At 39.4% G+C, this 53,890-nt stretch overlaps 2 protein-coding genes and 1 pseudogene across 2 annotated transcripts; 1 reads left to right on the forward strand and 2 right to left on the reverse strand.

Annotated features, from left to right (window-relative positions):
- Positions 1-14,932: 14,932 nt before the first annotated feature.
- LOC132562229 (uncharacterized) lies at positions 14,933-17,100 on the reverse strand (annotated as a pseudogene).
- Positions 17,101-18,211: 1,111 nt separating this feature from the next.
- On the reverse strand, positions 18,212-25,284 carry LOC132562230 (CAP-Gly domain-containing linker protein 1-like). The gene is made up of 7 exons (XM_060226963.1): positions 25,231-25,284; positions 23,988-24,861; positions 21,419-22,567; positions 20,802-21,170; positions 19,643-19,714; positions 18,939-19,166; positions 18,212-18,429 (listed from the first exon to the last, which is right to left on the reverse strand). The coding sequence occupies exons 1-7, from the start codon at positions 25,282-25,284 to the stop codon at positions 18,212-18,214; spliced, it is 2,964 nt and encodes a 987-aa protein (XP_060082946.1).
- Positions 25,285-27,136: 1,852 nt separating this feature from the next.
- On the forward strand, positions 27,137-40,405 carry LOC132562228 (interferon-induced protein 44-like). Its single transcript, XM_060226962.1, has 8 exons — positions 27,137-27,183; positions 28,947-29,113; positions 31,700-32,071; positions 32,729-32,787; positions 33,510-33,722; positions 34,371-34,514; positions 37,646-37,835; positions 38,771-40,405. Exons 2-8 carry the CDS (start codon positions 28,966-28,968, stop codon positions 39,079-39,081), a joined length of 1,437 nt encoding a protein of 478 aa, XP_060082945.1. The 5' UTR covers positions 27,137-27,183; positions 28,947-28,965; the 3' UTR covers positions 39,082-40,405.
- The last annotated feature ends 13,485 nt before the right edge of the window (positions 40,406-53,890 follow it).

Raw genomic sequence — 53,890 nt, forward strand, 5'->3', positions numbered from 1 at the left:
ACCTTATCTGCTGCACCACCACAACCTAATGCTTGCTTATGAGCTATGCAATGTGTAACAAGCAGACCTGGGCTAACCTCTCTAAGCCTAGTGACCACACCTGACTTACACCTTGTCATGACGGATGCCCCATCAGTAGTAACACCAACTAGCCATTCAACCATAATATCGTTAGACTCTAACAAATCTAACCACTGACTGGTAATATATCGTGCATATGCAACTGACGTATGCCAAAAAACCTAGTTGTTGGCGCTAACTACCACAAACCAGACTCCAAAACCTAACATACACTATCATATTCTGGTGAACAGAAATATATATGGACCCATCTACCATCAAACTTTACACCCTGGAATCCTAACCTGACTGACTAACCTATCCTTTAATACCTAAAAAAGGGACTGCTGGAGGTCCTGGATACTGCTGTTGTGAGTGTAGCTAGTGTGCTTGTCTACAACAAGGTCCTGGAGTTGACTATAGCCCTGAATTAAGAAAAAAATGTACCTTTATGTAAAGATTGGAGATATAATAATGTTCAAATTGAGATGATATTTTCACTATGAAACTGCTTTCAATAACCAGCCCCCCCACCCCCCCCCCCCCCGCCAAAAAAAAAGAAATATATATAAAAAAAACAACCCCAAATAAATACATAGATAACTGATATTTACATTTTTTGATGTTTGTCATTATAATCTTTAAGAGAATGATTGTGGCAAGACTGAAGTAATTGTTGAAGAATAGGGGTATTATTTCCAGATGTAGTAAAAGTTAAACATACCTGTGTCATGCAGAGTTGATGTAACCTTTGAACAACTGCATTAGGAAGTTCATTTAAAAAATGCAAAACGGACTCAGGGCTGATATAACAGCATTCTTGGATTTGGACACAGCAGCTTCTCTTGTCCATATTGTTTCCCTCCCTTCTTATGGCAGCTCCATGGCTGTTGTCGCCTGTAATATAATGAAAAATGTAAACAATAGTATAGGCAGCGTTAGTTATTAATCTAAGATATGACTCCAATGACTATTATTATGTTAACTTAAGATTTGTATACTGTAATATTGTTGACTATAACACAATATTTATAAATATTTCATCTTAAATTGATATACAGAAACATTTTGCTAAAACGCAGTTGATATCTACATGTATTACTGTACCTTTAGTTTCTTCATGTTTGATAACCTGATGCTTCTACAGAATACTGCATCCTATAGTAAAGGTATTCCTAACCTGAACCTCGCACAAAATGGTGCAAAACATGAGCTTTGTTGATTGTTCATCACTTAACCTAAATCTACCAAATTTCCAGCTGTCCTGGACTTTATGCCCTGATGGTGTAGAAGGGTATCTCTAGTAGTTTCTACGTCAGGAGCTGTATCAATAACCCTATCTGCACTAGAACTAGACTTAAATCCGAAAAGTGACAGCTTAGCAAGTTTTGATGGAGTGTTACTATCATTTTCAAGCTTACATTTCACCATGATACCACGATAAGCCTACCAAAATACGGTTCAAACGGCAGCTACCAAGTGAGAAATGATTCAATCAAAGAAAAATTAAAGTACATAAAGTGATATATCTATTGGATACAAGTCGATTGTTTACAGAAGCCTGTAATTCAAGTTTATCTTAGCAACCCACCTTACCTCCCAGGATAATACCGTTAAAAACTCTACGTTGCTGTCTTGCTTGGCTATGCCGCCTTTTGAAGTAGTTTTATGTCAAAACGTGAAGCCATTCACATAACACATTGTTCTTTTTTATCATTAGCAACTTTATAAACTTACCTTGGTCTTTCAAACCGATGTGATGACAGTCCGCATGCCGCCATGTTTACATATGTGCGAAACACTCACTAATCACACAGAGTTTTCTTAACGTCAGTGGGCTATTCAATTAAATTGGTCTCCAATCACACACGCAATGTAACACCAATCATAACATCTACTGTCTTCCAGAACCCTCAATTGAGTATAACAGCTAAACAGAGCAACGACTGGCAGTCGCACACCGCGCGCTGAACTGTGTCGGCCCTGATTATGTATACGTGTAAGCCAGGCAGTACAATACATGAGTGAATGGACTGACCGACTTTCTGGGCTACCTCGCCGATGTTTACGGGATTTTTTTAAAGAAAAAAATGTACTAGACAATTTAGAAGTTCTTAACCGTCGCGACCATTGATCCAGAAGTACAACAAATTCATAGAAGAATAATTCTGGATAGGATTAGAATTTCCGATCATTATTTACATACACATATTGAAGAATAAAATTTATTTTAACTTGAGACTCAATAATAAAAAAATATATATATACATTTGTAAGAAAAGTAAACTTGACTCACCTGAAGTATACAAGAAGAGACATCTTTAAGTTTCCAATATTATGATGTTATTCTTTATTTGTTGAGTGCTGCGTTCGGAGTGACGCAACTCAACCTTGGAAACCCTAGTGTACCCCAAAATGGTGAGAATTTCCATTGTCCAATGAAATTACGATTTACGATACCTTAGCTAATAAAGATTTAAATATCCGCTCCGCTATTAACGGATAATTTACTGCGCATGACAATCGTCATGTACATGTCATAATTTCCTCTACGTCAAATCCGACGTAAACGTAAAGCCTAAAATAACGCCTAGTTTCATTATAGCGTATTGAGACATCCAGTGGTGTCGACAAGTAACTACATATAGGTGACTACCAGTTTCTTTGATTGATACAAATAACTGTAATAAAAGGAGTGATAGATTTTCCTCCCTACTAAGAAAAGGAATTCACATGTAAAACTTTTCGTTCAAATTGTGAAAATTTGAATAAAATACAATAAAGAAAATTGTACGAGAGTATTGCAAAAATATGTTAACATGTCCATTCAATCATACAACAAAACATGGAAATTTACAAGAGATTTCGGATAATCTCTGCAAATTTTAGTTTTTTGTTTTTTATATGCCGCCGGGGCGGTCGTATATTGGCGTCATCTTCTTCCTCTGTCCGTACGTCCGTCCGTACGTCCTTTTCTTGTGAACGCAACTCCTCCTAAACTAATCATCAGATTTTCATGAAACTTGCTCAATTTCATTACTACAAAGGGTAGATGTGCATTGCATGATGGGGCGATTTTGAGGTTCGTTGAGTTTTGAAAGATTTATGTGGTAGACTGACCACTGGTATCAGAACCGTGTCATGAGTTCTAGAACTAGCTTGAACTAATCTTTTCTTTAAAAACTTGGAAAGAATATAAATGAACATAATAATAACTGATAAAGTACTAAGTTCGTCTGAAGTTGAGTAGACATGTGGTGTTAAGTTGATTTAGGTTGTAGTAGTAGTAACTGTAGTATAATGAAAATCTGGTGGAAGTTGTGTACGTTGTTAGGTTTCGAAAGCAGTGCTAAAATTGTGATTAAAGCTCTGTACTTATGGAATAGGAATGCAAAAGCTAGTAAGCTAATAAGAGCTAATGTTGTTTAAACATTAGAGAGAATTGTTGGAAAATCTATACCCTGAGACAAGTTAGATTGATAATCCAACATAGATTCTAATAATCTCTGTAAAATGACCTTTTTTATGCAGCTTTAGCAACCTTCTTCAAATCTAGCTTGGCTTTTTGTTCGGATGCTATAACATTTACGAAATTTTGAGTAAAAAGCTAAAAATGTGGTAATTGGATGTCTAATGATTGTGAAAAAAACTAAATTAGGTGTTATATCTTTCAAGGGGGAATTTCTAAAAATTGCTGAAGAAGTATTAGGTTAACTCCATGAAATTTAGAAATAACATCAGTTTTGTTGTTGCTACATCTATTCCAGTATGGATCTAAATACTTGGAAAAACTTGAAAGAGAACACTTGCATGGAACAGCTATAATACTAAAGGAACAACCTTTTTCAACTCTTTTACTGTCCTCCCAATTAAGGGTAATATCTGAAACGTTACACAAGACCAAATGACTGTGATAAAGTTGAAATATAGTGGGTTGAATACTATCTACAATATATACAAAATGAAAAACAGAATAAGCATCAATATATGTCTTCTTTCCATGAAAACGACAGAATAAGCATGACTTATGTGTATCATTTATTAAAATAAAATGTTGATCACATTGTCAAATATGGTGACTTTTGTGAACAGGACCGTAAATCTTAGGAATATACTGATTTAAACAATTTGACATCTTCAGATAATAACTACCGATCTTCTGCGCTTTGTAGTTGTGTGATACTACTTATTGTGTGATGTGGTATAAGCAATGGAGATAACTTTCCTTGCATTGTTGCTAAACACCCTAGTCAATATTCTTGATGATTAACGAGTTTGTTTGGTCATTGCTGCAAGTAATCTAGCTTGAGCTACCTGACTAGATGTTAGGGAGTTATTAAACCTTTCACCTAATCTGTCAATAGCTTCATGATTGTTATTCCCTGAAAAACATTATTAATTCTTGAATCAAAATTCCTAATTGCAGCTGCATCGATTTGATGACATGCAGCTTTAGCCATTTTTCTGCTGATTTGCCCTAATCATGACAACATTTCTAGAGTGACTGGTTAAATCTGAACTTGTGGCCGTCCAGAACAATGTTTTAGGTATAGATATCAAAAATGGTAAAAATTATCGTCTCTTTCTATACATTTGGTATTCTTACTAAGGAGTGGTGAATTAACAGTGTCTTAATTTCACCCAAAATTGTTCCGACATCGACTGCTGTCTGTTTGTGTAAAGCTAAGATTTCTACCATAGCCTCATTGTACCATTGACAGTTGGAACAAGGTGATGGTCTTTCCGATACGAATGGACATTTCTGTAACTCTATTTCAAAGAAGTGCTCCCACTTGGATAAAGGTTGCCTATCTCCTCGAACGTACCACCATAATCAAATAGTTCTTTTATCCTATCATATGGCTTTCTTTCCATATTCCCATTTGCCATGGCGATGGAAAGTACACAAAGCAGTATTAAAGGAGACATCTTGATTGTAAAAGGCCTTTAGACTACTGATGTTTCTGTCTATTCTTTTTTACATGATGATTTATATACCGCGGTTTTACCTGTATTCATATGATTGATTGAAAAAACCTTAGCACTACATAACTCAAATAAGTAAAATTGGGATTTTAACAACAGGAACAACAGGCAAGGAAAATAATGATGCAAAATAAGGTAATACAAAATATATCCCAAAACAAACTATCATGACTTTCAAAAGGGATTTCTGTGGAAAATGAACAGGAATTTTCTTAATAATTTCCAATCGGTCAGGAAATCTTTCTGGAGCTACATTTTAAAATATTTTTATTATACTGGTTACATCTAACCCAATCAGACACACTTACGGCAGTATGCTGATGACAAAGCTATAAGCCATGAAATATTATATATACACCTTAAAAGGTTACAAAATACGATAATGAGTACTCACTAGATTAGAAATTACATCTTGCCCTAGAAGTAAGATAACTATATTACTAGAACCAATATCTCCAATATACTAAAGCAATGAGTGCTTATAAAATTCTGACATCATACATGTTACTCACACGTAACGAACAGGCACAAACTTAATGGTGTATGTTTAGCAAAACATAGAATGTACATATATAAATACTTATGCTTTGAGCAAAGTAAAAGCAGTATTTTTTTTCAAGCTGTCAATACATCTATCGTTGAAAGTAAGTACTTTTTCGCCTACGTCCAGGTTTCCTACAAATTTGGGCAGATGAAAATCAAAAAATTCACAATTCCGTGTATATCTGTGTGTTGGTGTGAGATTTTCCGTGTATATCGGTGCATGTGTGAGATCGTTAGTGTATACGAGTGATACGAAAACGAAATAAAAAACACGCACGCACTGAGACACACACTCTAACACAAACCCCATAACACACACCCTAGCATACACCCTAACACACACACACACACACACACACACACACACACCATAACACATACCCTTACACACACACTTAAACACTAACACAAACCCTAACACACACCCTTACACACATTCTAACACACACCTAACACACACACCCTAAAATACACACTTTCACACACCCTTACACACACGCTAATACACACCCTTACATGTACCCTTACACACACCCATGCACACATCCTAACACACCCTAACACACCTTTACACACAACCTAACACACACCCTTACACACACCCTAACATACACACCCTAACATACACCCTTTTACACACCCGTACACACCCTAACATACACCCTTACATACACACCCGCACACACCCTTACACACACCCTAACGCACACCCTTACACACACCCTAACACACACACTTTCACACATCCTAACATACACACTTTCATACACCCTTACACACACCCTTGCACACACCCTCCCACATACCGTTACACACACCCTAACACACTCTTATACACACCCTTGCAAACACACTTTCACACACCCTTACACACACCCGAACACAAACAATTACACACACCCGAACACACACCCTAATACACATCCTTACACAAACCCTAACACACACTTACACAGACCATAACATACACACTTTCACACACCCTTACACACACCTTAACATACACACTCTTACACACACCCTTACACACACACTAACACACACAGACACACGCACACAGAAGGCATTCTGTCTCTCCGACTTAGCTGACCTTCCTTATGCCTCCTCAGTGACAATGCCTCACCTTTTGGCCTTTAGAAGAGAGTTCAACAATGTGAGAAAGGCTTTGGGTTTTGCCTCCTGGCTGAGACAAGAGGACCATAAACACTCAGGTACACTTTAAAGGTCATCAGACTATAACTAATTATAAGTATATGATACACTGGTAACAGCAGCAGTAACAATTAACCGAAATTCAGAATATTTTATCAGTACGGAAAATAGCACTCTTTATTTCAGTTTTTCAACATTTCCATAAGATTGCAGCCCAGTGGCATCTAAAATGATATTAGTAATGTCTGTTAAACACTTAGCAATAGTGTCCTGGTACGACTGGTTTGCCTATTGTCAGTATATTTGTAAACGGGAGGGGTGTTCAGCTTGGGTCATTCGGTAGTGTGCTACAGTGTGTAGTACTATAAAGGCTTTTGTTTAATATTCCATTCGTATGTTTTACTTGGTCCCTTATAGTGCCTGTTATATTTTGAAACTGAACAGAAAAAAACAACAACAAATGAAGTGACAGGAAGTCACCCCGAATTTAGGCAATAAAAGATTGCTATTTCAATGTGTAACATAGTGACTTGTGTAAATCTAGGGATAGCTAGACAATTACTTGTGTAAGTGTAGAATAGGCAAACATTAACGAATGCAGGCTATCGCAAGGTCTACAACACGACAGTGAACGGAGCTGTGAAAACCCGTGTGCTCACTGACGCGACAAGCTGTAGACTGACCAACAAAGGTTAGTCGGTGGCCGAGTCGCCCAGGGCATTCTGATTTGACAAGACAACTCGCCCTAGCGAATTACTGCATACTACAGGCACACGACAAGGAGATCCACTTCCACCACACTCCCTCCCGTTTACTTTCTTGAAGAGGAACATATCCGTCGTTCCCTCATGGATCCCATCCGGCATCCAGGTGGTAGTCTTCCAGGTACTTAGGTTGTCTCCTCTGCCTACCTGGGGGCTTGATACCTGTTGAACTCTGGGCTTCTTCTTCCTGGAGGCAAGTTTTTGGGGACTGTTCTTGTTGAGAGAACTGCCCATCCTGAGAATACCCAACTGCGAGATTCTTCTCGGGATGAGATTGCCCGGCATTGGATGCGAGTTCGGGGTCAACAGTAAACAGATCAGAGATCTGCACGTTCTCACTTTCCGAGGAATGTTGCGGCTCATCTTCAACTTTGCTAAGGATTTGGTTCTGCATCTCTTGAGCCACAGCGGAAACTCGCGATCCTCACACAGCTTGAGGCGGTCATGATGGATAACCTTCTCGGTTTCCCTGTCCTTGATGCGATAAAGGACGGGGGACAATACCTGTGAGATAACATATGGACCTCGCCAGGGACGCCTTAACTTCGGACTATGTCCAACTTTCGATGCTGACTCTATCTTAAGCACGACATCCCCAACATTGAACCGATATTGGTTAAGACGCAGGTCATAGTCCTTCTTTTGACGAAGTTGGGACGCCTGCAAATTACTTCTGGCAATTCGATGGACCTCTTGGAACGTCTCCTCTAGTTGTCGGACATACTCGGAAGCCCCATCATACTTACGGACTCTGCCGGAAGTTCCGAGCATCAAATCGAGTGGCTGTGTAACTTCCCTTCCCAGCATCATCCGATTTGCAGTGAAGCCAGTCTGACGATGTTGAGTAGAGCGAATGGCCCCGGCAAGTTGTTGTAAGTATTGATCCCACGAATCCTGCTTGGCCTTGAGGAAACAACGTATACACTGTAGGAGGACTCTGTTGTACCTTTCAATTTGGCCATTAGAAGAAGGATGGTAAGGGGTAGTACGTGTTTTTGTTATCTGTAACAGATCACATATAGCACGAACAACTGATCCATCCATGTTTTTACCCTGGTCTGTGTGGAGCTCCAAAGGGCATCCGAAACGGCTGATAAATCCGTCCACCATCATTTTTGCTACAGTCTCAGAATTTTGGTTGGGAATCGGAAAGCACTCAAGCCATTTGGTGAATTGATCAATTAACATCAAGACATACTTATTGCCCTGGTTAGAAATCGGTAGAGGACCAAGTATGTCCATGTGAAGTCGTTCTAGAGGCAACCCTGCATGGTATTGTCCGAGCTCCGCTTTGGCTTTACGGTTGGCTTTTTTGCTCAAGTTGCACGTATTACAGGAAGCCACGTAGTCTTTACATGCCTTGGACAAACCGTACCAAATAGCAATTTTCCTGACCTTCTCCAGGGTTTTCACTTGTCCTAGATGTCCACTGCATGGCAAATCATGGGCTTTTTCCAAAACTTCCTGCTGCATCGTGCGGGGCACCATCACCAAACGTCTCGGGCAGATTGGATTCTCCCAACGATAATGGAGCACTCCACTGTGCTGCTCAAGCTCGGATCTACACATCCACCAATGGCGAACAGCCGGACCCGCTAGCTGCAACTCGAATGGTGTTGGGTCATGCTCTGTCTCTATCCAGCTCATAAGTGTTTGTAGATCTTTGTCTTCTAGCTGGCGCTGCCTCAACTCCTCCTGGCTCAGAGCAATAGCCCAGTCACGTTGCCTCAACTTTCCGAACCGCCAGTGGTACGACATAATCCACATCGTCTTCAAAAGTCTGCCATTGCTGTCGCGCCCTCGTGCAGTATTTGCACCCACCACAAGGCAAATTCTCCAGGGCTGTACTCTGTCGATAGTTCTTGCACTCACTAAGGTAATCTGGGACGCGGGATAGGCCATCAGCATTTTGATGTTCTTTCCCCGGGCGGTGTTGTATGATCATGGCATAGGAAGAGAGTTCCTCGATCCACCTAGCTAACTGCCCTTCTACGTTCTTGAAATTGAGGAGCCATGTCAAGCTACTATGATCAGTTCTCACCACAAAAGGCTTGGCTAGCAGGTAATGGCGGAACTGCCTGGTGAAAACTACTATTGCAAGAAGCTCCTTTCTGGTAGTGCAGTACTTCCTTTGGCAGGGAGTGAGGACCTTGCTTGCGAAGCTGATAGTTTGTTCCCTACCGTTCTGTAGCTGGCTAAGTTCTGCCCCGATGGCCCTATCTGAAGCATCTGTGTCCAATATGTATGTATCCTCAGGATTTGGAAAGGCCAGGGTAACCGCCTCTTGCATGGCCGATTTCAATTTTTCAAATGCCTCCTGATGGACATTCACAAAACAGAATTCCTTCTTGCCAGTAAGATCGTGGAGGGGTGCAGGTTTCTTCGCAAAGTCCTTTATGTGCTCCCGATGGTAATTGATAAATCCGAGGAAAGATTCCAATTCTCTCTTATTTGCCGGTAGTGGCCACGCTGCAATGACCTTTACACTGTCTGGATTCCTTTAAACGGAAACACCTGACTACCTTCCCAAGAAAGACCACTTGTGTCTGGAACAAGTGACACTTCTTAGGTTTCAACTTTAAGTTGTAATGGCGGAACCGGGACAACACCTCAGCTAAACTTTTAAGGTGCACTTCAAAACTGACGCCAAGAACCATAACATCGTCCAAGTATGCCAGGCATTCCTTCCAAGTTAAACCACAAAGCACCAGCTGTATGACCCGACTAAAGGTGGCTGGACTGTTGCATAATCCGAAAGGAAGGCGAGGATGTTCGAAAAGGCCATACTTTGTGACAACTGGTCAGCAGGTCTTTGAGGTGATCCGGAAAGTTATCCTGTAATTCCTTCAGTTCAACACCCTCTCTTCCGTCCTCCACTAGTACTGGTTTAGTTGTCTTTACACTGTAATGCCTGACCTCTTCATCCAATACTGCGATAACGTCTGAACCACTACCAAACGTCTGACCTCTTTTGAGAGACAAAAAATTATCTGTAGGGTTCAGCAAAACGATACTGTACTCCCTTTTCCGACCGTCTCCACTCTGCAAGGAAGCAGGCGTCAACAGGCCCTTTAGACTATTGCAGGGCTGGATAACAAAATCACAGTTTGGAGGTGCGTTGCTAGAGACTGCAGTAACCTTCATTGTGCGGGGAGGGATAGTTACTTTTCTACAGAGCGTAAAAACCGGTTTGCTCTTGCAAACTGTAGACCCTTCCATTTCTGCTCCAGTATCCTTGCTATCTAACAGCACTGAACAGGGAGATAGGTTTATTTTGGCACTATGTGCCTCTAAGAAGTCGATTCCCAGTATCATCTGGTCACTTATGTCAGCGGCAACTAGTGTCAACTTGAACACATTCCCATTAATGTCAACTGGTACATCGCGTATGAAATTTGCCCTAACCTTGGAGTTCTTCCCAATCCCAGTTAAGAAAACTTCCTCCTCAAGTTCAGTTCCAACATCCAGCTCTTTAAGTAATTTTGAGTTTATTACAGATATCTGAGCAGCAGTATCGACGACTGCTTTTAGGCAAGTGCCATTTACGACCACAGGAATGTAAAGGGTCCTAGCAGACGGAGCTTCGAGCGTATACATACGTACTTCTGTTAGTTTCTTCGGGAACGGTTGGCCAAAGTTATCTTGGTGGGCGGAGGATTGGCCTATTTCCTCTGCCCTTGGAAGTTTAAAGGTGAAGATGAACGCTGTTGGGGCGACGGTGACCTATTCCGTCTGACCGAGGTGGAAGCTGACTTGGTCGGGCAGTCCTTGAGGAAGTGGCCTTCTACTCCACAACCGAAACATGCAGAAGACCTCTCCTGAGGTGACGGCGAACGGTTCGACCGAACCCTGGCATTAGGGGACCCAGGCTTATCAATATTCTCAAGTTTCGCAAAGATTCGGCCGAGTGCCTTCTTAACCTCTGCCATATCTTCCTCTGTCTTTTTTATCTTGTCCATTAGGATGTTAGATGGGGGTAGCTCAAATTTTGTTTCCCTAACGTCATATTCCTCGCAATCCAACCCACGAAACGAAACCCGTTTAACATCTGGGCTAAGCCCTTTTGACCCGAGAATGACCCTTTGGTTGGTTATGGAGCTCTTCACAAATTTCACCGCCTCATCAAGTGAACGGGGTTCTTGTCCATGGCTGTTAGAGCAGCATTTTTATTCTTCAGACCTTTCAATAACCCGTCAACGGCTAACATCTCCCTTCCCTTTTCATCAAGGTCTGGGAACCCATCTGAAGCAAGTTCCATGGCCCTTTCTGCGTACTCCTCTATGGACTCCTTGGGAAGTTGTTTTAAATCCTGGAGTTGTCGCCGAACAATGTGTGGAAGGTCCTTCTTCCCAAACCGTTCATTCATTTTCTGACAGAGTGCTATGAAGTTCCCCCGTACTGAGACAGGCTGGGTACTGAAAAATTTCAGAGCTTTCTCCCGCAGGCACTCCACAAACTTGTCAAGCCTTTCATCTTCATCCCAATTATATCGATTGGCTATATGAGAAAACTGTAGATGGTAGGGTCTCCATTCGGACTTGCCATCATAGGTGGGCATCTTAATTTTCTGACCCCGATCATCGTGCTGCAAGAATCTCGGTTTTCTTCTCCCATCTTCCCAATTCCCAGGCGGAACAGTTGACCTTTCTTTCCTCTCAGTTGACACTGGCCAGGATTGGCGCTCTCTTGCACCACCATACACCCCACCAGGGGCCACATCAGCCATTTTACTCATTAAGGTAGCTGCGGGGCTGAATAACGAGGTTTGCTCTTCTTTAACAGTCAACGGAGTTGGCCCAATTTTCAGTTTTTCCTCCAGCATCTGTTCCCTCTTTTCAAAATATTCTCTCTGTTCATCCAATTCCTCTCTATGAGCCTCCCTCATTTCCTCAAGCGTTTGCTTAAAATGCTTGTCTCTCTCAGCCAGTTCCTCCTGCTGAGTACGGATAACTGTCTCAAATTTCCTCAGTTTCTCCATCAATACAACCAGCTCATATTGGACATTACTGACAGGATTTTCCATAGAATTACCTCCCGGGTTATCGAGAGGCTCAAATGAAACATTGCCCTTTTTCACAAGGGGGTCCCATATTGTGGAAGGAATCTCAGTTAGCATCTTGACATCCTCCAGCGTGAGAGACCCTAATTCAGCACGTTTTGCTATAAGGACTTTAGCTCTCTTCTCCCCTATACCGGGAATATCTCTTAATTCCTCAGCCGAGGCAACATTGATGTTTAATGGGCCCGACATGTCTTATCACCAATATTTATTTATAAAGTTTTGATGTGGTGTTTAGGATTATGTATGCGGGGTTAGGAGAGTGAGTGGTGTGCTCTTGGGTAATTGTGTGAAAGTAATGAAGAAATATAACAGTAATGCGGGAAGGGTAATAGAAGGAATAAATTGGGGGTATACAAGAATTGGGAAAGGGGAAGGAAAAAATGGACAACTGTCCTGAAAGGCCGGGATATTCGGAAATATATACGGTGAATTCCCGACTACCAAACAAATACTTCTGACACCAATGTAGAATAGGCAAACATTAACGAATGCAGGCTATCGCAAGGTCTACAACACGGCAGTGAACGGAGCTGTGAAAACCCCTATGCTCACTGACGCGACAAGCTGTAGACTGACCAACAAAGGTTAGTCGGTGGCCGAGTCGCCCAGGGCATTCTGATTTGACAAGACAACTCGCCCTAGCGAATTACTGCATACTACAGGCACACGACAAGGAGATCCACTTCCACCACACTACCTTATCCTGTGATTGATTAATTAACCCCTTCATAAATCCTTACCAATCATGTACGAATAAAGTAATTGATCAATTCTGATAAAACTGCAGTCATGGTTTATTAGTAACGGGTATGGCCACCGTTTGCGAAGTTAACAGCATTGCAGCGTCGTCGTCCTGCAAGTTTGACAGCAGATTTTGACGTTCTGTCACGCGTCCCAGACATGCTCAATCGGTGACAAATCAGGTGATTTAGATGGGAAATCTAACACCTGTACGTTATTCTGCTGCAAGAAAGTTCTGCTGACGCGACTGGTGTGCGCTGGTGCGTTATCCTGTTGAAAAATGGCGCCAACGCCATGGCGTCTTAAGAATGGCAGAACCACTGGTCTTAAAATTTCGTCCCGATATCGAATGCCGGTTAAATTGCCATTTAACACCACAAGCCTGGTACGAGTCTCCCCACAAATACCACCCCAAACCATTACACTTCCGCCGCCAAAGCGGTCCCGTTCTGCGACGCAGCAGTTCGCAAAACGCTCCCCTCGTCGCCTCCATACTCTGCGCCTTCCGTCACCGTGTTGCAGACATAACCTGGACTCACCTGAAAACAGAACATTGTTCCATTGTCGTAAGGCCCAACGACGGTGAGCATGGGTCCAGTTACGCCGATTATTATGGTGACGTCGCAACAAATTGGGTCCAGTGTAGGGACGCCACGCTTTCAATTGGTAGGCCCTCAACCTGTTGCGGACTGTTTGGGGAGACACACGACGCCAAAACAATGTCCTTGTAGTCTCTACTGCGGTTACGAATCAATTGCGCAAGTGTATCAATCGTATACCACGATCATCCCTGGCATTCGTTTTACGGGGTCAGCCGCTTCGGGGACGATCGGATGTTGACCCAGTTTGGTTTAAACGACTTACCAACTGGCAAATTGTCTTAACACTGCAACCAAAATGCCGTGCAACTCGACGGCGAGACTCCCCAGCCTGGATCATGCCTACAGCCCTTTCTCTCTGTACTTGTGACAGCCGGGGCAAAATGATAAAGTTGATAGATAGCAAGATTCGGTGATTTCTAAGTCCTAAGGATCTAAGGAACAGTTGTCAGTTTGAATGTTTATGAAATTCAAGCGAAGATACAAGTTAGTCGCAGAAAACCTCGTGCAGCTCTTTCGCTAATACAGACTTTCACACTTGAATGATTTTGGTAACCCCCTTGGATTTTGTAATGTAAAACATTACCATTTTGTAATATTGCACAAACGTCATTTTGTTTTCACTCATTTACAGGTATTCGCCAAGGAAACATGTTAACCTTTCTTTTTTTTGTTGAGTATATATTTTTTAACTTAAATGCATTGCACAAATATTTCACCAAAATATAAATATTCTCACTTTAACAGCAATATTGAAATAAAAAGCACAGTAAAACAATATACAAAATGTTTATACTCATCCTTTTTATTTCAATATCAAAATATATGAATTCATGACAAACAAAGAATGTTTTACTCATTGTATTTTAATTCAAATGTCATTCATTAAAAAACCACAGCACTGAACATATCATACTAAAATTGAAACATATTCAACATTTTATAGTCATTTTATTTAAAAAGTCATCACACATACAGCACTACAGAAATAAAACATAATTGTACAATGCAAGCACTATGTTGATTTCATTTTATTGTTTTATATGACATACTTAAGCACATGAAAAAAAGTAAGCATACATAAATAAGATACAGAATTAAAATATAGCCACTATCAAATATCCATTGACAAACTTTTAAAACTATTTTTCACATCTACTCCACATGAATAAGATGAGAGGCTGAATCTGCATACAGCACCACATCTATCTGTCCAGCTCAGAATCTGTCCTTCATTCGTGCTAACTGGGAATCCAACTGGCGGTATTTCCTTCGCTTTGACCTTGGTTTTCCTTCAGCATTGATTTGAATAATCTTTGCTTCATTGGTTGCCTGCTCTTTCTGAAGCATGTGTACAAGGCATACATGTTGGGATGGGGTCTTCTGCAGATCTTGTTAAGGCAGCTGTGCCATCCCTCCACATGGTTGGTTGTGGAGGTTGCTCCGTTATTGTCAAAATGGTTGAATTCTGTGCGATCAGTCTCCATCCAGGTCTCTGTGACATAGTCAGTGAATCGGATGACTCCTGGTCGGTCGTCATCCAAGTCTTCCAGTGCTGCAAACCACACATCCTCAACTTTGTGCACGGGTACTAACGGTAGCACTGCTGCTCGTCTTACTAATCTCTTGATGTCCTTCCTCCTCCTCTCTGTAGGGAAGAACGCCTCTGGCCACGATGAGATTTCACGTAATATTTGTACCCCGCATTAACAAGAAAAAATCCATCCAGAAAATCAACCTGTAGCTGAGCATTAGCCATGTTGAAACTGTTTAAGGATTTAGAAATCAACTGTCTTATATACTCTATCTACATGGCTTAGATTGAACAATTTCTTTAATCAGCTTTGATTAATAATCAAATTATATAATAAGCTTTGATTAATATTTATGTTTTCACACTGCAGGACTTTGATAAATATTCACTAACATTTTAATTATTTTATCATTAACTAATAAGGCATAAAACTGTTCATGAAAACAAAGACAATTCTTTAATATACTCAATCTTGGATGCTTGAGTGCAATGTTGGGGTTACTTCTAGGTATGGTTAATTAATTGAAACAAACTATAGATCACAGGTAAAGATAAAATTAAGAAAGAAATCATGACAAGTTACTACATCATATGAAATCAAATAAAAACAAGTGCAAGATTCTGTTTATCACATCACTTAAATAAAGCAAACATTCATGAAAACATTATTAGGGTGATATTAAATTTATATTGGCGATATCCTTTCCAAATTTTTTTTTCTTTAGTAACATTCAGCCTACCACAGCTACTCTAATAAGTGTCATTGATTATATCAATCAATCCATATATTTTGTTTTTGTGGGTTTTTTGTTTTTGTTTTTTTTTTGTCAATATTTCTTTAGTCTTTAGTGATTTCATATGAATTTCTTGACTTCACATGTGACATCAATGAAAGGAAGAGGTGACTGAGAATATCGCACTGTAAGAAATGTGATGAACAGATTCTTAAATTCTATTCCATGAGATTGATTAAAAATTAGCACTGATAAGCTACAAACTTGAAATGGGTCAACATATAACAGTACTTTTACACTTGAAACAAAGCTGTAACATCATCAACTGTTGCTTTTTGTTCCTGGACCAAATATGTTTAGTGTCCTAACTTCGTCTCACATGTGGCTGTGTTATATGTGATTCTTCTGTTGGACACAGTCATAAGCAACTGGCAATGACCCTGTAATGGCACTGTCTATTACACAAAAATACAATTCAAAATAGAAAGCCATGTTTTAAAAATAACACATTTAATGAAAAACCAGTTTTGAAAAAAAAAAAAAAAACAATCTAATTGAAAAAACGATAAATGTGTGTGTGCTGGCAGACACAAGATGTATACTATGTACATGATTTTGTGATTATTCAAACATGTCCTTGGAGTAATGGAAACCAGTTTTGTATAAATGATGGGTCTTGGCTCCCCTGGGCCTGAGGGGCAGATCTGCAATAAGAAAATTTAGCGATTCTGAAACCCTTTTACCTTTGTAGGTATATTTGGATTTCATTCAAATTAATTTTGTCCTAAGCATCCTTAGGAGACCCAATTTTACATGCAAGGCTTGTCTGACCACTTTTCCAGAGGAGTGGAGCCTTTGTAGGTATAGAGAGGAACCTGTCTTTTGCTGGGATGATGGTATTTTGACCACATTTGTTCTGAAGCATCCTTGGGTGAAGGGAAACCAACTTTGTGCAAATGGTAGACCTGAGGCCAAGGGGCGAGACCAAATAGAAGTTATATTGTGTGTGATTTTAAGAAATATTTCTGTAGGAATAATTATAGTTTGTCTAAATGTGGCTTTTCTTTTTACTTCATTTTGAACACATGTCCAGAGTTTGGTGCACATGCATGTGTTTCGGGATATATGCGATTGGACTGCAGAGAGTTTCCTTGTTTTCAGTTATAGTATATCTTTTTAATATATTTTAGACAGCTGAGAAGACTGATTATCTTCAAGCAACTTCAAAGTCCTCAAGTGAGTGCACACTTTTTTTATCACGTGTATGTTTAATCATATAATATGCAAGCGAGTTTCACTTTGGGCGGTCAATGTAGAAATGATAACTGGTTTGACAGGTTGCAAGCCTTTTATACTATGGGACGCCCATACCTGTTTCCAAATAAAGGTCTCCAAAGTATTATGAAACAGAAACTTTTTTTAATCTCAAAATGAATTCTTTTTAACTTATATTGTCAGCTTTAAGGTAAAGTCACCAGGTAAGTTGTTACTTATGGCTGTGTTAGATGATGAATCACATTGATGTGGTTGAATGCACAGAGACGGAGAGAGCTGCCTTAGAACTAAATAGAAGTCCTGTATCAATACAAGCATATTGGGTATTGCTGGGCCAACGTTGGTAAGCATTTACCAAGTATTAGTCTATATTGATATTATCCTTTGGAATAAAAGTTGAAAGACGGATAGTTTATACATAAGTAGTTTGCAACGGATTTTAATTTGAAGCGAAATTGAATTCCGTCAGCCAGATTTTGATATTGATAATTTGTTAAAATACTTCTATCTCAACATTAGAAGTATTGCAAACCATCGCCATTAATGAGTTCATCCCTCTCCTCAATGAGATCACACCGTTATTACAAAAGTGAGTCTTTACGCAAGGATGCACTAGACTAACTACAGTCGTTCAACTTAGTGATTAGGATTATAAAGCTTTACTTTAATTACTCATATCGTAATATATATATATATATATACATGGTCCTGATAAATTTCACAAGACTGTCATGACCACATCTACTGACAGAACAATGTGGCTACTGTGAATATCTCTTGAGAATTGCGGCCATCTTGTCCACGGCGGTTTCGTTGAGGTCACATTCATACAAACCACTGTCGCTGGTAAGGGCCATATCTATGATACCACCGAGCTGTCGTAGATCTTGACCTGTCACACGATGGCCAGTTGGTGTCAGCAATAATAGATTTTCCTTGACTGTGTTGTGTAGGACCAGAGCATATACGTCTCGGTTGGCTGGGAACAATGGAAATGTTGACGTGTAATAACAGTATACAGTAAGCCGTGGGGACAGACGTTTCAGTTTTATCGATATCCCATGTCCTTCAAACATTTACCAGAAACAATTCCACATTATGTAGATTTTGCCGAAGATTACAGATTCGTAAAACAGATCTGGGATGACAAAAGCATGTATCGACGACCCCACCAAATTTAATCAGTAATTACAGATTGTAACAAACAACAATTATGAAATAATTCAATTTTTTTTATCTATATGCAGCAAGCATTTCACACACAGAATTAGATATATATATCGAAGTCCGTAGTTAAATAGTATGCTTGCATATTTCAACGATTACTTGTAATTCTGTTTCATCTGCAAGAACAATAACGTTACGATATCATGACTACACCAGTTCGTCCATAGTTACATACTATTCCAAGCTTTTCTGTCCTTTAATCATCAAATTGAGGAACCAAAAGATTTTACATTTCAACCGATTCGTAGTAACTTAACTTACGTTTTATTCCCTCTATAGCTTCACGTATGTTTGTACCAACACGTGACATGTTCAGACACAACACAAACAGGGGCACGTGAGGTACGTCATCTCGTGTCTGGCACAGCTTTATGTCTATGTCAATCCTTTCTTTCTCAAGACATTTTTGCAATCGTTTCGTCAATTCCTTTGAAACCAAATCTATCATAGTTTTGCCAAGCCCACTTCGCTCCACACGGAGACCCATCACTGTAATGGAATATAAATATTTTGCTATATTATATAAACCTCTTATTTGTGTTCTTAAATCAAATACAATCTTAGAGAGTGTACAAAAATAAACAAACAACACTTTTTGATATAAATTTAGAATTAGACACCATAACAGTATTGCCAAGTAATGAAAGTGACCTGCGTCATTCTGATGTTTTGTCCCTTTAGAACTCATCGATATTTTTGGAGGTAACTGAGGAACGTCAAAATTAGTTGAATAAATGTAAAATGGGAAGTTAGACTAACCCAGAAATTCTATAAATTTCATAAATTAATAATATGAAATTATTGCAAAGTAATGTAAGGTACATGTGTATAGTGTGGGATGTCACTATTGGGAGGAATAATTCATACTCGATCCGGGATATAGAGATTTCAAATGATGTCAACATGTGTTTATTTTATCTAAAAACAATCCGTTAGACTAACAGCTGCATTTGGAATCTACTTACCGACCGATTTCCTTCTGTTTTTAATTTCTTCGAGTTCAGCAAGTGCTGATTCGAGATTTTGGGATTTTGTTCCTAAAGAGAGAACAAGAGATATCTAAAGTGTAGATGTTAATTACAAAATTTGATGATTTTGACCCGCTTCCTCCTGGTGAGAAAAACAGATATAAAGTAAAACATCAGGGTAACATTTAAATCAAAACGGCCATTTTTTTTAATTCCACACAATCCAGACATCTAGAAAAATGTCATCACGTTGTGTTGCTGCAATTAATACAATATATTACGCTGATGTTGGAATATCTCCGAGAATACTTACATTCAACTGAAGGTGACAATTATTGCATTACAATTACAAACATAATGTTTGGCTATGATAACAACAGGGTTATGAACTTGCACAACTTACCGTACACAAACCCCAAATCATTAGAGATTTACCGTACACAGACCCCAAATCATTAGAGATTTACCGTACACAGACCCCAAATCATTAGAGACTTACCGTACACAGACCCCAAATCATTAGAAACTTACCGTACACAGACCCCAAATCATTAGAGATTTACCGTACACAGACCCTAAATCACTAGAGATTTACCGTACACAAACCCTAAATCATTAGAGATTTACCGTACACAAACCCTAAATCATTAGAGATTTACCGTACACAAACCTTAAATCACTAGAAATTTACCCTACACAAACCCCAAATCATTAGAGATTTACCGTACACAAACCCAAAAACACTAGAGATTTACCGTACACAAACCCTAAAACACTAGAGAGTTACCGTACACAAACCCTAAATCATTAGAGATTTACCGTACACAAACCCAAAATCATTTGAGATTTACCGTACACAAACCTTAAAACACTAGAGAGTTACCGCACACACAAATTCTAATTCACTAGAGAGTTACAGTTAACACATCCTAAATCACTTAATGAGTCACCGTATACATCAAGGATAAATTTCTCGAGACCAGCATTGAGTTTTTGATATCACTCCATCACGACAATAACGTACACTCACCCTTGACACATGACGTGATAAAACAGCTTTATCAGTGTTGTTTTATACATCATAACCAGTACACAATGTAGGCAACTTTTAACAACCCAATCTTGATATCAACAGACGTTTGATATTTGGACTTACGAAGTTCAAATTGCAACTTGTCAACGTAACAATTGAGTCCAGAAATTACAGAGAAAATGTCTTCCTTCTCTTCTGGTTTATCTGTCATCTGCTTGGTCAATTCTTCCCGTATGTCCTCTCTTTCCGCTTGTAGATTGTGCACTAAGGATTCAAAATGGTCTTTGGAATCAGATAAAGTCGTTCTTTCTTTTTGTAAACGGCATATTAAAATATCCGATTCAGATAAATTTGTTTTTAATTCGGTGATTTCCGTCGAGAAATTGTTGATTTCTGCGACATATAGAACAACTTCGTTTTCCAGTTGTTGATTGTAGTCTCGACATTTTTCTATTTCTCCTCCTGCTGATCGCAGCCGCTGGTCGGCGGTACCTGTTTGAAGTACACAAGTTAATACATAATTAAGATCACTAGAAGTCATTAAGCTTCTGAATTTAATTATTATCCCATTTATTGCATTTTAAACTTAATCAAATGCTTAACCAACTGACTACACACCAGAAGCAGAAATAAAACATGGTACTATGGACTCTGATAGCATAACTAAAGACTGTGAATAATGACATAAAATCAACCAATGTTTAAGTATAACTGAAGAGTTCCAGTAAACGAATACTTACCGAGATCCTCCTTAAGTTTGGCGTTTTCCTTCTGAAGCAAGTCACCACTGGAAGAGAGTTTCTCCGTCATTTCCTGGAGCTGTGTCACTTGTTCGTTTAGCCGTTCAGATACTTCTTTCTTTTCGACTTCAAGAATCTTTACATCTTTTTCAAGTTCATCCCTGGACTGGGACACACTCCCTAATGTTCTCTTTAGATTCTGTATCTCCTCTATAGAGTTAGCCATTTCTTTTACAAGACTTGAATTTTCATCTTGCAGATGTTTCATTTGTTCGTTCATTGAATCTTTCATTTCTTGCATTTTCTTTGAATCAATTTCAAGTTCCGTTTGTGCTTGGTACATAATGGCTATCTTCTCATTCAGTGTCGCGTTTTGACTTTCTAGTGTAGTAAGTGTTCGTTTTAGTACAGTATTTTCTTCAGCAACATTCGCCATTTCATTGATATTACTGGTATTTTCATTTTTGAGTTGCCTTAACTCTTTATTTAAGGCATCTTCCATTTCTTTCTTTTCTCTTTCCAGTCTCTCAGACGCCATTTCAATTTCATTCTTGGTTTTGAACATACTAGTGAATTTTTCGTTGACAGTTTCTATTTCATATTCTAGCGTATTCAAAAGGGTTTTTAGCCTGTCGATCTCCTGTGTAGAATTGAGTAAATCTTTCGAGGTGTTTGCATGTTTTTCTTCCATTTTTTTCATACGATTCTGAAAGGACTCCTGCATCTTGTCGTAATCCATTTTCATGCGTGCTAGTGAGACTTCTGATTGTTCTAACTCTTCCTGCAAATTCTTGCATTGTCTCTGTAAAGTGATCTCATTTTCCTCTAGTCTGGAAATTTCCTTCGCGTATCTTGCATTTTCTTCCCCACGTTGGTGCTTCATGTTTTGTTGTTCCACTTTCAGATGTACCAGCGTAGTTTCGGACTTTTCCAGTTCTCCCTTCAAGTCTTCGCATTGTTTCTCTAAAATTTTCTCTTGTTCCGTAGAACTAGTCATTTCTTTCAGGTGCTTTGCATTTTCCTCCTCAGGGATATGCTTAGCCTCCCTCAACTCCTGAATAGCGGTGGATGTTTTTTCTTGTGCTGTTTGTAGTTGCTCAACCTGTTTTCCTTCATACACAAACAGCAGCATTTTAACCATTAAAGCGACTATAATGTTAAAAATACTACGAGAAAAAAATATGAAACGTTCTATTTTCCAATAGTATGTTTCAAAAGTAAGACTTTCTGTTAATTTCTAAAATTAAAAGTCACTGCAACAATTTTTTATTGATATCTGAAAAATAAAGAATAAATATTGCGGGCCTGATCTAATTCATACATTACCGCTCGTAACCCTGATGCTACGCATGCGTATAAGCCTAGAAAGAAGCAATATGGCAGACGCGAATACGAAAATGCGACGCGGACCTAAAAGTTACCTTACAGAAAGTGCCAGAAAGCGTAAGAGGAAAGAGTCCGAGCAGAAAAGAGGTCAGACAAGAATTTGTATTAGACAGGACATCGATAGATGGCGAAAGATGAAGGAGGATCTTGGACTGAATACGGAATTTGCGAGCTGCTGTTCGACTGGTTAGCTTAACGTTAACCCTATCATTATAACGCATCCGCCTGTCATTGATTATAATCCAATATCCAGTGTTTGACGCGTGAATATGTTTTGAAAAACACTACTTAAAGTATTATCTGATAAATGTTGAATGAAAATGGTTGTGTTATTCGCTTGAATTTACTATCGACAACGTGTGTTTGTTGTTGACAGCAAGGTGGGGCCCAATTGGGGGTATTCGTTCTAAGTGTAAAAATATGACGGTACTGGTGTTACTGTAAGAATAACAACCGTGATGATAAACATAGCCTTCATAATAAACAATGCAATATCTATTAATGTGTACAGATAAAGTATCAATTCCTGTGCATTTCTGCACAATGCGATTTTATTCTTTTCCGGTTATATTTACCCCCTTTGGGGCCCCAAAAGTTTAGCGTCCGCGATTGACATAGATAATTCTCGCACGACAAAGCAAAAAAAAGAAATACTAAGATTGATTGTTAAAAATTTACTACCAACAAGAATTAGCAGAAAGGCGCAAAAGCAAGTGTCATACATAAGACATGTGCGTTTGTTTATCTCGTAATCCATTTTTTCTTTGCGGCGGATGTAAATGACTTCGTCACGTGACAAGCCATGTGACACACTTGACTTTCTTCGTAATAAACTGAGCGTGAGCATGTTTATAAGCAATAGTCAAGATAAACAATGTTCCGACGCCTAAAATATGTACAATAACAACAGATTTAACGTTATAGGCGCGTGTGTCGCTTTAATATGGATATATTTTATTATTCATAAGCAGAATTCTCCATTTCCCGATGTTGAAATCTAAGGTAATAGCCGCTTTAAGTGTTAGAGTAACTTGGTGACGGTTTTCGGAACATATCGCCATTAATTTGCAATTGTTGCAATTGTTTTGAATTTAATTACCCTTTTTCTAACTGCATCTAATTACAATAAAAATAACTATTACCAATCGATTATATAATGTCCTGATCATTTTTTAGCACTTACCTGGATCAGATTGGATTTTGTCGATTTCTCGTTTTTGTCTTTCATTAACAGTCGACCTTTGTTCCCCGTCACCTTGTCTAATCTCTGTATGGGTATGATTTCCATACTCGTTCTCTTTGTCAGTTTCATATGTTGCCATTTGTACCTGTCGATTTTTTTCTTTGTCACATGCAGTTTGGAAATCTGTTGTTTCTTTCATATGAGCTAACGCTTTTATTTGTGAATCCAATGTAGCTTGCAGGACGATATTCGCATTTTTCAGACGCGTGTTTTCTGTTTTTAATTGGTATCCTTCGTTGGTGCGACTTTTCACAACAATTTCTAACTCCTCTATCTGAGCTGTTTGTTTGTCTCTTTCAACCAACAAATCTTCGATTTTATTTTTCATTTCGTTTAGTTCTTTTTCAAGTGCAAGTTTAGAAAGGAGAATTGTGTCCGTTTCAAAGTGTGCTTTTAGGATATTATCTGCATAGCTTTTATCATTTTGTTGACTCTTCTCCGTGGTAGCACGAAGCAACTCCTCCAATTCGGTATACCGACCTACATCAAACACTGCTAGTGCCTCATCTACTAGTGCCTCATCTACTTCTGTATCAGACGCATCCGTGTGCCCCGACTTGGACAACTGTAACTCGATCATACTGTGTACCATCTCACGTAGTAACATCTGCCTTTCTGGAGGCAAAATGTCTGTCAGGTTACGTTTCACTGGCGGTGTTTCACCGAGGATTTCCTTAACGGTAGATTTGCACCCAGAACATACCTTGAAATATATTTCTAACTTCAAGTTATCCAGTTGTTTTTTAATGTTCTGTAATTGCAGCAAAGCAGCATCTCCGTGTGACCTTTGTCTTGCAATATTGGTCTGCGCGATCTGCAATACATCACATCTTATAATTCTAATCGTTTTGGAATTCCATTGGTGAAATCATATTGTGTCAAAGTAGTCTACGAGCAACAGAAATATTATTGTTTCACTTAAATAAACTGCAATTAACACGAAAGTCTGTGTTGTTACAGCTGTAATATAATTGATTATATTCATTTTTTATTCTTTATTTATAGATACGTAGTCGGTATAATTACACATGTCTTAATAACTTAATAATATTGGTGGTAATTATAAACTACAAACTGTAGTCATTTTTCTCCTGTAAACATCACTTTTTGTCTGTCTCCATAAAGCCCTGGTCGTTGGCAGCAAATTAAAGACTTTCTTTTGTAAGCTTTTGTTCATACTTACCTTAACTGTATTATTGACACTTGTCAAATACTGCGATGAGAAAATCACCCCCATAGTATCGGGTCCACCAATTCTTCTCCAGTACCCCTATAGATCAACACCATTAACTGATTAACACTCAAAACATTTTTATCAGCTTAAATGTTACAGCTTACATCCAAAAAAGCATCTGGGTGACCATGATTGATTTCATACCGTTGCTTCCCAATATTTGTACCACAACCTAGTTTCATTTTATCATATTTTGAACGTATGGGCCTTAAACACAAAATAAGACAACAAGTAATACTTACAATGACATAAAGCACTTCTCCACCATTGAAACACCAGAAAAACAATCACGTTACATGCATATTTATCTAAGTTTATCTTATCTATTTACACTAAGACATTTAAAGCATGTCTGCCCTAACTACTTGACTACCGTGTGTTAAGTAATATATTTGAAATATTATGTCACAAGTAGGACAAAACAGGAAGGAAAGAACGAAATATTTCTTTACAATACTGTACTAAAGATACACAGGTGAATAGCAGCTTTCGGTACTAATTTAGAAAGAGAGCTTCATAAAACAGTTGTTTCGTCCTTCTAGAAATTGTCCAACTCAAATCAATATTACTTCTGATATAACTTAAAATAAGCAAACAAAACCATTCGCACACAATTTATGAAAAACAAAAAAATGAAGTTTACATTTACATTAAATAGATTAAACTAGAATAACACACGATAATTCATTGTAATATGAACATTGTTGTTTGTGGTGCTAAATTACAATATGCACAGTTTCAGGATATTCTACGTTATTCTATGTCTGTCGTAAAATCGGTATAGAAGACGTTCCTGTCCTGATATATAAATTAGATGCTATCTAATATTAGTCTATTGTATAAATTTGAAACTAAATATGTAACGACAACAGTGTGATATAGACATAACAACATAAATGGTTTAGAAACATCCACATGTCTAATTGCATTCCCTAGACACACATTCGATTTTCCGTGATCATGTTGCTTTACTCGTTATTTCTTTTTGATCATTACTTTGTTTATTATATCAATCCTGTGTTACAGTAATCGCTGATACGTTTAATTAAGTCCCCCGAATGAAGTGGGGGTTTATTGTTTCTACATCGTTTCTTCTCCTTTTTCTTCTTCTTACAAGTGTCTAACTCCCCGGCGTGTTTTATCTGTGTACAAGATATAAACTCTAACTTGAATGATATATATATTTCAGTAAGTAAACCTTGTACAATGTCTTAGTGTGATAAGATCATCTAATTCAGTCAGAATGTACTCAGATCAGATTACGGCTACGGTCACTAACATGCCTTTTGACGGGTCCCAACTCCTTATGATATTTTTATTGATATTTTGAATTTTGGGGTTTAAATCAAGTTATATATGGTAAATAAGGAAAATAGGTTATGTGTTGTCACGTACACGATATATATCTATATATCATATAATGTTGGTTTAGCTGTATTGAAATGAAATCTTTACAAAAGGCAACCAAAACATTATTACGAAAGAATATATCATATTACTCCTGTTATGTTGAAAAGCCAGCCTATTCCGAATATGAAGTATATCTAGCTAGATTTCTGTGTGTAGTGATAATGAGTCTATTTGAGCCCTTTGAGAGTTATCAGTGGCGGATACAGAACATTTTAGATGCCATGTACTTACTTGTGTTAATATTCTGTTTCGGACGACTCCAATTTGTGGGGCGTTACTTTCGTTTCGACATAGCCTACTGTATATAATTATAACTGGGTTTTACTTCCGTTTTGACATAATCTACTGTGTATATATATAACCGGGTTTTTACTTTCGTTTTGACATAGCCTGTATATATATAACTGGGCGTTTACTATCGTTTTGACAGAGCTTTACTTACGAATGAGAAGATAACATCCTTGTAGAAATTTGATTTCTATCGACATCAAGGTAAGGCGTGCATGTGTGTATTGAGCTATTACATATCAATATAATTTATTTCATAGCGTAATTGACAGGAAATCTTACAATAAAAAACATATAAATAATTTAGTCTATGTGTCATGTAATCGCTGGTTTTTACATTCGTTTTGATACTGAACAGAGCCTATGTTGATAAAACTCACAAATAGACTTTGTATTACCAGCAGGTAGAACTAACAACTGAAGACAAACTTATTGTGTCAGGTGTCACTAACACCACTTTGCGGAAGCTAAGACATATATACGTCATGTAAATGGTAACATTTAGTCAGTATCACTATACAATTTTTGGCCGTTTCAAAGGAGACTTGTGAAGATTCTCTACAATGTTTTACCTCTTCAAGTTTGTAATTAAGAATCCTTTCTTCGGGCACACGCTCATTTACGTTTATCTCAATAGTTTACAAATATTTCTTAACTCCACGTTACAAAGCCTTGTGGTAATAAGCACTTAAACACCATTTCAGTTGGTCCTAAAGATGAATTACGATTTACATCTGGCCTTCTCTGTGTATCAGTAGAACACCGCAGGTTTTCTCCTATAACTTGCACCTCTAAGACTAAGGTTCATGCAATAGAAACATGATAACTAACTGTAAAAATTAATAAAGATAAAATCGGTTTCTACTTTCGTTTCATGCCTGTGGAGAACCCGTCAAATACTTATTACGTAATCAGTATTTTGATCCACATTTAGTGTAAACTGGACAGACGTAAAACGTGAGCAACCAAGATTTTGTTTATATATACATTATCAGAAACGAAAACATCCTTTCGTGTTTGAGTTTTAACGTGGTAAATGTGAATTAACAGTAGAATATTGCAGCCAAATTAAATGTATAATTTCTTATGGACGGGTTTACTCATTTTTTCTCAGATTCAAATAGGACTCGAAAGGAACCTAAGAATAGGTCTACTACAAATGTCTTTTTGACATTTTGTATATAGTTTGTATACATTTTGTCAGATTCATCTTAAGACATTTATACATTTATCCAAAAATAATATTACTGTTTAAAACCTACTTTCGTTTTCTTGCCTGATGAGACCTGACATCTTCTTTCGTTTTCAGTAACTGCGCAATAACTAGCAATACTGAATCTAAAAATAAACATTACCACAGTCTCCGAGATGTCTATCGTCGGTTGATAAATGTTGCAAGATATCTATTTTAAGACCGTTATGACTAAGTCATATGTCGTTCCTCGGTATCACTGTGTATAAGGTTTGCCACAAATTTGTACAAGATATTAAATATGAAATGTCAAAATTCTATCGTTTATGTTACGTGATGATTGGTTCATAACATATTAAAGTATTTTTGTAACTAGTGTTTTAGAATGATTGACGAAACTATATTTCAACGTCGTTGTTTAAAGACATATTTGTAAAATGAATCTCAATATTCTCTAAGTCACTCCGCCATGAACGCCATGTCTTTCTAATTCACCATAATCTCCGATATCATTAATTCTCTCGAGCTCAGTTGAGATCCGATCAATTCTACTTGTCTTTGAACTTCAGGAGTTTTGGTTGCATTATGAAGTAATTGCACTGCATGGATATGTATTTCTCGTTCGTCTAAACTCATGATAATATTCACAGCTATTACCAAATGCAAACATATCTTCTTTGTTTATACTTTGACTTAGTGTCAATGATCTAATGTTAACTTTTCGGTATATTGTTGTATGTTTTCGTATTATTAATCCTATATTTTTCTTCTTCAGTAAATTGGACCGAAGCGTCATGACGAGTCTTTCAGACCAAGACAAGGAAACCTTTCAGCGGTTCATTGGAGAGGGCTTCAAGGACTTTGAAAAGCTGTATAGTTTTAAGGAAGACGGAAGTAATGCAGATGTGTTCCACAAGAAGTGTGACAACAGAGGACCGACGGGTAGATATAACACACTACATAATGTTTAGACATTAAACATACAAGATATGTGATATTATAAGGTTTAAAACAAAATATCTATAAGCATATCAAGTGTTTGCTTAGCTGGTTCTTACAACTCAATATTTCCGCCGTTTTTCATTCTTTGCACACGCTTAAATACATAAACATAACTATGCTATCTTACTTCCTTATATGGAAACAAACACAAATCGGTCAAATAAATGTTGTCTGTTGTAAGAACTTGCCACCAAATTAAACGTCAATGTATTGTCGAATAAGATCGAACTTTTCTTGAAACCTATCCCTGTATTTGCCCAGTCCATACGATACTAGAAATAACAGACAAATAAGATATAAATGATACAAACTATAACTGCCATCCATGGCTTTGGTTTCTCACCTGAGGGAATTTCTCCTTGGGCAAGGCAGTAGGAAGCTGTATGTATTTCCGTAGGGTTACAAAAATATTTAACAAGCCCATCGCTAATTTGAGTTAACTGACAAAACGCAGATTCTGTAAGACGGTTGTAGCTATCACCACCTACAGTATGTCAGTTGTAGCTATCACTACCTACAGTATGTCAGTTGTAGCTATCACCACCTACTGTATGCCGGCTGTAGTTATCACCACCTACTGTATGCCGGTTGTAGCTATCACCACCTACAGTATGCCGGCTGTAGCTATCACCACCTACAGTATGTCAGTTGTATCTATCACCACCTACAGTATGCCAGTTGTAGCTATCTCCACCTACAGTATGTCAGTTGTAGCTATCACCGCCTATAGTATGTCAGTTGTAGCTATCACCACCTAGTGTATGCCGGTTGTAGCTATCACCGCCTACAGTATGTCAGTTGTAGCTATCACCGCCTACAGTATGGCAGTTGTAGCTATCACCGCCTACAGTATGCCGGTTGTAGCTATCACCGCCTACAGTATGTCGGTTGTAGCTATCACCACCTACAGTATGCCTGTTGTAGCTATGACCACCTACAGTATACCTGTTGTAGCTATCAGCACCAACAGTATGTCAGTTGTAGCTATCACCACCTAGTGTATGTTAGTTGTAGCTATCACCACCTACAGTATGCCAGTTGTAACTATCACCACCTACAGTATGTCAGTTGCAGCTATGACCACCTACAGTATGCCAGTTGTAGCTATCACCACCTACAGTATGCCGGTTGTAGCTATCACCATCTACAGTATGCCAGTTGTAGCTATCACCACCAACAGTATGTCAGTTGTAGCTATCACCACCTACAGTATGCCAGTTGTAGCTATCTCCACCTACTTTATGCCTGTTGTAGCTATCTCCACCTACTTTATGCCTGTTGTAGCTATCTCCACCTACTTTATGCCTGTTGTAGCTATCTCCACCTACAGTATGCCAGTTATAGCTATATCCACCTACTTTATGCCTGTTGTAGCTATCTCCACCTACTTTATGCCTGTTGTAGCTATCTCCACCTACTTTATGCCTGTTGTAGCTATCTCCACCTACTTTATGCCTGTTGTAGCTATCTCCACCTACTTTATGCCTGTTGTAGCTATCTCCACCTACTTTATGCCAGTTGTAGCTATCACCACCTACAGTATGCCGGTTGTAGCTATCACCATCTACAGTATGCCAGTTGTAGCTATCTCCACCTACTTTATGCCTGTTGTAGCTATCTCCACCTACTTTATGCCTGTTGTAGCTATCTCCACCTACTTTATGCCTGTTGTAGCTATCTCCACCTACAGTATGCCAGTTATAGCTATATCCACCTACTTTATGCCTGTTGTAGCTATCTCCACCTACTTTATGCCTGTTGTAGCTATCTCCACCTACTTTATGCCTGTTGTAGCTATCTCCACCTACTTTATGCCTGTTGTAGCTATCTCCACCTACTTTATGCCAGTTGTAGCTATCACCACCTACAGTATGCCGGTTGTAGCTATCACCATCTACAGTATGCCAGTTGTAGCTATCTCCACCTACTTTATGCCTGTTGTAGCTATCTCCACCTACTTTATGCCTGTTGTAGCTATCTCCACCTACTTTATGCCTGTTGTAGCTATCTCCACCTACAGTATGCCAGTTGTAGCTATCACCACCTACAGTATGCCGGTTGTAGCTATCACCACCTACAGTATGCCAGTTGTAGCTATCTCCACCTACTTTATGCCTGTTGTAGCTATCTCCACCTACTTTATGCCTGTTGTAGCTATCTCCACCTACTTTATGCCTGTTGTAGCTATCTCCACCTACTTTATGCCAGTTGTAGCTATCACCACCTACAGTATGCCGGTTGTAGCTATCACCACCTACAGTATGCCGGTTGTAGCTATCTCCACCTACTTTATGCCAGTTGTAGCTATCTCCACCTACTTTATGCCTGTTGTAGCTATCTCCATCTACTTTATGCCTGTTGTAGCTATCTCCACCTACTTTATGCCTGTTGTAGCTATCTCCACCTACTTTATGCCTGTTGAAGATGTGTCTCTCTCTCATTAAGTATTTTTTACGGAGATGTGTATGCATTTTATTGATCTATGTATCTTTAGATTGTTACTTTAGACAATTGTCTCGCCCTCAGTGACCGTCATCTACGACTCGTTGGGCCAGGTGTACGGAGGATACACGTCAGTCAGCTGGCAGTCTGCTTCAATCCCACAAGTCTTCGACAAAAGCGCATTCCTTTTTTGTCTTAGAAGTGATGGGGACAATGAAAAATTTCCCGTGAGAAAATGCGAGTCAGCCCTCGTATACGACGGAAAGGCTGGTCCTATCTTCGGAAATGGCCCAGATCTAGAGGTTTTCACTGGAACCGTCGATAAAAAAGATGATGGTACATTTGTACCCAGCTCCAAAATGACCGCGGATTCTTATCAGCACATGCCCATGTCGATTGGAGATGTTATCGAATCTGATGTCCCAGTAATAGATGTCATAGTGTACAGGGTTAAAGGTATGACGTCACTGCCCATAAGTTATTTTGTGGTAGTTCAGGTCATTTGTGAAGTGTTATGTTTCCTAGCCAAGGTTTGAATTCAGTTTGTTATACAAAAAAAAAATGATTGGAAATGTTTCTCATTTAATTACCATTTGTTTGGTACTCAAATACTTCATGGTTTTGATTAGTATTTTTAAAATATTGTTTTAATTTGATCAATTACCTTAAACTTTATCTCTACCTTTTATGCGTGTCGCTTTACGTTCATGTGCTGTATGCTTTACAAAACTGACATATTTCATGTTAACGTGTTTTGTAAGGTCCCGAATTATATTTGACGGTTAAATAAAATCTAATAACAACGGTAAGATTCCCCAGTTAGTGAATCTAGTGGTGACCACGTGAAATCTCAAAATATGAATTTTCTTGGTGTTTATTTATCAATTTGAGGAGACATAAAATATCTTACATATCTTTGACAACACGGAAGTAAAATATTGAAATATAGGGCGACAATGTTTTATAATGCACTATGTGAGACTATTAGTGGATTTTATTTTGTTCCAGTTTGATTTAATTTATGTTAATTCATCATTAATATATTGTTGAAATATTAACTGAACAGCATTAAAAAAGATGGTTGATTTATCTGTTAACTGCTATTTTTTGTAGATAAAAAGCAGAACATTACGTCACTGCAGTGGAGAGATGAGCCTCATTTTGACAAACAGGTAATGAAACACTACATGTTACTCGAAAAAAATCTACACGCAAACAGTTGTCAACTCTTCATCACAAGTAATTACCTCGTTTTCAGATTCTTTCCAGTCGGGAATTCTCCGTTATTTGTTTAATAATGTAATTTATATAGTATAATTAATCGTTGTTTCTGTTTGTATCAATTAAATGTATCATTTAGTATCATCTGGTTTATTTTTAAGTATTTCTTAGTATAGTTACTGTAAGATATTCTGTATTTAGTGTGCCATTTAGCTATAACATACTCCGTTATATGGGCGAAACAGAAATGATGTTCAACGGGAAATCATGCCATTTTTCTTTTTATTACAGTAAAAAAAATTAACAAAAAATATCCGTGCTCATGAAAGTTCGGTGAATAGTAGTGCACTTTCGGCGCCCAGTAATTAGACGTTACGCTAGACAACACGACGACACTATTTTGAAGGGCCATTTTATACTGATATCTAGTAAATGTTGATTACAAATCCTATTTTATATACCAAATTAGGGAAAAGCCGAAATATCCTCGATGGAAATTTGAGGAAATCCCAACTAATTCAACGTTTGCTTCGTTTTCGTCCGCACAGAAAAATAAGCAAAGTTCAATGCAGTGACTAAAAACACCGGTCGAATCTTATCTGGATTGTTTAGTGTTTGATCTAGTAAATTTAGTGTATTATTAAATAATTTTAGTATATTACTTTGTTCTTAGTACCTGTCAACACTTATTGATGAGGTGGAGTCCTATTGGCCCCTGAAGAAATTCGGAGTGTCAGAAGAAGCTCTCGAGCACGTTAATATTCTCTTCATTGGACCAATCGGCGCCGGCAAATCGAGTTTCTTAAATTCGGTTGAGTCTGTATTCAGAGGCCACGTGACAATGAGTGCTGCTGCTGGAAGTAGGGGGAAAAGCGTTACGTCAATGGTATGTGTTCTCGAACGTTTCAACATGAATAATACGGTCACCTGTACAAGGTAATCGTCTAGGGACAAGATAAAATTAATTCGAATAGTCACACAGTTGAGGATACACACCTGTATTGGCGTTCTTTTGAAATTATGCAATATTGAAGTAAGTGTGATTTATTGAAATTTGGGTCTAGTACAATCCCCATCTAGGGTCTAGTACAATCCCCATCTGGGGTCTAGTACAATTCCCATCTGGGTTCTAGTACAATTCCCATCTGGGGTCTAGTACAATTCCCATCTGGGTTCTAGTACAATCCCCATCTGGGGTCTAGTACAATCCCCATCTGGAATTTTCATTGATTTCAACTAATTTTATTTTTGATAAGTCGACTACTGAGTTTCCCAAAATTACGACCTTGTCACCACCGACAAGTCTTATATGGACAAACAAGCAGTATGGCGCGGTTTGATCCATTATTTGGCTGTAATGTACAGGATTCTGAACTGATGTTGAAAGATGTTGTGTGTATATTTTGTACAACGTTAGATATACATACGATAAATAAATTAATGTTTGATGGGATGAAAAAAAAAGAAAAGAAAAAAAGAATTTGTTAAAAGACATGGTTGGATATGATTGTGGATTGTAATTTATGTGTTTCAGTACCGTCAGTATCCTATCACAGCTTCTGATAACAGACGATACCTCAAATTCCAATTATGTGACTGCCGGGGGCTAGAGGATGCATTTAGTATCAATAAGGACATTGATGCGATTCTGGACGGGCACGTGCCTGATAACTACATCGTACGTACCATTCAAACAATTAGATCATGGTGAAGTACTTGTATAATAATCAGATTGTTTTAACTAATTGGCAGTACCCACTATGTAGCATTGATCTGAGCAAGTCTGACTTCACATGGACATTGTACAAGTGTCACCTGCACAAATATACGCTATTTTATGTCCAACCATAGGTACCAGCCTCGTCTGTCAATACACTCATCCTGATATCAAGGCTTGCAACTCTATAAGTCTTGCGAAACTACACAATTTCGGGAAATTCGGGATAGGCATTAAACCGTCCAAGATATCTCACTGAGAGTGGTCTTATATCATGCCCTAAAACTGTCGCCACGCTTCATCAAACATTGTTAAATGGTCGGATTTTGGTTAGTCTGAAACTGAACTGGCACCGAAATCAGACCGTGAATTCGTATGATTTACTTCAAAAATACCCTTTAATGACATGTTTACGATTCAGCATAAATACAGTGTTAAGACTTTTATTTCCGACGTTATCCTGTCAAAACATCACAGCTGAGATTTAAAACTCCCGACATACTGTCTTATAAATACCACCATTTTTACTTCAGAAAATGCACGTCGGTGTTCGATGTTCTAAATTCAACGAACCAATTATTATCGTGTTTCCAAACATCGGGACAATCAGCGCCTTCCTTGCAATACATTACTGGTCATTTACGTTTTCATGAGTCAAAATGCCAGCCTCATTAAGATTGTGTACCGGAAGTTTTAAATCTTTGATATTTTTTTAACTTTCCTACAAATGATCTTTCAAAACCTCATAACCAGAACAAAACTTATTGTAGAAATTTTGGCTATCTGACCCCCATAAACTTTAACACGCTCCCGGATAGAGTTATACCAACACATCATCTATTGATATTTAAATATCAGTTCCTACAGCACCAAGCTCTGTTCAGTCTGTTATTGTTTTTCCCTTCCAATCATCTACTGATATTTAAATATCAGTTCCTACAGCACCAAGCTCTGTTCAGTCTGTTATTGTTTTTCCAATCATCTACTGATATTTAAATATCAGTTCCTACAGCACCAAGCTCTGTTCAGTCTGTTATTGTTTTTCCCTTCCAATCATCTACTGATATTTAAATATCAGTTCCTACAGCACCAAGCTCTGTTCAGTCTGTTACTGTTTTTCCCTTCCAATCATCTACTGATATTTAAATATCAGTTCCTACAGCACCAAGCTCTGTTCAGTCTATTATTGTTTTTCCAATCATCTACTGATATTTAAATATCAGTTCCTACAGCACCAAGCTCTGTTCAGTCTGTTATTGTTTTTCCAATCATCTACTGATATTTAAATATCAGTTCCTACAGCACCAAGCTCTGTTCAGTCTATTATTGTTTTTCCAATCATCTACTGATATTTAAATATCAGTTCCTACAGCACCAAGCTCTGTTCAGTCTGTTATTGTTTTTCCCTTCCAATCATCTACTGATATTTAAATATCAGTTCCTACAGCACCAAGCTCTGTTCAGTCTGTTATTGTTTTTCCAATCATCTACTGATATTTAAATATCAGTTCCTACAGCACCAAGCTCTGTTCAGTCTGTTATTGTTTTTCCAATCATCTACTGATATTTAAATATCAGTTCCTACAGCACCAAGCTCTGTTCAGTCTGTTATTGTTTTTCCAATCATCTACTGATATTTAAATATCAGTTCCTACAGCACCAAGCTGTGTTCAGTCTGTTATTGTTTTTTCCCTTCCAATCATCTACTGATATTTAAATATCAGTTCCTACAGCACCAAGCTCTGTTCAGTCTGTTATTGTTTTTCCAATCATCTACTGATATTTAAATATCAGTTCCTACAGCACCAAGCTCTGTTCAGTCTGTTATTGTTTTTCCCTTCCAATCATCTACTGATATTTAAATATCAGTTCCTACAGCACCAAGCTCTGTTCAGTCTGTTATTGTTTTTCCAATCATCTACTGATATTTAAATATCAGTTCCTACAGCACCAAGCTGTGTTCAGTCTATTATTGTTTTTCCCTTCCAATCATCTACTGATATTTAAATATCAGTTCCTACAGCACCAAGCTCTGTTCAGTCTGTTATTGTTTTTCCAATCATCTACTGATATTTAAATATCAGTTCCTACAGCACCAAGCTCTGTTCAGTCTGTTATTGTTTTTCCCTTCCAATCATCTACTGATATTTAAATATCAGTTCCTACAGCACCAAGCTCTGTTCAGTCTGTTATTGTTTTTCCCTTCCAATCATCTACTGATATTTAAATATCAGTTCCTACAGCACCAAGCTGTGTTCAGTCTATTATTGTTTTTCCCTTCCAATCATCTACTGATATTTAAATATCAGTTCCTACAGCACCAAGCTCTGTTCAGTCTGTTATTGTTTTTCCCTTCCAATCATCTACTGATATTTAAATATCAGTTCCTACAGCACCAAGCTGTGTTCAGTCTGTTATTGTTTTTCCCTTCCAATCATCTACTGATATTTAAATATCAGTTCCTACAGCACCAAGCTCTGTTCAGTCTGTTATTGTTTTTCCCTTCCAATCATCTACTGATATTTAAATATCAGTTCCTACAGCACCAAGCTCTGTTCAGTCTGTTATTGTTTTTCCAATCATCTACTGATATTTAAATATCAGTTCCTACAGCACCAAGCTCTGTTCAGTCTGTTATTGTTTTTCCCTTCCAATCATCTACTGATATTTAAATATCAGTTCCTACAGCACCAAGCTCTGTTCAGTCTGTTATTGTTTTTCCCTTCCAATCATCTACTGATATTTAAATATCAGTTCCTACAGCACCAAGCTGTGTTCAGTCTGTTATTGTTTTTCCAATCATCTACTGATATTTAAATATCAGTTCCTACAGCACCAAGCTCTGTTCAGTCTGTTATTGTTTTTCCAATCATCTACTGATATTTAAATATCAGTTCCTACAGCACCAAGCTCTGTTCAGTCTGTTATTGTTTTTCCAATCATCTACTGATATTTAAATATCAGTTCCTACAGCACCAAGCTGTGTTCAGTCTGTTATTGTTTTTCCAATCATCTACTGATATTTAAATATCAGTTCCTACAGCACCAAGCTCTGTTCAGTCTGTTATTGTTTTTCCAATCATCGGTTTCAGTTTAATGTCTCATCACCAGTAACAAATAAAACTCACGGCTACCGAAGGGATCCCAAGCTGAAGGACAAGATCCACTGTGTAGTGTACGTTCTGGAGGCGGAGAAGTATGCGGCCGAGGTCGAGATGTCCTTTGTGACGGAACCAGTGAAGGAACAGATCATGGAGATTCAAGACAAAATAGATCAGAGAGGTAAGTGAAAAAAAACTCCAAATAAAATCTCCTCCTACTTCGTTTATAGTGTGGGTGGTGACTAGAGAGATCGGTCAGGGTGTTCAGTAGTACAATATATAGTGTGGGTGGTGACTAGAGAGATCGGTAAGGGTGTTGAGTAGTACAATATATAGTGTGGGTGGTGACTAGAGAGATCGGTCAGGGTGTTCCATAGTACAATATATAGTGTGGGTGATGACTAGAGAGATCGGTCAGGGTGTTCAGTAGTACAATATATATTGTGGGTGGTGACTAGAGAGATCGGTCAGGGTGTTCAGTAGTACAATATATAGTGTGGGTGGTGACTAGAGAGATCGGTCAGGGTGTTCCATAGTACAATATATAGTGTGGGTGATGACTAGAGAGATCGGTCAGGGTGTTCCATAGTACAATATATGATGTTTATAGTGTGGGTGGTGACTAGAGAGATCGATCAGGGTGTTCAGTAGTACAATAAATGATGTTTAGTGAAAAAGTTAAGGCGAGATTTAATTTAAGTGATGGTTAGAGCAAAGCTACAAATACACAACACACGTGTAACACGCGTCAGTATACACAAATGTTCTTATGCAAATGTGTACTTATACACAACACATGTGTACTTAATCACAATACATGTGTTCTTACACGCAACACAGGTGTTCTTATGCAAATGTATAATTTTTCTCAACACGTGTATTTATTTACGATACATGTGTTACTACATACAACACAAGTGAATTTCTTTATCAACACGGATGACATATCCTATCGAACTTACTAGTTGTATCAAAAACATTAATGTTGTTTGTATTATGTTGTAAAGGGATGAAATAAGACTCATTTCTAAATCGGCAAAGATTCGTTCTTAGAATAATCAATGATTATATTTCTAGTAATTACTTCTAAATCATGTTTAATCTTGTCACGAACAGGTATTCCCCAGTTAATACTACTGAATAAGATCGATAACGCCTGCAGTGACACGAAGGGGGACACATCGCTCGTGTACCGCAGTGAACTGATCAGACAGAGGTGCTACCATGCCGCTAACTGTTTGGGACTTCCACCCCTGACGGTACTGCCGATGAGGAATCACTTTATGGAACTGACAACGTCGGACGAGGTCGCCGTCCTCACTTTGTATAACGTCCGTCAGATGTTAAGGGCGGCCGACTCGTACCTGAGAGTTAACTACTTGACCGAGTTACGGCAGGACATATATGAGTCGTCGCTAATACACTAGACATTCAACAACAAAACCGCAATTGAACATAACTGAAACGAAAAACAACATGTTTTTTGAAACATGTACTTAATATGTCTGGAATACAAACTGATGATAAGCAGTAAAAAAAATTCAGGCATGAGGAAATTCGTTTATAAACAATAAGATAAAGTACACTTTTCCACGACAAATATACACGTGTATGTGTACAAATTATCACAAGTAATGGTATACATAATGTATAGCTGAACTTTGTTGATTGCTTGTGTAGAAATCTTGCCAAAAGCGAAAATAGCTTCAAGTTTTCGTTTTACCAGTATGTCATCCTGCTACATTCCGTATTTTTGTGCAATTCCTGTAGCTTTTTTAGTCTGCTTATCTTTATTAATAAATTGTCGGTACTTTTGCAATAAAATAGCAAATATGCATGTTCTAGTGTCTACCTACTATTTTATGAAGCAGTATTTTTATGAGTCATTATATCATAATATACATGCAAGACTTACATGACGTGAATAAAAACTGTAGATCAAAGTTACATTTTATAAGTCCAATGAAAAACTAACGTAGATAACACTACATCTAACTCTATTGGAGGTGGTATGTACTTGTGTGTTGTTTGTATACAATCTCCTTTTCTTTTAATTGGATTCCATTTCAGGGCTCTGTTTTTAATATTTCATCTGGTGGTAGTGGATTAAAACAAAGTGCTGATCATTTTAAGAGTTAACGTCAATGTGAATTCAAGTCATGCTATTTAACAAGAAAAACAATAATCAACTGACAGAGAATTAGACATCTGATAGTTTAGACATCAAAGTGTTGGTGTGATTAAAGATGATAAGATATACCGTTTTATTTATAAGGAAAATGTTTCTTTCCCACAGTGACTACATATATATTTTTTTAAAAACCGCCACTTCATACAACGTGTCCATAGGCACTTTATTAAACATTGGTCTATCTTATTCAACTGAAAGTTCAACGCATTTCTAGTCTTCATGAAGAACCAAACATAATGCGTATCTTAGAGATTGAAGTTACAGATGTTGGAGGCACCACAGAAGATTGTTCAAAGCGAGAGCACATCTTCTCTTCTGTACCCTCAAATTTGTTTGAGAAACAAATACAGAGGAATGTTCCTATGCTGATCATCAATCGTCGATCTATATTATTGTAATACTAAGAGCGGGATAAGCCTATATTAGATAATGCATGTGTAGATTTTTTTTATCAAGCAACCTTATTTCCATTTGTATGTAGACAAGGATACAGTTCTTTGAAGTCTTATCAGCAAACACAATGACATGTCTGTCGTGTAAATCATGAAGTGTAGATTAAACATCAGCTTGAAGGAATACAAACTTATGTTTTGTTTTCATTTTCGATTTCAAACTTCTAATTCTTTGAATAATAATAGACAGAATGGATTTAACCCACTCTGAAAGTGAATTCAACGTAGCGTGCTTTCGTTTAACGCACTTTTTGACATAGTTTCCCATTGAAGGACCTGAAATTCACATTCTAATCCATGGACGGGGTTTCACGGCCCTTAGGATCATTTATGACAAGCTCTGGTCTCCTAAGTTATTGGATAATGCTCAAATCACAAGTGTACTTTACTGGACCGTAGTTATAACGGGGACAGAACAGGAACACAAGAAGTAGTGGCTCTTAAGATCATTTACTAATTGAGAAGTTTAGATATGATGGAGTGGGAGTAACTTTAGGGAATGACGGAGTGTATCTGTATCGGAAGTAATGTGGAACGTTAGCATTGGCAGATTGGTGTTAATACCATCCACGCTCATATTTGCAGACTCAACTTTCACAAGTTTGACGATTTGCCTAAAAATCGCGGCTATCTGTACGGACAGTTTTAATAAGATTTTTGTGACACATCATAAACACATTTTTCGAAAGTCTCCAAATCTCCAAATCATTTTCTGAATTTATTTTAAAATGTTAGTAACACGGACAGAGGAAGTGAAGAGAGTGTAGTTGGATCACGATGGAAATACAACTGTTTATGTCTCCAAAACAGGGGCGTATCTTTCATAGAAAGGAAAAGCCCGTGCCTACACATAAAAAAATCCGTGCATGGAGTATGTCGGACAAAATTACAGAACTAAGGTTGAAAATAAATATCTAATTTTTTTGATAGATAAAAAATATAAATAGAAAATAGTTGAATGACTAGGCCTAGTGCATTGATTTCCGGAACTTTATACACGTCATACTATTCTACTTCTTACTATCAATTCAGATTATAATATTTTAAAGTGCAAATTTTCGAAATGAAGACGGCTTCTGGATTACAGACGTCGATCGACAAGTTTTTCAAACAAAATCAAGTCTTTTATTTAGTCAGGGGTTGAAGTTTGTTGTTAAATAAATAAAAGAACTGTCTAAGAAAACGATTCAAAACATCTTTGAAATCATGATATTCATTTTCCGTCTGGGGGCTTCGCCCCCCTGATCCCCCACTAGGACCCTGTGGTTACACTTTTCTGCTCGGCTAGCTACGCCCCTGCAAAACATCTTCAAACATTACAGTTTACATACGGCGAAATAATTGAGCTCCAAAGAAGAATTATGGGTTATCTCCCTTCCGTACCGACATCAACACGAAAGTCCGCCTGGAACGACATCAATAATCACTTCAATATAGGATTGCAACTCTGATACATGCTGAGTGTACCAGTTCCCTTCAGGATGACTAAAACATTTATTAAGCTTTATCATAAATCCTTCAAGATGAACAGCTCATTAAAAAACGTATCGTCATTTTTTAAGTTTCGAAGCGTGGTCGAAGCATAAAAGTAGCAAAATACAGCCTTTTTCGTATGTCCATGCGCTTTTAATACCCTCTATTTTTAAAACGAAATCGACAATCAACTAGTTCCTGTTCAGGAATCACCATAATATATCTACGACCAGACACAGGGCATTTGCAGTATTAGCCAATTAAATTTAAAGTCGACATTTTAAGCAGGGACGTATATATTAACGTGATATATACGTCCCTGGTTTAAGTTCATTTCAACTATGTACACCATCCAGTGCACATACAATTTCACACCATATCGTGAAATATTAACACTCCCGCAAACTTGAAGTGGTATTGAGTTGTCGTTCTTGACTACAACGCTAAGCTTGATAGAAGCCCGCTCAAGCCGAATTCGTCGTCCAGTTTCAAGTTATTCGTAAGTTCTTTCTCGTTTATTGTGAAGTAAGTGTACTGTATTTATATCAAGAAATTATTCAAAACTCATATGCGCTCATATTTTAGCATGCGAAGCTCTGGATTTATCGTGACAAATACCGGGGTAAGAAATTCCCTTTGTTGGAATTTCCCGACTCTAAATTAGATCGAAATGACGACATTTGCTTTATTCAAGCTATTTCATTGGTTGGTATAATAAGATAATGGATAATCGTCCTACGTCATTTTAAAAGTAATATGCGATTGGCTGAGAAAAAGAAAAGTTATAAACGCGAAACCAGGGGAACCTTCATTTTGAAGGATTTATGACAAAGCTTGATAATTGTTTTAGTCATCCTGAAGGGAACTGGTACACTCAGTTTGTATTTGAGTTGCAATCCGATATTGAAGTGATTATTGATGGCGTTCCAGGCGGACTTTCGTGTTGATGTCGGTACGGAAGGGAGATAACCCATAATTCTTCTTTGGAGATCAATTATTTCGCCGTATGTAAACTGTAATGTTTGAAGATGTTTTGCAGGGGCGTAGCTAGCCGAGCAGAAAAGTGTAACCACAGGGTCCTAGTGTTAATGGGGATCTTGGTAAATGGAGTGGTGGGGGCGAAGCCCCATAAAATAAAGTCTATAAATTTCAGACGGAAAATGAATATCATGATTTCAAAGATGTTTTTCATACTGTATAGGGTGTGAAATTGTATGTGCACCGGATGGTGTACATAGTTGAAATGAACTTAAAATGTCGACTTTAAATTTAATTGGCCAATACTGCAAATGCGTTGTGTCTGTTCTTAGATATATTATGGTTTTGAATCGTTTTCTTAGACATATTTTATAAGACGTTATACATGCAATGTCTATCTTTATTTTTTCATTTCTTTTATTTATTTAACAACAAACTTCAACCCCTGACTAAATAAAAGACTTGATTTTGTTTGAAAAACTTGTCGATCGACGTCTGTAATCCAGAAGCCGTCTTCATTTCGAAAATTTGCACTTTAACAATATTATAATCGGAAACGCTGAATTGATAGTAAGAAGTAGAATAGTATGACGTGTATAAAGTTCCGGAAAGCAATGCACTAGGCCTAGTTAATCAACAATTTTCTATTTATATTTTTTTATTGATCAAACAAATTAGATATTTATTTTCAACCTTAGTTTTGTAATTTTGTCCGACATACTCCATGCACGGATTTTTTATGTGTAAGCACGGGCTTTTCCTTTCTATGGAAGATACGCCCCTGTTTTGGAGTCAGAAACAGTTGTATTTCCATCGTGATCCAACTACACTCTCTTCACTTCCTCTGTCCGTGTTACTAACATTTTAAAATAAATTCAGAAAATGATTTGGAGACTTTCGAAAAATGTGTTTATGATGTGTCACAAAAATCTTATTAAAACTGTCCGTACAGATAGCCGCGATTTTTAGGCAAATCGTCAAACTTGTGAAAGTTGAGCGTGGATGGTAACACCAATCTGCCAATCCTAACGTTCCACATTACTTCCGATACAGATACACTCCGTCATTCCCCAAAGTTACTCCCACCCCATCATATCTAAACTTCTCAATTAGTAAATGATCTTAAGAGCCACTACTTCTTGTGTTCCTGTTCTGTCCCCGTTATAACTACGGTCCAGTAAAGTACACGTGTGATTTGAGCATTATCCAATAACTTAGGAGACCAGAGCTTGTCATGAAGGATCCTAAGGGCCGTGAAACCCCGTCCATGAATTAGAATGTGAATTTCAGGTCCTTCAGTGGGAAACTATGCCAAAAAGTGCGTTAAACGAAAGCACGCTACGTTGAATTCACTTTCAGAGTGGGTTAAATCCATTCTGTCTATCATTATTCAAAGAATTAGAAGTTTGAAATCGAAAATGAAAACAAAACATAAGTTTGTATTCCTTCAAGCTGATGTTTAATCTACACTTCATGATTTACACGACAGACATGTCATTGTGTTTGCTGATAAGACGTCAAAGAACTGCACCCTTGTCTACATACAAATGGAAATAAGGTTGCTTGATAAAAAAAATCTACACATGCATTATCTAATATAGGCTTATCCCGCTCTTAGTATTACAATAATATAGATCGACTATTGATGATCAGCATAGGAACATTCCTCTGTATTTGTTTCTCAAACAAATTTGAGGGTACAGAAGAGAAGATGTGCTCTCGCTTTGAACAATCTTCTGTGGTGCCTCCAACATCTGTAACTTCAATCTCTAAGATACGCATTATGTTTGGTTCTTCATGAAGACTAGAAATGCGTTGAACTTCCAGATTGATAAAATAGACCAATGTTTAATGAAGTGCCTATGGACACGTTGTATGCAAATGCTTTCCAAATTTATTTTCTGGTAATTTTGACTTTCAAATGGGAAAATTATATCAAAATTTACTGCAAAATGATTCAGTAAATTCAGGGCAGACAGCAAATGTTTTTCATCAAATTTTCATCGAAAAGGAACATTTTCTGAAAGGGAGTATTTATATAAAAATCCTTAGATTTAGACCATATTTAGTGTTTATAGTTTTATTGTCAGATAACACCTTTAAACTCTACTCCTAAGTCCCTTAGGTTCAGACCCTGTAGACCCTATTCCTCAGTCCCATGTAGTCAGACCCTTTAAACCCTACTTCTTTGTCCCCTAAAGTCAGACCCTTTAGACCCTATTCCTCAGTCCCCTTTTGTCCAACCCTTTAGACCCTACTTCCTCTGTTCCTTAGAATCGGACCTTTTAGAGCCTATTTCTCAGTCCCTGAAAGTCGGACTCTCTCAACCCTACTCCTTTGTCCCCTAGAGTCAGACACTTAAGACCCTACTTACTCGGTCCCCTTTAGTCCAACCCTTTAGATCGTACTTCCTCAGTCCCCTAAAATAGGACCCTATAGACCCTAGACCGTTGTCTCCTGGAGAGTCGGACACTGTAGACCCTACACCTTTGTCCCCTGGAGAGTCCGACCTTGTAGACCCTACTCCTTTGTCCCCAACAGTCAGGCCCTTTAGATCCTACTTCCTCTGTTCCCTAGAATCGGACCCTTTAGTCTCTACTTCTTTGTCCCCTGGAGAGTCTTGACCCTGTAGACCCTACTCCTCTGTCCCCTGCAGTCAGCCATGGATTGGAGGGTTGTAGCTGGAGGTTGCAGTAAGGTACATTTGTACCAAGTTTAGGTATGTTTGATTAATTAAGTAATCATGATGAATGTTAAATAGTGTAAATATTTTGTAAAAGATTCTTTTGTGTATTTTGTGTATTCCTTTGCGTATGATTTTTCTAAGATTTGTCTTTTCAACAGTAATCACAATGGCGGTGCAGCATCACCAATTTTACCAAAACCAATCGGTATACAGTGTTTTTGTTGATAATCATAAGTATGAATTTCTCTTGGAATAATATCTAACAGGTGGATCTTGGGATGAGCTGACCTGACATGGCAGTATTTAGCTGTTGTAGGTAATGGTGATGATTTCAGGGATTGATATGGTTATGGCAGTGATGGTGATTGGTTTCATGGAGACGATGAAGATTGCTGGGATTAATGAAGATGATATTGGGGATTCACAAAATGCTGACTGTGCTGTACTGGACTGTTTTAGCGGATTACCTCGCATGACTGCCCTGGATTAGAGGATGGCTTGAAGAACTGTAGCTGTAGGTTGCAGTGAGGTACATTTGTACCACGTTTAGGTATGCTTTATTAAATGAGTAATTCTGATTAATGTTAAGCAGTGTGAATGTTGTTTTGACAAATGCTCTAAAATCATTTGTGTCATGATTTTTGTGAGATTTGTTTTGTCAACAGTAATCACAATGGTGGTGCAGCCTCACCAATTTTACCAAAACTGATTGATATGAAGTGTTTTTGTTGATATTCTAAAGTATTAAGTCCTCTTGGATTGAAATTTTAAGGTGGACTCTGGGATGAGAGGATCTCGCATTGCTGTATTGGAGCTGTTGTAACTGAATGCCTTGAAAGACAGTACTGTATTGGAGGGAGGTGACTGCAGTTACAAGGCTTAGGGCCTGTATGGTGCACCTGGTTTTGTTGATTTGAAATAAAGATAATCTGTTTCGTCATTGGGTCTCACTCCTTTCCCTTCCCACAAAGACCCTTCAGACTAAACTGAGTCAATATATCTTAATTTCAACACACAGTTTTTAAAGCTGTACATCTCTATTTAAGATAGTAGGCATTACCCCTCAGGTCATTTTTCAGGAAGACTTTTGAAATTGATGTTAAATATTGCTAAATAAATGATATATAAACTTTTATTTTCTTTGAAAAAAATTCACATAATTCTCTACTTTTGACAATATTCAGTGCTGTGCTTCCAATCATAGGGATTATATTTCAAATATGATTTTTATAAATATGTGTAACATTGTTATGCTTAAGGTGCACAGATGATGTCTTAGAAAAAACACAAATAGCCAAGATACTACTACTACAAGACCGTGTGGGAGAGTTTCGGTCAAATCCCTACAAGACATCCAAAGAGAAGGTTTGTTTCCTTTCTATGAGATTTATGGTGCTTCAATTCAACTTATAAATAAAAATTTTTACTAATCCAGAATATTTCAAAAATTCGTTTTTTTATCTGTACATCAATCTTGGGTCCTAGTATTGTTTGCTGCTCTGGCACACCAGAGAATCATTACTACTATACTAAAACTGTCAATTAAAATATTTTAGGAATGAAAAGTGCATCAGTTCTAATGAAAACAGATTCTTTCTTGGACCACCATCATCTTTTCTGAATAACCTTAAAACACGATTTTGTTATCACCAGGCTTAGTAATTGCCTCTTACCTTCATGACCTAGTCCCTGTATCTTTGTGTATTTTCACATTGCTAAAGAGGACTGTAAATGACTATCTGAACAATATTGGTTTAAAACAATTAAGTAGAAATAAAATGACTGAAGTGGCCATTATTGTAATGTTTTTTTAATCTTTACCTTCTCTGACTTGCTTCAGTTTGTTCTTTTTAACTTTACTGACAGGTACGTATCTATCTTATTGTACTTAAAAATATCTTCTAATGTCTCTCTGTCATACCTTGCAGTCCTTTTCTTTGGGGCCACTGGATATACATACACCTTACGGCTCAGTGGATAGTATAAAAATCACTTCGGCCACTGTGCAGTAGCTAGCAAATAGAGAAAAACATAAAGACGTCTTTTCTTAAAAAAGTGATTATTTCTCCTGGAAGAACAAAATGGGAGAGGACTTTTGAAGATAATGAATTGAACTGGTCCGACATTTATATAACTCCCTTCATAGTTACAAGAAACACTTAACTACAGTGGTTTCAACATAGGATAATACAACATATATTAACAACTGATTCACTGTGTAACCTTTGTAATATGGAACAGGAGACAATTATTTATGTTCTATGGGAGTGCCATGAAACATAAACATTACTACAAAGTTTAGAAACCCTTTTTGATGTACTCCTTATCCCATTTTCTTTCAATAAACAAAGATTTCTCTTTGGTAATTTATTACAAAATGGCAATGATATAGGTAATAAGACAGATAATGTAATTTTGATTTTAATCAAATTTTACATATACAAAACAAGATGTCTACATAAAGCCTTAAATCTGACAGTTTTAATCAGTTCAATTAAAGACTATTATATGTGTCAAAAAAGTATTGCTTACATTGAAGGGGAACTTTCCCAACAAAAGTTTAGGGCTGAATGGATACAATGGGGGGAAACTGTTAAGAATATCGGACTAATGCATCTGTTAATATATTTGTGAACTTCCAGGGTACATTTTGAGATCGTTGATATCTTTCCATTGTATACAGGTATATATTTATAAAATAATTTGTATTTCTCTTGGTTGTTCATTGACATTTAGTAGTTCTTCCGAGAAATTTATTTTATCCCACCAGACTAATTTTTTGTTTTGATTTTTTGGATGTAAGGCAGTTGTGTCTCACCTCTAGCCCAGTAAACTCTCTCTACTTTCTCTCTCTCTCCTCTCTCTCTCTCTCTCTCTCCCCCCCCCCCCCCTCTCTCTCTCTCTCTCTCTCTCCCTCCCTCCCTCTCTCTTATTCCCTCTCCATATTATTTACTCTCTCCATTTCAATACATTTTCTTCTCTCATTTTTGTGGTATGTGTGGGTGTGAAGGTTTGTGTACTTGTATATTTAGTAATAATGATGATGATGATGAATGAGCCAGTGAAAATGATTGTACATGGATGATACTGATTGTACATGTTATGATGATGATTGTAAATGACATGATGTTGACTGTGGATAATCATGATGAAAGAGTATGCACGTGGTAATGTGATGATGATGATAATGATGATGATGATGATTGTACAGGGGATGATGATGTTTGTATATGGGATGATGAGGATGATGATGATGTTGGTTGTACAAGGGATGATGATGATGATGATGATGATTGTACAAGGGATGATGATGATGACTGTACAATGATTAGATGCATGAAATTGAGGTTTTTTAATGTAAAACCAATTTTCATGATGTAATACTTACCATAACTTTAGTATAACTTTAGTATGCAAATACAGTACCTACACCCATCTTTGTATCCCAACAACAAAAGATTCAAAAGAAAAACAATCCCGCCCTCCCTACGATCCATGAGCCATCACGGCAGGAACGCAGAGTGATCTCCCTTCCTCTAATAACCTTTATGGCGTAAACCCCACAGAGGGGCAGCCAGGCAGATAAGGAAGAGGGGAGGATAGGGTGGGACTCCATAAAGTTATGGTAAGTATTACATCATGAAAATTGGTTTTACATTAAAAAACCTCAATTTCATTTCAGTAATAATTACTATAACTTTAGTATGCGAATTCGTCTTACCGTAGTGGTGACTAGAAGCCAGGCAGCCCCTTCAGCACAACCAAAGTAGTAGGGAGGGAGAACAGAGTGCTAAAGTGAAGGAAGGGACCTCTCTGTGAAAGAGCAGGTGTACCCACATGCCGCCGTACGGAAAGACATGGCCCGGGGCTAACGAGGAGGCCCAGCCACTGACTATGCCACCACCAAAGGTCCCAATGAATACAGGCCTTCTGAGTGGGAAGCTAGGGATCACAGATAAAAATCTGTTAAGGTATCCCTGCCCTGCCAGAATACTGCAGACATGACCTCCTGAAAGGAGGACTCATTGAGAGAAGGGCCCAGGATGAAGCAAGGGCCCTGACCTCGTGAGACCGCGCTTTCGCTCTCGCCCGAGCCAGATCATCAAAATGCTCGTAAGCATACTAAATCACCTGGCAAACCCACCTGGAAACCGACTGGGAGGAGATATCTCGTTGCCCCTGTTTAATGGGCAAAACAGACGGGATCGAGAGCCCCGCCCCCCTGGTTTTATCAAGATAAAACCTAAGAGCCCGACAAGGACAAAGCAACCTATCTCGCTCCTCCGAGCTAGTCACAGCCAGGATCCTGATGGGATCGTGCGAGAACCCCGGAACCTGATTCTTCGCTAAAAACAACTCTATTCATAGCAAAGCCTCTGATTAGGGCAGAAAGAGAGGAGGACTAACCGATCTCCTTCCTGCCATAACAAGCAAGAACTCTGGCAATAGCTGTACGATAGCCAGCAATAGTGCCAGGTGGCAGATAGCGGTACCTAAACAGAGAGATTAGGAATACCGCAATCAAAAGCAGAGGCTTCGAATGAATAAGCTTCCTTGCCGACACACCAATTACAGAAGATCATCCAACGTGACTGGTAGACGGCAGAAGAGGAAGCCCTGATTGATTGTTCAATGCAATCTGACACCTCTTGAGAAAAGCCTGCCTTGGCGTGGCTTCCAGAGATAGCCTCAGCGCGTGAAGGTGGAGGATCTCTGGTCAAGAGTGTGTCGTTCTGGGCCAAGGCTGGCGAAGGAGATTCGGTCTGGTGGGGAGAGCCAAGGGCTCCTCCACCAGAAACGACAAGAGCTCCTGAAACCAAGCTTGCCTCGGCCACAGAGGGGCTCTCAGAAGTAAGGAGCAGTGATGCTCCCAGAACTTCTGTAGAACCCTGCCCACCAGGTTGAAGGGAGGGAATGCATATGCATACGTCCCTTCCTATTCCAGAGAAAGGGCGTCCACAGCCCACGCCTTACGGTCTGGGACCGGGGAGACGAAAGTTAGCAGCTGGTAGTTCAGGGAAGTGGCAAACAGGTCTATAATAGGTCTGTCCCACGCCTGACAATTCCCCTTGAAAATCAAGGGCCACAGCTGCCATTCCGTCAACACCGGCTGGTGGCGCCTGGAGAGTGGCCACCAACACACTCAGCCTGCCAGAAAGATGCTTGACCGCTATGGTCAACTGCATGTCCTGGCAGAGAAGATGGATGTGGATGGAGAGGGCACACAGGGGACATGAGACCTGGTGGCCCCTGTCTCTCCAGATACGCGACAACTGTTGTCGGTAGCCACACTTTGGACTGCAGGATACCCCTAAAGGACTGCAGAGCCAAATGAACAGTCTCATCTCGAGTACACTGATGTGCTCCGAGAGTTGTTCGCCAGACCACTCCCCCAAGCGGCATTGGCCATCGAGGTAAGCTCACATTCCTGTCATGAACGCGTCCATGAACAGGATCATAGAGGGGATAGGCTTGGTCAGAGGTACCCCGTGGAAAACGTTCTCCTGAATGGTCCACCAGCAAGAGAACTCCCTGACCGACTGGGTAAGCGGGATCCAGGCCTCCTGGATGACGGAACCCAGTCAGACAGGAGGAACATCTGGAGAGGTCCGATGTGAATCCTCCCTAGGGGGACCACATATGCCAAGGAGTTGAGATACCCCAGAAAACTGAGGAACCAATGTACCTGGACAAGCGACCAAGTGATGAAAGTCAGAGCCAGAGCCCAGACCTTCTCAAACTTTTCCAGAGGTGGAAGGGCTAAGCCCCGAACCATGTCAAAATGGTTCCCCAGGAAGAAGAAGTCCTAATATGAAGGAACCTCTGACTTCTCTCTGGAAGGAATGAAGCCGACTCTGAGCAAGAGTTTCAGGACCAGACGAGTGTCCTTCACTAACGATTCCCACACCAAAAGAGGCATGAGGGAGTCGTCGAAATAGATGTGGACGTCTATTCTGCAGGAGTGAAGGAAACACCAGCAGCAACTTGGTGAACACCAAAGGAGCTGTCATGAGCCCCAAGGGCATCTCTGCCTTGGCAGCATGGTCCCTACTTCCTTCTGGAGCACCCGTGCCCTTTCTGAATCCCCGGGAGGAGGAAAGAAACAAAAACGGCCAGGAGGCGAGGAACGAATCCTGAAGAAGGGGAATACCTAGACCCTCCCTGACCACCGACAAAAGCCCAAGCGTCCTCTGTAATATCCTGCCACTAGGAAAGGAAAGCAGAGAGACGTCCGCCCACAGGGAGTTCCGGATGGGGCAGATCGAGCCCCTGCCAGACCAGAGAATCGTCTGCCCACCCGGAGCCTGAGCCTGCAGGAGAAGGACATGAGCCCGGGAAAGGAGAACCACCGTCCACCCGGCCATACCCTTCGCCTTTCGCGGCCAAGAAGCAGAAATAGTCAGGAACCCTTCTTCTTGCCCCCAGGAGGTTTCTTACCCTTCCTACCCTTCCCCTTGTTGCCGTTGAAGTGAGGTTGGGACTTGGGCTGTGCAGAAAACTGAGCAGCCGAAGACTTCGCCTTCTTCTTAGGAGGCACTGACCCCTGCGAGGCACTGGCCTTCTCAGCCTGAAACCTCTTCACCAGAAGTGCTGAGGCGACCGAGTCCTCCTTCATATCCTTCTGAACCCAAGGAAGAGCTCCCCTGAACAGGGTAGAGCCCGAGAAGGGGGCATTCAACAAGCGGAAACGGTAGGGTTACTGGACTGGGCGGAATTTCAGAACTGAAAACTGCCTAGCCAACACGGCATTGACGAGCAGAGAACCTGCAAGGCTGCCGTGTCCTGTATGTCGGCTGTTCTGTCTCAGATAACCGACACTCAGGCAAATCGGATACCCTGTATAGACAAACTGTCAGGAAGTCTATGTATGACAGAACTTGGATGGAGAGGTGCAACATTCTCTCCATCCTGTGGTGCTCTTTGGGATCGAGCACCACCTGGTCCACTGATTTGCCGGGCCAGGCAGCCAGCTGTCTCAACTCCAGCTGTGCTGGTTGAGAGGCCAGCTGCCCATCATGTGTGGCATAGTCGGAAGCTGAAGCCTCCGACAATTCACCAACACTGAGCTGCAGACCGACAAACCCGGGAGCACGGGTAGAGAAGGAGTCCTTCTCTAAAACCGGAGCCCGGGCCGTGGCCAGAACCGAAGACATGATATTGCCTTCTGGCAGAGACCGATCTGAGCGAACGGAAGCCCGATGAGCCACCAGGGAACCCAGAAGGATGGTGGATTCAGGCGCCGACGATGCTGAGGCGGTGGGCAAACCTCCGCCCTGAGAATCCGGGAGATGTTGGCCCGGAGGACCCGCATCCCAGAAAGCACATGCTGAGCCTCGGCTTCAGCAGTCTCAGGGCCATCTTCCCCTTGTGAACCCTCTTGGCCCAGGAGAAAGATGAATGACATCGTCTTCCTCTGCCGAGCCCGCACCCTCGATGTCCATCTCCTCCTCAATAGAGACCGAAGTCCCCTTGGGAGGAACAGGGGCCGCCAGAGGAGCCATCTCCGCAGAGGGGAACTCCTCTTTATGGCATTTGGACGCAGCGCGACCAACAGCTGTAGCTGTAGGCTTGGGTCGGAGACCCGAAGCCGACCCCTGGGAACAGGAGACCGACGGGTCCGCGCTGGAGGCGGAAGTCCTTAAGGTCTGGCAAACCTTTATAGGACCGGCCAACAAGGCCCCCGAAGTAGCAGAACATTGGGGGGATTCCGCACTGCTATAACATCTCCTAGAGGAGAGACCAACCCCTATGGGTTCCACGAGTGAAGACCCATGGGGTAAAACCCAAACCCCTGAGGGAATGGGAACGGTCCAGCGGGCCGGGAGTGACCCCAGAACTGGCCAAGATGAGTCTGGGGCTGGACACCCTTTCCAAAGGACCAGGATGAACCGCCACTCCCACCAGGTGGAAACCCAGACATGTACGGGCTAAGCCCGTAACTGCTGAGTAACTGTTGGTACCCAAAACCATCCGCAGGTTGGCCTGGGCGACCCAGGAATAAGTGCCCGCAGGCACCCCTACTCCCTGAGCCCGGGGGAAAGGGAGACCGGAAACCGGACTCCTGGCCTGAAGCCCCAAACCCTTGGAGGAAAACCCCCTGGGAAACCCTGCACTGGGAAATCTGGATTGGGACGGAAGTCCCAGAGCCAGATGCCTGTGAGGGTGGGAAAACAGACCCCGCGCTGACACAAGGATTAGTGAACTCAAGTGTCACTAATCCCCGTAGTCACAGACAATCCTGACAAAAAGTCTGTGGCCCCTGAACCTATACCCGAAGGCACAGTTCCGGAGTCAAAGCGGCCCCCACCAACGACGCCACCTGGCGTGCCGAGGTCCCTGAAGGAATCAAAGACCTCGACCGGAAGTCCCTTTCCGACGGTAACACCGCCGCCTATCGAGAGCTACCGGCCAATTCGACCCTTGACTGCGCCGAGTCAGGGTCGGGCTGCCCCCCC

Source organism: Ylistrum balloti, unplaced genomic scaffold, assembly GCF_031769215.1.
Source record: "Ylistrum balloti isolate Yb309-2 unplaced genomic scaffold, AGI_CSIRO_Ybal_v1 Utg371374, whole genome shotgun sequence".
Lineage (NCBI taxonomy): Eukaryota > Metazoa > Mollusca > Bivalvia > Pectinida > Pectinidae > Ylistrum > Ylistrum balloti.

What these genes read in the sequence shown, in the direction of transcription:
- LOC132562230 (XM_060226963.1), bottom strand. Translation starts at nt 25,284, where the DNA reads ATGGGGGTGATTTTCTCATCGCAGTATTTGACAAGTGTCAATAATACA. An exon ending in CAAACTTAAGGAGGATCTCG is followed by an intron (nt 21,171 to 21,418) that starts GTAAGTATTCGT and finishes TACTTCAAACAG; the next exon opens with GTACCGCCGACCAGCGGCTG. An exon ending in CAAGTTGCAATTTGAACTTC is followed by an intron (nt 19,715 to 20,801) that starts GTAAGTCCAAAT and finishes TTCTCTCTTTAG; the next exon opens with GAACAAAATCCCAAAATCTC.
- LOC132562228 (XM_060226962.1), top strand. Translation starts at nt 28,966, where the DNA reads ATGACGAGTCTTTCAGACCAAGACAAGGAAACCTTTCAGCGGTTCATT. An exon ending in CATAGTGTACAGGGTTAAAG is followed by an intron (nt 32,072 to 32,728) that starts GTATGACGTCAC and finishes TATTTTTTGTAG; the next exon opens with ATAAAAAGCAGAACATTACG. An exon ending in ACGTGCCTGATAACTACATC is followed by an intron (nt 34,515 to 37,645) that starts GTACGTACCATT and finishes CATCGGTTTCAG; the next exon opens with TTTAATGTCTCATCACCAGT.